The sequence below is a fragment of the Gymnodraco acuticeps genome, unplaced genomic scaffold (genome assembly GCF_902827175.1).
Source record: "Gymnodraco acuticeps unplaced genomic scaffold, fGymAcu1.1, whole genome shotgun sequence".
NCBI classification, from domain to species: domain Eukaryota; kingdom Metazoa; phylum Chordata; class Actinopteri; order Perciformes; family Bathydraconidae; genus Gymnodraco; species Gymnodraco acuticeps.
This window is the reverse complement of record NW_022992096.1, coordinates 1,720-64,535: the sequence shown is the minus strand read 5'-3', so window position 1 is coordinate 64,535 and position 62,816 is coordinate 1,720. Positions and strand designations below refer to the sequence as shown.

General features: G+C 41.0%; 5 protein-coding genes across 9 annotated transcripts; 4 read left to right on the top strand and 1 right to left on the bottom strand.

Moving 5' to 3' along the window:
• Positions 1–5,795: 5,795 nt before the first annotated feature.
• On the top strand, positions 5,796–8,078 carry LOC117537554 (apolipoprotein A-I-like). The gene is made up of 4 exons (XM_034202802.1): positions 5,796–5,868; positions 6,557–6,608; positions 6,817–6,961; positions 7,081–8,078. Exons 2-4 carry the CDS (start codon positions 6,566–6,568, stop codon positions 7,682–7,684), a joined length of 792 nt encoding a protein of 263 aa, XP_034058693.1. The 5' UTR covers positions 5,796–5,868; positions 6,557–6,565; the 3' UTR covers positions 7,685–8,078.
• Positions 8,079–10,242: 2,164 nt separating this feature from the next.
• On the top strand, positions 10,243–14,365 carry LOC117537549 (T-box transcription factor TBX1). Of its 2 annotated transcripts, none has more exons than XR_004567735.1 (8): positions 10,243–10,647; positions 10,764–10,938; positions 11,025–11,126; positions 11,375–11,546; positions 11,705–11,860; positions 11,943–12,010; positions 12,375–12,461; positions 12,967–14,365. XR_004567735.1 is itself a non-coding variant. In XM_034202793.1 (8 exons), exons 1-8 carry the CDS (start codon positions 10,641–10,643, stop codon positions 13,041–13,043), a joined length of 867 nt encoding a protein of 288 aa, XP_034058684.1. In that variant the 5' UTR covers positions 10,252–10,640; the 3' UTR covers positions 13,044–14,361. The 2 variants fall into 2 exon arrangements, 1 of the variants encoding a protein (XP_034058684.1); XM_034202793.1 differs by having other exon boundaries at positions 10,252–10,647; positions 12,352–12,461; positions 12,967–14,361.
• A 960-nt stretch (positions 14,366–15,325) lies between these two features.
• bace1 (beta-secretase 1) lies at positions 15,326–30,627 on the top strand. Its single transcript, XM_034202803.1, has 9 exons — positions 15,326–16,165; positions 22,516–22,604; positions 23,949–24,165; positions 24,646–24,783; positions 24,867–25,001; positions 25,123–25,224; positions 25,922–26,071; positions 28,527–28,698; positions 29,070–30,627. The coding sequence occupies exons 1-9, from the start codon at positions 15,830–15,832 to the stop codon at positions 29,306–29,308; spliced, it is 1,578 nt and encodes a 525-aa protein (XP_034058694.1). The 5' UTR covers positions 15,326–15,829; the 3' UTR covers positions 29,309–30,627.
• Positions 30,628–32,301: 1,674 nt separating this feature from the next.
• Positions 32,302–33,545, top strand: LOC117537556 (biliverdin reductase A-like). Its single transcript, XM_034202804.1, has one exon. It carries the CDS (start codon positions 32,454–32,456, stop codon positions 33,321–33,323), a length of 870 nt encoding a protein of 289 aa, XP_034058695.1. The 5' UTR covers positions 32,302–32,453; the 3' UTR covers positions 33,324–33,545.
• Positions 33,546–41,730: 8,185 nt separating this feature from the next.
• LOC117537560 (limbic system-associated membrane protein-like) lies at positions 41,731–52,010 on the bottom strand. 4 transcript variants are annotated; one of them, XM_034202811.1, is made up of 4 exons: positions 48,904–49,045; positions 48,474–48,618; positions 47,620–47,707; positions 41,731–41,789 (listed from the first exon to the last, which is right to left on the bottom strand). In XM_034202811.1, exons 1-4 carry the CDS (start codon positions 48,960–48,962, stop codon positions 41,743–41,745), a joined length of 339 nt encoding a protein of 112 aa, XP_034058702.1. In that variant the 5' UTR covers positions 48,963–49,045; the 3' UTR covers positions 41,731–41,742. The 4 variants fall into 4 exon arrangements, with proteins under 4 accessions (XP_034058702.1, XP_034058699.1, XP_034058701.1 ...); XM_034202808.1 differs by lacking the exon at positions 41,731–41,789 and having other exon boundaries at positions 47,404–47,707; XM_034202810.1 differs by lacking the exons at positions 41,731–41,789; positions 48,904–49,045 and adding an exon at positions 51,890–52,010 and having other exon boundaries at positions 47,405–47,707.
• Positions 52,011–62,816: the final 10,806 nt, after the last annotated feature.

Genomic DNA, 62,816 nt, shown 5'->3' with positions numbered 1-62,816 from the left:
TCCTATAACTGTTTTTTTTTCTTTCTTGTGGTTTAGGACTGAAGAAGCACCTTCATGCTGAGCAGTACTGTCATCTTGTTATTTGGATAGGGGAAGTATGTTTTAGTCATCTTTGCCTTAAATAAGCATGTATGACTTGTTATTGAAATATCTTCAAATAGTTTTGAATGCAGCAGCTCGTTTTGTTGTCATGTCTCCCTCAGGAGGCACATTGAAGTAAAGATGAAGCATTTACTGTTTTAGTTAGCACTACAGTGTCTTCATTGTGACTTGAAATTCAAATATCCTTTTAAAATGTGTGTAAAACAGCTTAGTGGGAGTGAGATTATTTTTACAAAGCGAAAAGGTGATCTGTTTTGCATGTGTCTTTACTTGGAAGGATCCCTGTGGTGTGGCAAAAGGGCACTTTCTGTCCTAAAGCCCCTCATTCACAGCTGGGGGCTGCATTAACACTGTGTTGCTAAAGAATGCCTTTGTCCCATCCCGGAGCCAGGGGTGATATCAGATTGTCGTCACATATTCTCATGCAATCTATTGTTGTCTGCTCACCTACATTTAGTAAATAATAATTAAAAAAATAGTCTGACCGTCCTAGTCTCTTTACCCAGAAAGAGAGCAGGCGAGGGGAGGACAGATGCAACATGAATGATTCTAGTGACAAGTATGTCTCTAGTCAACCTCTCTGACATAGAAGCTGGGGTGTTTCACTATTTGGTAAATACAAGTCATTCTCAGGGCTAATGTAGTGCCAATTATACAGTAAGTTGTTTCAACTTTTTCAACAAATTATTTTTGTATTGTTATATATACCCCTCTAAGTTATAAGAAATATTGCAAACATTGTTGCAAAATATAATTATTGCTAAATGTATTGTTGTGGAACACCACCTTTTAAAAAGCAGCTTGTGTTTATGTTTTTTTTTATACATGAAGTGATTGGCAGGATTTTATTTTATTTGAGTATATTTTCAATTATCCTCATGCCAAACATTTATATTATCTCCCCTCTACCATATTGGGTTCTTTTAGACATGCTTCCTTCTGGTAAAAAGTATTACAAAATAAAAAATAACGAATAAAAACAGATACAAATAATGATTAATAGGTACGAAATAGTGATCCAGAATCCTTGACATGCACGGGTTCAGAAAAGTGAAATCACTTCAACTCCTATATTTGTCTTGAGTGGGCGTTCTGGTTCTGGTAAACGGGTGAATGGCCTCTACATCTTGGGCAATGGTAGCTCTCCCATTACAAACAGGCCTTGAAACTCAGATGTTCAACACCTACGCACCACACAATATATTACACAGTCCTAATGTGAGATTGCAGTGTGCATTTTTCGCACTTCAAACATGTATCATGACCTAAAGTGTTTGTTTTAGTAGGCATGAAGTTAACATTTATTTATCCAAAGCGACTTACATACATTCAATACTGTGGACAATCCCCACAGAAGCAATTTGGGGTAAAGTGTCTTGCCCAGGGACACAACAACATGCTGACTGCAGTGGGACTCGAACTTGCTATCCCCTGATTCGATCACACTATCCACTGAGCCACAGCCTCCAATTATATTAAGAGTGGATAATATAGTTATAAATTGAGAAAAGCAATGAAACCAAGTAATTGTGTTCAAATTATTTCCCTACTAATTAATGGGTTCCATTTGTTTTTCAAAAGTATAAAACAATTTATGTAATAGTCCTAAAACCTTTAAAATACTCAAATTAGTGCCTTTAGGATTTTAATTGTTAAAAAATGCATTAAACAGTTAAGTCTACTTAAAAAATACATATGAAGATTAAGGTGCCTTACGATAGCAATTTGTTTCTAGTGAAATATAAATCTGTACTATCTAGTATTAATTATAAGTATCTGTATCTCTACAGAATAATACATTTAGCGGGGAAAAGGGCCTTTTCTGGCAGTTTCCTTTTTGAAGGAACATAATGCAGAATGTTTTTCAACCTGTAGTAATCATTCCACTTTGAAATAATGTGTTGATCATTTAAAGACTCTGCACCGAAAACAGATTATTGTTGGATTTGCTGTTGTAAGAGCTTTCAGAGGTGTGTCACATGTTCCTATCACGTCAGCAGGGCCTAACCTTTAACTCTGCACTTTAACTACAGTGCATTATCTTAAGAACAGTCTAAAAGCAGCAAATTGCTACACAGGATCATAAAGGCAGAAGATAATGTTCCCTATCAGAGCAACAACTCACTGTATATTTGTTGGCAAAGAAGTAGCCCAAGTTTGTCCTCATTACTCTCTGATAACGTGAGGGCTTGTCAGTATTTTTGATTCAAACAATATCCCTTAGTGACTGTACTGGATACAGATGCACGGCACCTTTTTTGTTCCTCTAATGTTTAGGTTATCTGAGTTCAGGGTGGATTTTCTTGATGTCCCGCTGTACAACCCGCAGAGCGATACAACCTGCAGTGACACTCTGAAACCAGGTCTCCGGTTAAAATATCTGTATTAAACCGACCTCAACAGATGTGACATTGCAAAACCACCTCAATACTCTCAAGAAGACTCGGATATAGCTTTCTGAAATCTTGAAGAAGATGAGAGAGAGCTCCACACTGTTGCTCGCAGCTGAGATAACCTCCCCTGCTGGTTTGAGAGCAGTGCTCCATCATGGAGGCAGCTGGAACAATGACGTGACCTTTGAACCTCAGCCAGGGCCTGATCAAGTGATTTTCTGATTAAATATTTATCAGCTTCAGGCAATTACTCCACATCTGTCTGGTTGTTGATGGTCACTGTTAAACTGGTTGTTAACAGCATCAAAGAAGTTCCCTTTTTTAAGTAAAGTGTCACGAAATCCTATCACATGTTAGAATATCATTTAGATTGATGTAACTGTTGCGATTGAGATCTTTGTGATTGTGACACAAACTAGTTGTCAGTGAAGAACTTCCCTTAAGCAGTTTGCAAGTGTCCTGAATCTTTAGAATCCCCAGGATCAACAGTTTTGCTTTCTTTTCCCTGTTTAAATGTTAGTGACACTCACCATAATAATAAGGTGTTTAGTCGCTTGAGTATCAGGGAACATGCAACCTTAGCAGTTGTCTTGCCAGTTAGGTGTTCTTAGTTTGAATTGATAACAATTACAACCGCAGTTATCTAGAAGGCTCTGTGTGGATGCTGATGTATCAGTCTCAAAGGTTGTGGTTCTAGATAAGGTTAATTGTTCTGTCAAGGCCTATTTCACATTTGTTAAATGGTTTAGTCAGAAAACAAATGATAAAATACTGCATTATGCCCATCACTATTTCTCAAAGTCAGAGAAAGCATCTTCAGGTTTCTTGTTTACGCCCACCATTGGTTCAATACCATAGTTTTTTCTTGCTTGTCTGTTGCAGTTTGCCTGGCTAAATAAAGCACTCTGGAATTCAGATATAGCAATTAATGGTTATTTCCTTACATTTGACAAATTGATAACGACAATCTGAACCTTGAAGTGGCTTGTATAGCTGATAGTGTCGTCACCCCTCTGTCATCAAAGCCTCATCAAGCTTTGCTTGGCTCCTGTCTATAAACATTGTGTTGTAGTCAGGGGGTGAGGGTCAAGATTACCACCCCTGTGTCAAATGATAAATAACAAAGGCAAAGGAAGTAGAGAAAGGCAAAGAGGGACAAAGGTAATTTGGTCAATGCGTCAGAGACGCATTGAAACCATCATAAATGTAATATAGAAATTTGTCTTGTGATTTACACTCATAAACATTACAAACCCTGACACAAATGTATGAAATTAGACCAAACAGCTGTTCAATAAATGCAGTAAAGGAATTTTGTTGAGACTGTGAAAGATAGTAGTTGACCTTTTGCAAACAATTTGATCCACCATGTAGGTGTACTTTATGGTATTTTGAGGAAACAAATAAGCCAGAATAAAGATATTTTAATTGCATTCGTTATTTGGTTCTGTTAAAATAAGTTGTAAGTGTTGCTTCTAATATCAAAAGCATTATCTCCAACTTCTACTGAATATGATTGAAATGTTTGCTGCCTTGTTTTGCTTCATGTTGCACAATATATGAACTTTAAATGTTGCAATCGCTCTGAGCAAGTATTGACAGTGCACGATTTTCTGAGTGAAGATGTTCAGAGAAAAGCGTGCATTGATTATCCTACTGTAAATACAATACTGCATATTATGCAAGAAACACAGGGTGTGGGTTACGGTGGTTATCACTAACAATCACAATGATTAACCTTGCACCCAATAACCCTGCACCTTTGGCCTTTGTGAAAAATGATTTCTTTAGCACAAAAATGAACAAGCATGACTAAAAATGCATACATTATGTCACGCTCTCTGTTTTAAGAGGAATCTGCACAATTGTATTTCTAAAATGGGCATGGTTCATCTCTTTCCTACTGCAAATTTCAAACGAATAGACTTTGACCTTTTAAGGGATTTAAGGGTTGTGTGACAGAATACATTATAGCACCTATGGTATATCCAATATATGTATTATTGGAGGTAACTTTGTATACTATGGTCATTTCTATTTCTCAAATTTCACAAAGCCATGGTGGCAAAGTCCACTTGTGATAGGACAACAAACAGCATGGCACTCACCACCCTTTGACCTACAGTATTAATCATCGCACTCACTTACCAGTCACAAACTTGAGATAAGTCTGCATGAGACATTTTTCTCAATCGATTGGTGCACTGTTACGTGGTATTGTATAGGTCTTGGTAAATGTATGTTTGTTTTTTTTAATATATTTTTATTTTTCAGTTATAAAATAAACAGACATTGCTCCAGATAACAGAACATACAACAAAACATGTAACAACAAACAACTAAACAAAACGTAATGGGGGGGGGATGCAAGGATGACTTCCTAAGACAGCTGATTGTGACATACACAGGACATTACATACACAATACATTATACATTACACAGGAGATGCCATATTGACAGGGTCAGATAGGAGAGCTGCGGACAGTGAACCGCAATCCTCCTGTCTCCCCTCAAAAAATGTAAATATATTTTACATATTTTTCATTCACAATTAAAGGACTGCGGACTGAATGTGATTACATTTCAGAGTTGATAGCAATGTTTCTGTTTGCTCTTATTTGTTTCACTTGGCAGGCCTATGACAGCACTGGAACAGTCAATCATTTGGATGTGTTCTCTTATAAACTCTTCAAATAGTATGCAAAAAAAACCTGTTGTATGAAGTTGTGCTACACAAATGTAAAACAAACAAAAAACAGGATCATGTATAGTCCACTGAGGGACATTCATTTTATTCTTGTTTCCGACATCAATGTTTTCAAACCATGCCTTCCTGTCCCTTCACACTCTTTTCCAAATTAAACTACCTTCATGGCTCCGTCTTAACACTAGCTTGTTTAGTTCAGCCTTTTATTATCCTACACACAACAAGAGTAGCTTTGCAAGAGAACAAATGTGAAAGCTCTTTGTCAAGCAAAAACAAAAGCTTAGCTTGGAATTATCACCAGTAAAATGTCCTGTTGCCCTGAAAGGCTTAGTGCATTTAGAGGATAGCTGATGTTGCTGAGAAACATTTGTGCTTCAATAAAAGTTACAGTACATTTATGATACTGATAATGTAAAGCCAATCTGTGACTCTGTGTGTCAGCGTGTGTGCTGAGTGATCTTCTCCCAGCAGGCGACCATTGAACTCTCTACTCAGTCCCCCTGCTGAGAGAGATGGCAGGGGGGTGAGGTCCACCTCCACGGAGACACACAAGCCTCACACCTCCACCCCCACCCCTCCTCCCCACACAGACCGATCCCTCATCCGGGCACTATAAAAAGTCTGCTCTGGCTCAAGTTGTTCAGTCTCATCAAGAACTCCTCCAGGTAAGACAAACAGCCTCTGTGGCTCTTACTGGGAAATTGGGCTGTAGAAGAGGTAGTGAGACTAGACTGCTGGGGAACTTTTTCTCCTCTGCAAGCTTTCAGCAATCTGTGGGCTTTGACGAAAAAAAGATAGGGTTCTCTGTATAAAGAGATGTTTTGGTTTTAACTCTTAAATAAGAGATATTTAATTTAATTAATTGAAACTTTGAGATAGTGCTGTTTAGCTTGAAGTGATAGTAAACATTGTTGGTTTTAGCATTCTCATTTTAGGAAGAGAAGGATTCCTCACTTTGAGTGTGCCGGGATTTTGATTGTGTTTGAGCTCAATGACTGTTTTATTGTGAAGACTGGATTAGTTTACAAAACACTGTTTATCAGCTTAAACTGTCTCTCAAAATGTATAACCCTGCATAATCTACCCAGATTAAAGGTGCCTTTAATAGGCAGCCATATGCTTAGTGTGGACTCAGAGACCCGTAGCTCTTACAGTGTGTTTAAGCTTTCTTACTTTTAAGCCTTCTAATCTGGCCTTCCAATTGTTTTAATTGGGGGATTCAAAGCTTACTGAGTTTCCATCATTACATAGTTTTTGTTTGCTCCTTTGTGTAATTTAAACATGTTATATTGAAACACATTTTACATGTATAACTGTGAGTTTGACATGTTGCCTTTTTTTTTCCTACTCTAGACCACCATCATGAAATTCGTTGCTCTCGCTCTCGCCCTTGTGCTGGCTGTCGGTGAGTTCGGAATTCATCTTTTTCCTACTAAAGGGAAAATATTTAACCTGCATGTAAAGTATTGCTTAACAAGTGTATTACGTTTACGTTATATCTCAAATTATTACAACTGAATATTTTACGTATTAAAAACTGTATGTTTAGACTGCCATCTATTTCATCTCCCCACCCTAAATGTTTATCTCTTTTCTCCCCCTTTCCTTCTCAGGCTCTCATGCCGCTTCCATGCAGGCTGATGCCCCATCCCAGCTGGAGCATATCCGTACTGCCATGGATATGTACCTGGTTCAGGTGAAGGACAGTGCCAAGAAAGCACTGGACCAGCTCGATGGCACCGAGTACAGTGATCTCAAGTAAGGCTATGTCACAGGTTCATTCCCATTCTCCCCAGTCACTTTTTTCCAGTCACCATTTACTCATGTATGTGTGTGTTTGACTTAAGCTAAGTTCCGCTCTCCCATCTCTGTTCCAGGGTCGGTATGTCTCAGCGCTTGGAAGACGTGTTCACTCGGATCAAGACTCTGCAGGCTTCCGTGGGCCCAATCACCGACAATGTCGTAGGCACTCTCAGTGAGACCACCTCTGGGATCCGTGCCTCCATCATGGCTGATATTGATAGCCTGAAGATAGATCTGGAGCCCAAACGTGTTGCACTGAAAGAAGTCATCGACAGGCACATCGCAGACTACCATACAAGGATGCAGCCCATCATCCAAGAGTATGCCGCCAAGCACACCGCCGACATTGAAAGCCTGAAGGCAAGGATGGAGCCCATTGTGGAGGAAATGCGTACCAAGATCGCTTTAAACGTTGAGGAGACCAAGACCGCCATGATGCCCATTGTGGATGCTGTGCGTGCCAAGCTCTCTGAGCGTCTGGAGGAGCTGAAGACCATGGCCACTCCCTTCGTCGAGGAATACAAGGAACATATCAGCCAGGTCTACGCCAGTAGCCAGGGCATGGACAGCGAGAAGCTCGTTGAACTGAGAGCCAAGGTCGCACCTTTAGTCGAGGACGTCAAGGCCAAGCTCCAGGCCATCTTCGAGACCATCGTTGCTTCCTACAACAAGCAATAAATCCTCCCTACCCCTTTCTGTAACTAACCTAACCTAACTTCAGGCCTAGATCCATTCCAAATTCCTCTCCATTCCTTCTTTACCCAAATGTGCAGCCAGACCTCCAAAAATGAAGCCAATGCCTGATTGATGCAGTTATTTGCAACAAACTGGCGGGACTCTTGCTCTTTCCATCCTATGCAAACACCTTAGTGCGCACATGCTCAAGCACACACAGACCAACACATACACAAACACATACATACTCAGCACCAACATGCTTAGTCTTCATTGCCAACTGCTTACATTTTGTGTAGGAATTGTATGTAGTTAAACATCTGTGTAATGATGCTTGTCTGATGAAAACTGTGCTTCGACAAAATACAGCTCAATAAACATCTGACTGTTAAAAATACTTTGCTCTCTGACTCTTAACTTGAATCTTTCCGAAATAATTTTTTCTGTATTTAAGCAGATTCATGTCCATAATAATGTACAACACAATGCAGTGCACCACAGAAAGCCAATTTAAGCATATAAATATACAATGCGGCAGGGCCGGACTGGGAAAATAAGTCAGGCCGGGAATTATACACCCAGCCAGGCCACTACCAGTTTTATTTTGTGCCATTTTCCTGGATTTATTTGTCAATATTTACAGCGTTGCTGCACGTAGTGATAGCCCTAAACTTTAAATCTACAACCCCCGAATAAACATATGGACACACTGTTTAAAATAATGTGCAAATCTATTTAGGAACCTATGTGAACATATTTTAAGTGCAGGTGGACCTCAAATCCTATAGGGGGGTCCGGGGTCATGCCCCCCCGGTAAGATTTTTTTTTAAATGTTGAACTTAAATGCATCAATCTGGTGCACTTTGAGGGGGAAATAAAGAGACTACACCCATATGAAACAGAACTGTTACATTTAAATAATCATAAAATCATAAGTACATAACCAATAACATACCATATCCAATATGAAAACACATTGAAACTTGTTTATTTATTTGTTTTTGGTTCATTTATAGTTGTGAGTGTGTCTGGGCTCCTGAATCAGCCTCTCCTGTCTCCCTCCTCTCTCCCTGCTCCTCTTTGAGGCAGCAGCAAAGACTAGTTTTAGCAAGTTTATCTTACCCTTTTTTCACCTAGTTAAAACATTTTTTTATTATTCATCCATATTTGACTAATCACTCCCCCTTCAAATGGAAATATGTGTTTACATAAATGGTGACCAAACCGTTTGAGACCCACAGAGAACTTAGACTAAGTTAACTATCTAAACACTCAGAGTCCTTTACCTCACCTGAGCTGTAGTTATCAGTCTCTCAGTCTGATAGCAGAGGACTCTCCTCCACCTTGTTGACAGCTCATGATATGCGTTAGCGCAGCTAGCTAGCACCAGATGCTAACAACAACAATACACGTAACCGGTGCACGCGCTTTCTCTTTCGCTCTCGCTCTCGCGCCACACATACAAACCCTCCCGAGCTTGAATGACACACAGAGACCAATCGAGGGCATTAGTATGATCTGTATGAAAGTGCCCATGTCGGCAGGCCACATCATGAAGACAGCCAGTCACCCTCTGTGAGGCAGAGTCAGACCCACATTTGCGCAGCGTTGCGTTCACAATACATACATACAAAAAAGAATCCTCAGGCCAGCAGGCCACTTAGCAGGCCAGGCCATCGGGAAACCTCCCGGTCCTCCCGATGGCCAGTCCGGGCCTGCAATGCGGTCTTATAACAAAATCCTCTCAGGAATTTAGCAGTACAACAGACATGATATGACAAAGACAGCATTTTGAGAGGTCATCATTGATCACAAGGTCTATTTGAAAAAAAAATATTGATACAATCAGTTCTACTTAAAGGAGACATCCAATAACATATGAGATATATTCGCCTGTGGTCCTGATAGCTGTGATTAATGAGCTGATCGGGGCGGGGGGGGGGGTAAGTGGCCTATTGACTAACTTGTTGTGCTTTATTAGGGTCTAGATCCCTGAGGGTGGAGCCCTTCAACACTGTCCCATCATAGAGGCACTTGATGGTATAAAATCACCACACCACTAAACCCTTATCTCAAATGTCAAAGCAGACCATTTTGATTCATTACAAATATATATCATATTGTTTGTGTCCTACTTTGAGGCTATTTCATTAGTTAAGGTCTTCATAGTACACAACGCCTTGCATAACACACTGAAAAAAGTAACCTTCGAACATCTTACAACCTTGACAGGGATAGAGGTCCATGCCTGTCAACGTATCCCTGACACTGATATGTTGCATTTATAAATACACTAGAATTACCTTTAAACCAAGACAATTCCTGACTCTCTAACACTAATTAGTAAAGTGTTGAAACTCTGCTCCAATAAAATAGGCTATGAATAATAAAAGCAGTTTGTTGCTGTCCTTACCTGTCCACACCCTTTAACACTGAGCTGATTAAGGTGTTATTAATGTCCTACTGGTCCGTCAAGATAACTTCCACTTAAGGCTTTAGGCTATTTGAGACAATAGGAAATACAAGCAGGGGATGCTCTAAAAACGTTGTGTGTGCGCGCACTTTTGCGTATTCACACTGCTTGGGTCTGCAATGAATGCATGCGTGTGCAGCTGGGATTATTGCATGTCAGTGGCACTACGAGTATTGTAATAGATGAGGCAGGCATGGGGTCCCCAGTGAGAGTCTCTGGGTGTATAAAACCAGCTTTTTCCTGGACACAAACAGCCGCTCCTAACACTTGGATGTACATCTACCGCAGCACCGGACACTGGACTGGGAGGAAGAGTTTTGTCTTAATTTCCAAGTTAAATTGTGTGTTTTCTTTTCTACTGGTCTTACATTAATGACAGGAGCTGCTTCTGTTGGTCAGAAGTGGAAGAAAGACCTGGAGTGAACAACATTTTAAAGACAAAAACGACAATTTGTTCATATTATTCATCCTGTAAACCTTCAAACAATGGATGGTAAGTGTTCATTTTCATTTCAATTGAGTTATTCAGATTAACATAATGATCATTATACACAAAGTCTGAACCCAATGTGAGCAAATGTTCAGCACACATTTCTCCTCTCCTAATAGGTCCTCATCTGTCTCGGAGCTGTGAACTATCTCTGCCCTGCTGTGCAGACGGGGGGTCACTATCGTGCACCAAGACTCCCCAAGTCAGTGGGGTCAGAGTTCAGCTGGAGATGCATGCGCTTTGGCAGCAGTTTGACCAGCTGGGCACAGAGATGATTGTTACTAAAGCTGGAAGGTGACAATAACACTTATATTCGTCACTTATCCATTGTTTGCTCTCTCTTACAACAGTATGGTAATTTACATGTTCATAAACTGCAGGAGGATGTTTCCAACATTCCAGGTGCAAATCTCCGGGATGGATCCTACTGCTGAATATGTCCTGCTCATGGACTTTATCCCTGTTGACGATAAAAGATACAGGTCAGACACACATACAGATTGAGAAATGAGAATTGTTTTGAGCTTGTGTAAGTTTATTCAAGTCCATCATTGTTAATGTATAACCTTTATCTGTGCTATTTTCCACCCTGAAAGCACACCTCACCTTCCCATACACATTTGAAACGTGTGTGTGTGTGTGTGTGTGTGTGTGTGTGTGTGTGTGTGTGTGTGTGTGTGTGTGTGTGTGTGTGTGTGTGTGTGTGTGTGTGTGTGTGTGTGTGTGCCAGATATGCTTTCCACAGCTCATCTTGGTTGGTGGCAGGGCGAGCGGATGTCATAGCCCCAAGCAGGATGCATTTCCACCCAGACTCACCTGCATGTGGCGCCCAGTGGATGAAGCAGACAGTTTCCTTCGACACTCTCAAGCTCACCAACAACCTGCTGGATTACAACGGACATGTCAGTCAATGTCTTTAATGTGACTCCCACATGTTTTTACCTAGACCTTGAGCAAAGATACAAAGTACATTTTTTTTATTTCCATTGCATCACAAACAAACCAATACTCTCTTTCGTCTCGCCTGTTGTGTGTTTTTCTCCACCTTCCTCCCTGCCAGATGATATTGAACTCCATGCATCGCTATCAGCCGCGCTTCCATGTGGTGTATGTGGATCCAGCTCCCAACAGTCACTTAAATGCAAACAGGAACTTCTGCTCTTTTTCCTTCCCTGAGACACGCTTTATGGCAGTCACTGCCTATCAGAATCATCGGGTAGGAAATCTGGCATCAGTGGGATTTTCATTGTGATTGAACTAGCATTGGGAAATAATTCATTTGACCTTCTTTCTTTCAGATAACCCAGTTAAAAATTGCTAGCAACCCATTTGCTAAAGGCTTCAGGACTACAGACCTGCAGGACCGGTGAGTGTCATTCAATCATGTCTGTATAAGGTTTCCATGATGAAGAAACACGTGAAACACTTCTCCGAAAAGGCCAGTTGACTAGATCAGAGTGTATCTTTATCGCTGTTATCAGTTGGAACATATTGATAAGGCAAAAGTCCCCATGATAGCTAATCTTTGACCTTTGTTTTTAAAGGAGATTTACACATAAAAGGTTATTGGCCATGTGTGGTAAAACTGCAAGGAACATGATGGTGGTTATATAGAGGTGTGTGTACAGGCATGTCTCTGTCTACAATGCGTGTATGACTATATATATTATCTACAGTATGTGTGTATCTGTCTGTTAATGTGTGCAGAGTGGGTTTTTCCGGACACCTAGATGTGTGGTGTCCACCAGAGGGCAGAGCTGAGTCATTCACCACCAAACCCAGAGAGCAGAGAAGCTGGGGATCCAACACTTCAACCAGTGAGTATCTCTCTGAATGTAACAGACATATTGGATGAAACAACTTAACATTATTCATATTTTTCAGAACATGTTTATTATAGTTTTGAACATAATAACACATTTTAATCCACAATTTAAACACAGGAATTGTTAAGAGGAAAATTACAAATGTTCTAATAAATGTATTGAAATGTATTTTTCTAATGTATTTTAACCAAATGTATTAAGCGCCTATGAAACTTTAATTTATTATTTAGATAAAGTTATCCTCTGGTTTCGAATTTTCTGTATTTGTTGGATTTATTTTCTGATTAGACATGACCGGTGCAGGGTTAAAGGATATATTCTTTAACAGATGCCCTCTAGTGAGTTTATCCAGAAGTGACGTTCAGCTGTATTCATCAACCTTACTGTTCAAGTTTTGTGATGCTGGAAGATTTAATAAATCTGTTCACTATTAATACACGATAGAAAAACTTTGCTGGATACTTACCTTTCAAACTGCATTCTCCTGCGCCCTCAGGAAAGGAGGACCCGGCCCCGTTGATGGTGGAGCAGTGTGGACTATTCCACCACCTTAAAGACACTGTGGGGACATAACATGGAGAGTAAGGACAGGGACAGTGTATTAGCACCCACTTCTTTCCCCTCTATGCCTTCCTACTGGGACTGTCTAGGACCATCTCAAGAGAGAGACGGTCTATTGTAGGAAAAGAGAAGCGAAACGTATTGAGCTTTGAATTGAATTCAACTTACTTGCTTCCTCAGCTGATATCAATGTTAATTTGTGTTGTATTATAAATGTATATACTTATTTTCTGTCTCTCAAACATTTTATAGTCAACCTATGCCAATGTATTAAGTCAAAACCACAATGACATGTCAACTGTTAGACACTTTTATCCAAACAACTTACATAGATTCAATACTGTCGGCAATCCCCACAGGAGCAATATGCGGTGAGAGGCAGTGGGAATGGCACCAGCGCTCCCTTTATTCGAAGATCACTCACTAGCCCACTGAGCCATCTATTTACATTTCCTTTCAAATGTCTATGTCTGTGTCATGGTGGAATAAATTATCTGGAACAAGCCACTTTTATAAGAAAGTTTAATTTTACATTCTGCTCTTGTCTATCTTACTCTATTTTACATATGGATTTCTGCATTTACTGTACTTGGTCACTTGCAACATTCTCTGCAACATTTAGCTTATTGTATTCTATTTGACATTTATATATTTTACTTCTCTTGCAAAATAATCTTGCACTATTTTATTTCATTTCGTTAGAAAAAGTGGTGGGGACAATTTCTCTAGATTTAACATCAGCATAGTAGGAGACAAAAGATGTTCCTCCCTTGGTGTTGAACCTTGAGCACCTTCATGAAAAGCCAGTGTTTAGACCTCTGGACCACAATGTGTTTTTAAAACATTAACAACGCACAACTATAGGTCTTGCTATGATGTGATTTGGAGTGAATTTGTACTTTTATGCACACAAGGAGCACACAGGTTTGGAGGACAGAACATGAAATACGTTTTTAAAAAGTACCTTTTCCAGCTATGACTTCATCATTTTTGAACAACAGTCCATAATTTGGCTGTGGCTAAGAGGACGAGCTGTTGTCTTTGAGTCAGAGGGTGGTGGGTCCAATCCCAGCCATGCCGTTATCATGTTGATTTATCCTGTATTGTGCTATTTGAGGGGGACTGGTCAGACGAAGTGAAATAAAATATTATAGCAACTCAAAGATATTGTTAAAGACACATGCACAAGGTTCAGAGCAATTGAAAGTACAATTGTTATAAATGTTGTGGTATCCATAGAATAAAAGGCTACATTGTGTGAAACATGCCCAGACACAGAAATTAATAAATATATTAATGTTAGTAAAAATAAATGTAGAAATACATTAAAGATACGTGTGTTCTGTTTTATTCTCAACTATTTTAATTTAATTTATTATACATTCATTTATTTCCATATTTATTTACGCATTTATTTATTTCTGTATTTATTTCCAAATGTCTTTATTTATTTATTCCTGTATTTAGTCATACATTTATTTATTTATTTATACTTATGTCATGTTTCGTCCTCCATAGCAACCCGTACCGCCAAAAATGTACTGATGAAGTGTCTCTGGGTGTTTGGCTCAAAGGGTAAATGGATGTCTATGAGTCAGAAGGTTGGTGGTTTTCAGCATGGCAAAGTGTAGATGGTGTGACAATATTTTGTGTTTGCAGCTTTAAGAAAGAAGCACACACAAGGTACAGGACTTTTTATGTTTTCATTTTTTCTAGAGATTTTGTGTCCTGGCCAGCCATAAGGTAATGAAAAAAAGGTCATGTGATCGAGTCACCTCAAATCAATCCCTGCACAAGCTGCTGTATCGCTCAGCTAAACCAGGCAGTCCATATCCAGAGTTGTGAGATCGTGGTTTCGAATCCCGAGCCTGGTAGAAAATATCAGGCTATAGTAATTAAAAAACAAATAAAACGTTTTTTTAAAGAATTGTATTAATGTCACATTAATGTTATTTGTTTCATATACATTTGATCAATACATGTTTTCACAACAGGTTTTAGAGGACATTTTACGTAAGCATTATAATTCTTATGGCTTGAATCTTATCTTTGTAACAATAAACAAGCTTCTGAAATGTCCCATGTGTTTACAGGGACATAACCCTAACCCTATGATCTTGGACATGTGTTATGGGAAAACAAAATCACATGACCTGGCCCAGACCCACCAGACTGTTCAGTGTGTGTCACTTAGGGACTTCATGAGATAAAATAAAGGGATTATATTTCTGTGTTATTTTGAAAAGGCCTACAGGAAGTCGTGCGGTTTCACATTGTAACTTGACAGTTGTGCTGTTCTCAGATCTGGGGGATGCAGCGGGTGGATGGAGGTGGAGGAGGAGGTGAAAGACTAGAAGGCGGATAACTGAATGTCTCGGAAGGATGCGAATTATTGAAGCTCTCCGGATTGCCTGTCAACCAACAATGGTTTTGCTCGTTTGACATGAGAATGTGCGGCAACAACGACCTAGGCCTGCGGTTTGTACTGAGCACGGAGCACGGAGCTTGACGTTATATGTGACACTGAGCATTTGCCTTTCTTGACAAATAGTGAATTGATTTCCAACTATGTTACGTAACGTTGTCGAGGTGTTTTCCACACAATTAAACGGGAAGAAAACCGGAGGACATAAAGTGACCCTGTGATTTGTGGTGCAACTGCCATCATGGTTTTAGCCGTCGTTTTAGCATCATTGCCAGCTGATCTCTTCTGCCGTGCTGCTGCAGACTGGACGTCAACGTGAGCGGAGCGTCAGAACCAAAACATACCGAAAATACATCTTTAACCGAGTTTCAGCATGGAGGGGTCGACGTTACAGCCTAGCTGTTTGACAGGTCTGTTTATGTGGACGACTTTGTGTCTGCTCAGCCACGTTCAATCCGCGCCGGACGCCTCGGGCCTGCCTCTCGCCATCCGCGTCCCACTGCGACAAGGCGCTCTCGCTGAGAAGCCATCGCCGCTGCCACCTGCCGCTGCGTACCGCGAGCACGGCAACGCGGCGAAGCGCAGTGCGCGCAGGCGGAGAGGAGCGGCAGCGAGCAGCATCACCTTCGTGGACATGATTGATAACCTGCGTGGGAAGTCTGGTCAAGGATACTACGTGGAGATGGCTGTTGGCTCTCCTCCGCAAAAGGTAAAGGTTTATTTACGTGACATGATAGATAAAATAAGATAATATGGACTTTTATTAATCCCTCGTGGGGAAATTGTTTCTCTGCATTTGACCCATCCTAGTGTTAGGAGCAGTGTGCTGCCATTTTGAACGGCGCCCGGGGAGCAGTGTGGGGAACGGTGCCTTGCTCAGGGACACCTCGGTAGCACTTGGTCTTGCCGGGACTTGAACTGGTGATCTTCCAGTTGCCAAGCCAAGTCCCTATCGACTTCGCCACCACCGCCCCGATTATGTTGTCAAAGCTCCTTAAGGCACAGCCTGCAAACACTTTTTGGCCTTGACAGATCCATAATAACATCAGAATTAAAATCAGGATACCTTATAAGTCCCACATGAGAAATAATAAACATTCTTACAGCTAAAGTAAACAGGGAAAATGTTCATTAAGAGGCATTAATAAAATATTAAAAACAGCAACACTTTTTATTTTGTATGCATAGAAGTAGTGTGATAACCAGGTAACAGTAGTGAAAATGAAAGAATATATTGCACAGTTTTTAGTGTTAGTCAATTAATAGTCTAACTATGAGAGCAGTAAGTAAAATAAATTATAATCAAATCAATACATTTTGAAGAAAACCAAGTACACTAAAAAAAAAAGAATTGTTATTTAAAGATGACTTTCAGTGTGACTATAGTCTGTGTTGTCCTTTCTTTAGTCTCTTCCTTCAAAATGCAATTTTAATCTTTGGTCTCCTACTCCCATTCTTTCTCCATCAGTTGACTTTATACAATGCAACTGAATGGTAGGTGACATCAATCTGAATTCATAACACACCTTGACAACCAATGTACTGTATATGTCCCTGTATATCAATATTGTCGTACTTTACTGTAACAGGCTATTTTTAATGTAAGATATACATACTGTAGTTACTAGGGATGTCCCGATCACCTTTTTTTGCTCCCGATCCGATTCCGATCATTTGATTTTGACAATCTGCCGATACCGATTTTTCCCGATCCGATCTTTATGCAATGCATTAAGAGAAAAAAAAGGTAAAAAGCATTCAAGTTGTCCCTTAAGGTTATTTTTTTTAATTTAAATGAAAAGTACCCAACTATCAATTCTATCCAACATGGATATAGCTTCTTTCACAGCAGCATTGGATCAAAACAAAATAAAGCTTATCAGTGGTCCACCACAAAATAACCATGTAAACAAATTGAGTGCAGAAAGAAAAATAACTCCTGGAAAGAGGTAGCTTGACTAGCTTCACAAGTTCACATTCAGTCACAAATAATAAAATAAAATAAAGATGTGGCTTGGTGCAGAATTCTAGCCTTAAGACTAACTAGTCTAGTAATAATGCAATGAACAACAGCAGCTCAACATAACATGAATAAACAAAGTATTATATTTCCATCTTACTGGAGTAACACAATTCAATAGTAATCAGCAGCGAACCACTTCAACACGTGTGTTTCGGTGTATTCACGGCATTCATTTTGTTATTCTACAGTATTGTTGTTTTATAGTTATTTGTTAATGTAACCCAATTTGTGTTCTTTGAAATTGAAAAGGATATCGCATTGTGTTTGTTAATTTCGTTGCAGTTGTATTCTTTCACACACACATACGGGTATTGGGCCGTGGCGCGACAACCGTACTTCCGGTATCCACCGTTTTACCGCGAGGTGCAAGCAGCCGTACACCGTCTAGGTATTGCTATGCTTCCTGTACTGAATATCATAGGCTATTGCCTTAATCAATATCTAGTCAACTCTAAAATACCACATATATGCAATGGCATGATAATAATATTGTGACAAGTGGGGTATTCACCTGGTGTTTCCAGAAATTAGACGTAGATGCAGCCAAAATCGACGAAGGCCTCTGTCTGGCAATCCGACAACCCACACAGCTCTAGTTTACGCTGGTAACGACCTAGAGCACACCCCTCAAGTCCAGAGATGTAATCCGAAGATATGCAGCGATTTCTTCGGTCGTTAATTCAGAAAAAAAACCTAGTGCGCTCTGCCTGGCTACTTAAGCTAGCTGTTTATATTTGCACTTCCAGGATAGTTGCACCTCCATGAAAATGGCGTATTTATATATATATGGCGCGTGTTGCATTGTGGGTAGCTCGTGACGTCACTGTGTGTGAAATAATATGTCTTAAGTGTAATTTGGCTTGGCTTCCTATTTGTGGACATGCTTTTATTTTGAAGGAGAGGTAGCGCTGTTGACAGGAAGTTGTTGTTGCTTTGGAAACAACGTGACGGAGATTAACGGAGAAAAGTAACATATAAAGACGGAGAAAGTAAACGATAACGTTGATGGTTAAGTGTTAGCACCCCCCAAAGAGGCACAAGCTCTTACGTTAATATTGGAGATTTCAATAAATTCAATTTGGAAAAAAAACGGGGGGAAAAATGAAAAAACAAACAATCGTATTAGATTGGTCGTGTTGAACGTAGCTCTGTTCTTTCCACCACGCGGAACCTCCTTCTTGCAACCATTGCATCTGGCTGTTACACTGCCTTCGCTTTCAATTTTATAATACTTACAAACTCCTGACATTTGCTCTGTCCCGACTCCCGAGTCACCAGCTGAACGTAGCCTCTCATTAGCTTACTGCTACTATTAGACACTGCGCCCACTCTGTTGCCAGATTTGAGAGAAATAAGCAACCAGGTCTGAAAAGAAGCCCAAAAGAAGCAACACATACATGATGTTGTGTAATTTTAGGGCCTCAGGATGACTTTAAGACGTGAACATGGTCATTTTTGTTTTGTAACATTAAATAAAATAATTGTTTTTAAGGATCCCCGATCTTTTTCTCCCGATTCCGATCTTTTAAAAATCACGTGATCGGCTCCGATCCCCGATCACGTGATCGGATCGGGACATCTCTAGTAGTTACTGTAAATAGGGAATGCAAATTACAAGTCAGTGGTAGAGGATGCGTTTGTCCAATGTACTGTGCGATTTGCAATAATGTTGCTGGCCCTGCAGTGACAGATGGCCTGTGTGTGTGTGTGTGTGTGTGTGTGTGTGTGTGTGTGTGTGTGTGTGTGTGTGTGTGTGTGTGTGTGTGTGTGTGTGTGTGTGTGTGTGTGGGTGTGTGTGTGTGGTGTGTGTGTGTGTGTGTGTGTGTGTGTTGTGGTGTGTGTGTGTGTGTGTGTGTGCGTGTGTGTGTGACAGAGAGAAAGAACTGACGGACGATACAGACAGATAATGGAACCATTAATTCTGCAGAGTGAGGAGTGCCAGCCAAGTGCAGCTGTGGTGTACAGGCTGGCACCCAGAGGGCGAGGAACAGAGAGAAAGTGATGAGGTGGTAGAAGAGGAGAAGAAGGTGAAAGAGGGAGGAGGTGAAAAAATGAATGAACACAATGGCGAGAGAGAGGGATGGAGGTGAACAAGTGGAGGTGAACCTTCCATTGAGAGACACTCATGTTTCGGCATAGTGCTTTAGGTTGAGTTTGGTCAGCAAAGACAGACAAAGTGTTGTGTTGTTTGTGCTCTGGGTTCCATCCCTTGCTCAGGGCATTCTCTGAACCGCTGTATCTTTGTTTGCTATGGATGTGTACCAAAGAGTATATGGGCCAGAGGGTGTAATACAGGCAGAACTCACTACAGTGTCAATTGTCAAGTGTCATATTTTCTTAGGCTGACCCAGAATAAAGCATCATAGGGGCTCACTCGACAAAAAGCAATGGAATTTTTCCATTGGATTTCAGATTATTCCTGGCTGACACGTGTTTATGATACCTACACGTTTTGTCAGCCTGATAATTTACTGCTTTTATGATTTTTTTTTTTGAGTGTAAATGCAATTGCCAGAAGTAAAAAGCTGACATAACTTTAAACATACATCACAGTCGCTTGACTTCACGTTGCCATCGTTAAGCTAAAGGCCGACTCGTGTCCGGCGTGATGACGATGAAGTATACTCTCATAGTCACTTGTTAGCAACTGCTGTTTTATGACAAAAATAAGCTTCACACACTCACCAGTGGGGTATTTAGTGACATATTTTATGTTGGTGAGTAAACATGAATATCGATTTAGCTTGTATTAACCACAGACCTAATTTCAGGCATCTCACAAAAATAGATGCTAGCTCATTTGTGGGTTTCAGGACTCATTCCTGCAACACTCAATAGGAGCCTAGGTACCACCAGTCACATGACCTCTGCCCTAGAGACAATTAAGTCAATATGACAAAAAAATACAGAAATCTCTTGCTTGAAAAATGTAGGTTTAGCAAACGAAACTGCACTAACTTCAGCAATAAAATGTGTTTGCTCATCATATGAAGCTGATTAATACATTTAGGTTTCTAGGTTTCTAATACATACTGGAATTATTGAGGATCCCAGGAAAGCCACACCCTTTTTTCATATGTCAAACTGAAGCATGACCTTAACTGTAGCAAAAACAGCAGTCTCCACTCCAGGTCAACCAGCAGAAACACACTAGTCAGGTGTTAATGACCATATAATTCATTAAAATGAATAGTCAGGATATCCATGACCATAACAACACAGAGATAAACCATTAGCAGGCCCTTAAAGAGTATTAAGGCATCTTGAATCAAATTATCAGAATGTTTTTATGGCTATGAAAGAGCCTACATCAAGATAAACAAAGCTTTTTATAAATTGATGCATCAATTGTTGGGTAAATGATATTGAAATGAAATTATCGTAATTGCATAAGCTATACAGGCTTTGTATAACCTTTGATATAGTTGGTAGATGCAAAATTGTTGAAACGATCTCAAATTATTTACAGTAACTTTCAGATACGATGTGTTCCGGTAAACACTAGATGATTTCTCCTCCGTAGGGAAGGCGGGAGGGCAGATATAATGGCAGGAAAAGACGGGCACTCTGCCAGGGACGACAGGAAGACAGAGAGAGAGAGACAGGGGAAGACGTGAAGGCTCAGTGTGTCAGGATGGAGCCTTTAGTGTGTGTGAGTGTGACGGAAACAGAATCAACCAAAGCAGTCCGCACATTTCTGGCAAAGAGAGGAAGACAGGGTGTGTTGAGCGTTGTTACACTTTGACTGTAGAGGTGTTAGTAGAAACAGCATATATGCAGGCTTGTGTGTGTGATATCATTGAGATGTGTGTGTTTGTTAGACAGAGTCCGTATTTATCCTGGGCTTTCAGGCCCAGCCCCTGAGACAGTAGCACTATCCTGGATATTTAAAGAGCCAATCCATTATTGAATGGCTTGCCGTGGCTGTATCTGACCGCCTGTCTGTTAATCTGTTATGGTGTTTCTGGAGCAAACTGTCTATCTATAGTCCCTTTGATTTATCAATCAGTATATTAGCAAAGTATACACAAAGTATACACAAATCACATGAGTACATGTTGAATACAACCATATCAATGTTGATGCATTGATTGAACTCAATTACAACTAGACAATTGGGAATGCATTAACATGTATCACCAGATAAATAGTGTAAAGCAGCAGTACATCAAAAAAGAACAGAACGAAAAATCATTTGACATAGGTAGCTTCCAATTGTAGGCATGGATAATTTCATGTGTAAAAGATGATTAATGGTAGCAGACTTTAAGGACATCATTTACCATTGTCTGTGATTAAACATGAGCAATCAACATGTTTTTTCAACAATAGGACAGTGTCAGTGTGAGAGTAATTATTTTGCTGGTAAACGACTAACGCATTATTTGATCAAATATAAAAGTTGCTTCGTCTCTATTTTCTCACAATTTCTACATTATAATATATAAACTTGAGTTTTTCTTCATCGGCATCTGCCATCGGGCTCCATTCACACATTCACTAACTGTTTTGACTGATGGCGCAAAATATGATACTCACAAAGAGATGCAGACAGGAGAGGAGGAGATGAGGGAGAGAGGGAGTAGAAAAAGCAACCTGAGATGAGTGGGGGGTGAGAGTGGAGGCAGAGAGGGGACGGAGAAGGACATAGGGCAACAGGAAACAGCACAGGACACTACAAGGGAAGAGAAATGGATACCGAGAATGACAGATGAAAAATGAAAATCTGTGTGATGTGACGCTGACTACTTCCTGTGAAAGAGAACATTGGCCTGTAGGACTGCCAATATAAAAAAGGTAGAATATCAATAGTAAGATATCAATAGCAGACATTAAAAACCCCTCACAGAAATATATTTCCAAATGTCTGTCTCCAAGGTAGCTGATGATTAAACTTGCTCTTCAGAGATGGAACCTAATCAATTTCACAATGTAACCCGAACGTCTGTTTTACAAACGTATTGATTTTTGTAAATAAACGCACACTGGTATATTTAATAAATGTCTCTCTATCTGTCTTTCTTCCCTCTCACTAGTTGAACATCCTGGTGGACACAGGAAGTAGTAACTTTGCTGTGGGGGCTGCTGCTCATCCCTTCCTGCGCAGATACTACCATCGTTCACTGTGAGTAGAGACACGAGGAATAAAATATACAGTCCTACGTCTTCCCCATTTTATTAAAGGTCACCTATTATGCAAAATCCCCTTTTTTCATGTATTTTATACATAAACATGTGTAAAGAGATTCTGAAAGTTTCAGGAAAAAAGATTAGCTCTCTTTTTGTCCTGATCCATGTATATAAAAACCTGCCTGAAAATGAGCTGATCAGATTTTGGCCACTTTATGATGTCATAACGTTTCTTTGGGTTGTGTAACCATTAGCCAATCACCAACCAAGGTAACACCCGCTCACCTTATCACCTGAATATCCTCTTATGCTGCGTTCACACCGGACGCGATTTGAATATTCGCTTCGCCTCTAATCGCTCCTATCACATCGTTCTAAAACGCTCGAGTTTCACCGCGCTGTCAGCTGTGTTTACTCGCATCATTCAAACAAGATGCGCTGGCTCGGAAGCTACAACTACAACAAAATGAACATATTTTACCGTGATTAAATTGTAATACACGTTTCTAAATGATGCCGAAGTAACAACATACTGATACCGGTTAGTAAAAACCATGAATGAATTGCTTGACGTCTGCAGACAAGACGGCAAGCGAAAAACCTTTTAAAATGCTTGTTTTCTGAATGAAGATCGGGTCGGCCAGGCTAAGCTAACGTTGTATATGCTCACTCCACACTCATAACAACGGCCTACAGACATAAATAAACCAGCGACTGTATTCGCCATGACACAGACAGTCTGTGGTTTGTACTTGTTTAACTTTTGTCCAGTTTCTGAACAGATATGAGGAGCTGTGAGCTCTGTGTGCTAACTGCTAACAGCTAACGGCTGATGTTTTCTGGTTGAACGTCAGTGATGGCAGGCTGAGATCCTCACCGCTGATTGGCTTCCGCGAGAATGCGTCACGTGAATTTGACGCTCGAGTTGAAAAAATTGAACTCTCGCGTTTGACACGGCACCGTTCAATCGCCTCAATCGCGCCGCGGAATTCACGTCCACCGCTTCATGCTTGCCGTCGGAGCGAATTTGCGTCTGTCCGCGTCTCTGCATTGACTTTACATGTAATCGAACCGCCCCCAAACATCACATTGCATCCGGTGTGAACGCAGCATTAGAGCACCAATGTGGTTTTTTAATTATTATTTCCACCTTTACACTGATTATGTTAACATGCGATTAACAAGGAGTCCACCTTGTTAATTGTATTGAACTGAGTGGTCATTTAAAAATAAAAACATATGATATTCCCTCAAAACCAAACCCTCTTCTTTCCCCTCCACTTTACGCTAACTCCCTCTCATTTCTCTCCCACTCTGTTATCTCACTACTCATTGACAGCTCCGGCTCGTACCGTGATCAGGGCAGGAGTGTGTATGTTCCCTACACGCAGGGTCGCTGGGAGGGGGAGCTGGGAACGGACCTGGTCTCCGTCCCCCACGGCCCCAACGCTACGCTGCGCGCCAACATCGCTGCCATCACCCAGTCAGATCGCTTCTTCATCAACGGATCCAACTGGGAGGGAATCCTGGGACTGGCCTACGCCGACATAGCCCGAGTAAGAGCAGCGTATCCCTTGGTTCATGAAAATCAGAAAAATATCTCCCCATGAATGAGGTTTTTTTCAGCAGCACAGGGCCGACCATACACATCAGCACCTCGGTTTCATCGCCTAGAAACCATGCTTTTATAGATGAGTACTCTCTATTTTTACAACTGTGACATACTGTATATATATTTGGACATTATATAAAGAAGAAAGTCAAAGTCAAAATGACTAGGCTACATGTATTCCCTGATGACATGGAATGAAGACATTGGATGTGGGATATATTTTTAGATAACTCCAGTTCAACCTGACATTTGGAAGATGTGATAAGAAACAAATTTGTGATTGACAAAAATTACAAACGGTTTACTGATTGGAAGAATTAGGTTTGCTCCATTTTATCGACATGTAAAGCTGAAACTAAAAACAGTTTGGCCATTCAGAAATGAAGCTATCTCTCACCCCCCCCCCCCCTCTTTCTCTCTACAGCCTGACGAGACATTGGAGCCTTTCTTCGACTCTCTAGTTCGGCAGACTCGTGTTCCCAACCTCTTCTCTCTGCAGTTGTGTGGAGCAGGCTTCTCCCAAAACGACTCCCTGGGTAGCGCTACTGTTGGTGGCAGCATGGTGAGACACACACAAACTCACACAAATCATCTAATGTCGTATTGGGAGACCCGACTGGATTTAACTTTTCCTTATGCTCTTAGATCATCGGAGTAGTGGACCCGTCCCTGTACGTGGGAGAGCTTTGGTACACTCCCATCCGCAGGGAGTGGTACTATGAGGTCATCATCGTGCGCATTGAGGTGAACGGACAGGATCTGAACATGGACTGTAAAGAGGTAAGATGTGGCGGATTGATAGACGACAGCAAAAACTAAAGTAAGAATGATTCAAATGTCAGCTAAATGTAAGACATTGTTAATTGGACATTGTTAATTGGTGATCTTTTTTCTTTTACAGTACAACTATGATAAGAGCATCGTGGACAGCGGCACCACTAACCTTCGACTGCCTAGAAAAGTCTTCAAGGCTGCAGTCAAGGCTATTGAAGCAGCTTCTTCGGTCAGTCAATGCTATGGATAACCTTATATTCATATCTACATGACTCTGCTTTGATTTCCTGGTCATTACTAATTTCTTGAGATGTCTCATGAAAGCAGACAATACAATAATAATAATAATTCATTTTATTTATAGAGCACTTTTCTAGAAACTCTTTACAGAGTAAAAATCATAAAACATAATTAAAACACACTTAAAATATATAAAACAAAACATGAATTACAGATTAAAAGCAAGGTTTGATTTGTGATTTGAACAAGGAAATGCTCAAGACTCATATTATATTTAATGGATATTTTTAAAGAATGCTCTCACTTTTTTATAGCATGGCTTTGGGCAGGACATCTTAGATTCATAATAAGATCTGATCAGATACACTTATTTAAAGAATTTAAGACATGTTAGTATCTCCCAGTTTTCCATTTCAAAGTCGGATTAAAATATTTTTGCTTACATTTCTGATAGTTTGCTTACATTTCTGCAAATCCTTGTCTGTTTTCGATCGAATGGCATACTTTTGTAGTCAAAATTGTAGAAGATAGTAACGATGTATATGTAAAAAAGTTATATGTAAAAGTAAAAAATGTTTTCCCCCACAAACCTTTGGCTTACCTCCAGTCTCATTTCCACATGAGCCTGATTTGTAATAAGCGGTTTTGGGAAAAGAAACGAATGACCTCTGGACCCTGTTTTTCAGACCGAGCAGTTTCCCTCTGGGTTCTGGCTGGGGGAGCAGCTGGTTTGTTGGCAGGCTGGTACTACACCCTGGCACATCTTCCCCGTCATCTCCCTCTACCTGATGAGTGAAAACCACAACCAGTCCTTCAGAATCTCCATCCTGCCGCAGGTATTACACTGTCTCTCTACTGAAGCTCAATCTTGTTGCATATGTGGATATAACATTTGTCCCATATGAAGTTATATTTCTCAAGTGAAATTATTTTAAAATCATCTGAAGCTACTGTCAGGGCTCGACATTATAAATGGCCCGCTGGCACGGAAGCACTATTTAGACACCCCGGGCCAGCATAACGTACTTTCCACTTGCCCGCTCGGGCCACTAAAAATATTGCTTTAAAAAAAATAATTGTCCTGTGGTATTGGTATTTTGACTAGCAATTTAGTTAAATTGTTTCGTTTATCAACGCTACAACATAGCGTTCCGTGAGTCGGTTGTCGTTGTTGGGTGAAAAGCAAACCGCTGTTTGCTGCGGAGCACAGCGCGAGCAGGCTCCCATGAGCGGGAGCACAGCGCGAGCAGGCTCCCATGAGCGGGAGCGCGCTCCTTCACTACAGACTATCGCGCCACCTAACCATTCGCCAAAATGTTTTTAATACCAGCGGTAACCGGCCAAGCGACGGGCAAAAAACAATCTTCAAATAAAAGAAAGTCACCGGAGGAGTTAAAGGAGAGTGACAGGGAGCATGAGAAGAAGAGGGAGAGAACGTTTCAGCCAGCTTGATCGATGGAGTTGGCTTCGATAGAGTGGTGCAGTGACGCGTCCTAAAACCCTTTTATAATCTATCGATTAGATTTATGATTCGAAAAATATAAAAGTAGGGTAGACATGTGGAGATTATCCGGCTGAACAAAACGTGCATTTATCAAACAGGTTTGTTTCCACAGACCTTATTTCCAGCTATTTTCCAAAACCCTGTGGAGAAATCCCATTGCTTTTTGTCGAGGGAACCAGCAGCTTACTTCCTGGTTTTAGGATGCGTCACTGGCTGCACCTCTCAATATGATGCCAATATAAACAAGGTCTTCTGTCGGCTCTGTACATCAATGCCGACCTATGCTGACAAGTAAGTGAAGAGTAGACAATATAAAGGTATTGGCGAAATGTCCCAGCAGTTTAGGATAATGAAGACTGTGTTTCATTTGACCTTGATTCATGATTGGAAACAAGTGCTGGATTCACCTTCTCGGCCTGCAAGGATAGTGACACTGCAGGCAACATTTGCCAAAATCTCTTTTTCGGTTCTTTGCGGGTGTGAATAAGATCTGTTTTTTTCACACAGTGTAAAGAGCACAAACTACATGAAATCTTCTCTTTACAATTCTGTTCAAGGCAATTTTTCACATCATGAGTTGTCCTAAATCACATACAGGTTATGCCACTTTTACATCATTTTAGATTGACATTCATCACACCTCAGAACTGGTAGATTAAATTGAAATGGAAATGTACTTTTTATTTTTTATCGGCCCCTGTGTCTGCTTCTGTATGACAGCGTGATTCATGTCACTTCTTGTTCTTTTAGACATGTGGGTTTGTTCAGGATAGAAAACATTTCACCCAGTATTCTGACATAGGCTGTACTTTTGAGCACTCAGGTTTTGGTATTTTTCAGAAATTTGAAATAATTGTACATAGCTTTGAGTCACGTACATCCTTTGTAATTACAAGGTCTATGATGATTACACTGACTGCCTGATAACTGAAACATATGTATGTTATTCCCCTCTGCACTCATTCAGGAAGTCTGTTCACAATCAGTCTTCTTATCCTTAGCCAGACTATTTTATGTAGTCTCAAAAGATGAAAGCATGGCAAGGTACCATGAGGAAAAAAATAATGACCAAATTTCAGAGAAAATTACCTTTGAATGTATTTTCTAAAGCTTTTCAGAAAGCTCTGAAAAGTCATTAAGCGTTTTTCATTCAAAGCTACTTGAAAAGACCTTGATGGTTGTGGAATAAAAAAGATGTGACAGGGGGATTTAGAAGTGAGGTGGTTTAAATGTGTGGGAGGTCTGTGACATTGAAGCTGACAGCAGATTGAAACGCTCGAGATACGTTTTTACTTTTCTTGCCTTCTCTTATATAGCAGGTTACACACCACATATTGAATGTACATTGAAGCTACGTATAATAAAATTACAGACAAAGATGATACAGAATATTTATGGCTGGAACTGTAATCACTCAGAGATTAAAGAGTCTGAACACCTGATATGTATTTATCTCATACATTTAATTAAAACAACATTTGATAAAGATACCTTATTTTATGATAAAGGCTTCTGACTAAACCTTTTACTGAGAGGGGCATTTTCAAGATACAAAAAGCACATGTCAGTGCTCTCTGGTGGACAAAATATGTAATGATAGCACTTTTTCTTTATATTTTAAAAGAACAACACATTTAGTTTCATTGTGGCGTAAAGTGGGCAAGTACCCAACTTCTTTAGCATTTTAGCACTTCATTTCAAGGCCCCAGACATAACAATGGCATAAATACCCGGAATTGGAAAAGATTTACATCCTTATTTTGTATTTTTCATTGTTGTTTATGTAGCAATACCTGCGGCCAGTAGAGGACGTGGCTTCCGCCGAGGAGGACTGTTACAAGTTTGCCGTGTCCCAGTCCAGCACTGGTACGGTGATGGGGGCTGTCATCATGGAAGGCTTCTATGTGGTGTTCGACCGAGAAAATAAACGCATCGGCTTTGCAGTCAGCACCTGCCATGGTGAGGTTTCTAAAAAAGATATTGCAAAACAAATTTCTTGTCACAAACTATGACAAGGTGGCACACCCAAACATGAAATTGGCAAAAAATAAGATCCAACAAAGAGTGGGATTATATGGAATAGTACATTTTGAATTCCTTGGTTAAATAAGACAACCTAGTTATTTAAAATGTTGAAGGGATCTTATTGACTTTTTATTGTTATGTATTTATTCAATATTACTATTTTCTGTTATTATTATTATTTTAATTTCTTTTTTTAAATGGTAGTTGGTATTTCATCATATTAAGCATCTTTCTTCTATATCTTTTGTCTGTACTAAATAAAAATGTAAGAAAAAATACTTACATTCCCTTTCTGTCATTCGTAGTGCATGATGAGTTTCGCACAGCCTCTGTGGAGGGCCCGTTCCACGGCGTCGACCTCAAGGACTGCGGCTACAACATCCCTCAGACGGACGAGTCCACTCTCATGACCATCGCCTACATAATGGCGGGCATCTGCGCTCTCTTCATGCTGCCGCTGTGTCTCATGGTGTGCCAGTGGCGCTTCGCCCGCTGCATCTACCCACACGGGGACTTTGCTGACGACATATCGCTCCTGAAGTAAAGGGCGAGAAGAAAGACGACAAACGGAGTCGTGCAGCACTATAATTGAAACGCAGGCAAGGGTGAATTGTGGGCTAAAAGATGAGCGTTGTTACAGAATGCTGGTGCTGTTGAAACAGAACTTTGAAGAGGTTTTCAGGAATCTAATATGTAAAGTGTAGAAAAAGGCTGACATACAGTGATTGCACAGTGAACAGATCAATTGAGGATAACTAGAGCCATTACTAACTGGTGGAAAAAGTTGGTGTCGTCAGCATCAACTTTGCCTGTTTAAGCTACCTATGCAGAAAAAGCTTGGCGAAAGATGGGTAAAAGAAATTGAAAAAATCCTGGTAAAAATCTTTGTTTTAGTGTTTTAAAAAAAAGACCACAGAGATGGATTGGATTTGTAATTTTGATGTCTCTTAACATTTGAAGAGCTCAAAACTCGGTGGGTTTAGGTAAAATAAGGATAAAACAGATAATTTAATAAACATTGCAATGCTTAGTGAAGAAACACATCCTGGATATGAATACAAGATTGGAATCTAGACTTGTTTTGTTATGGTATGATTTGAAAATGTGAGTGTATGGTTATATGTGTGTGTATAGATCTGCTATTTGTGGCTTATGAGTGATTGAAAGTTGATGTGTGAGCATGCCTGTATGTGTGCACGGCTGCACTGAAGGGTATACACAAAGATTTATTAAAATGAAGATGATACTGAAAATTAAAATACTACTGCGTATGAATAGCTTCTATAAAATCACACTATTTTGCAATTGCCAGCAAATAATTTTGCACTGCAAACTAAGTAAGCATAAAGAGGTTCAGTTGATGAAATATCAGATTGTAACAGCATTTATTTCATAAGATCAGTTTTGCTTGGTGTGAATCTGAGACTACTGACAAAATAAGATGTCACGTTTTCCTCCTATATTGATAGTTTAAATGTATCTATTGTAAATAAAATGTATTGCATTCCAGATCTGTTATTCATGCATACACACAGACACACACACAGTAAACACATTGCTTATATTGCTGCTGCATCATCAGATGATTGCACATGTAACAGCACATTATGTTAACAGAGCGAAACTTTGAAAGGGCTTCTTTCACAGACACAGAAACAACCTAACTCACATCTTTCAATGGGGACCATATATGCTTTGACAAGGAAACCAGCCAAAAGTATCTTAAACACTTAAAACATTAAGTATGTGTACAAGGGACTGTATGTATTGTCTCAAAGCAAGCTGTACATTGATAAACTGTATATTTATCTGTCAGGCGCTGGCATCACTGTGGAATCAATAAAGTACTTATTGTAACTGTAACATGAAGTGTGTGATTTTCCTTTCCTCCCTCGAAACATCAACCATGAAAACTAGCTTAAAGACTGTCATCTGGTGGAGTGAATGTTACAATTTAATTGTTTAAAGTAAATGCACAGCACACCTGTTTTTTTGATTGTATTTTAGTACACCTATTTTATATTAATATATATTGATGTGAAATTTCAGCAGTTTTTGTAATGAAAAGATCATTTATTTCCAATAGCGTTCACGGGAGCCGTGTGGTGCAGTGGTGGGTTGTGCGTTGGTGTTCGGATCAGAGGGTCACAGGTTCAAATCCCACTGCAGTCAGCATGTCGTTTTGTCCCTGGGCAAGACACTTCACCTGAAATTGCTCCTGTGGGGATTGTCCACAGTATTGAGTATGTAAGTCGCTTTGGATAAAAGCGTCTAACAAGTGGCATGTAATGTAATGTACTGTGACCCATTGACTCCTCATGTATACCAGATATAATAACTGGACATCTTATTATATATAACACACATCTTATTATTGGACTCTAATCCCCCCTTATTTTTAAAATGAATAAAGTTGTGCAAGTTAAAAAGTTTTCCATTCAAAGTTGATATTTTTCTTCTACACCTTCCAGGTCGTGAGCTATTGACTTGAATCAATACCAGAAAATACAGTCGACAAATAAAACATGCTTTATTTCCTTGTATTTTATTCCACCTTCCATTTTACTTAAATATGTGTCTAAAATTCAATAGATTTCCATTTCAAGTTTATTTCCATTAAAATATCCATGTGAAATAGAAGGAGGAATAGCAAGCGCCTCTAAAGAAATAGCAGCAATTATTGGGCTACAATGGGTTGAAGAGGTCAGATCTGATAGGGTGATACGCACAGACTCGCTATCTGCTTTGAAAAGCATACAGTCGACAATAACTGTTAGAGAAGATTTAATCTTTGAACTCAACCATTGCTTACTGAGACTTCAGAGGAGGGGAATAGATGTGCAGTTATGCTGGGTGCCTGCACATGAGGGGGTTCAAGGGAATGAGCTATGAGCATGCTGATAAATTAGCAAAATATGTGTTACAAAAGGAAATAGCAATACCAGTTTCACTTGGGAAAGGAGAAGGACAAGTAATAATTAAGAAGAAGGGTATGGAAATATGGCAGAAAAGGTGGGAGGAAGATCAGAAAGGGAGGATATACCACAAGTACAGAAATCAGTCATAATAAAGATCTATACAGAAAGGAACAGACGGGAGGAGATCATCATCACTAGACTCAGATTGGATCATACAGGATTAAACGGCACAATGTTTGTAATGAGAAAAAGTGAAGTTGAAGAATGCAGGGGGTGTGGAGTGAAAGAAAATGTGGAACACATCATATTACACTGCAACATGTACAAAACAGAGAGGGAAAAACTAAGAGACAGGGTCAGAGAGGCAGGAAGGGAGTGGAGCCTGATGGGGATACTGGGAACAGAAGGTGAGGGGGTAAGAGCTAGCAGGAAGGCCATTCTTAAGTATTTGAGTGAAACAGGATTGATTGGAAGAATTTAAAACAACGTAAATACAGTGGTATAATTCCACAAGTGGTGATGGGATGATATGGTGATACACACTTTTGTACAGTAGGTGGCGGTATGCACCTTAAAGTTGTTTGCAATCCGCAAAAATCTGAGAGAAGAATAAGTGCCCCTGGACACTTCCGGGCGCCTCACTCGAAGGCTGCTGCTAGCCGCTAGCTCTGTGTTACGTCACCTATTGGGATAACACTACTCACACAACCATAGCTCACAACATAACGGCTACATTTCTCCGTGTTGGCCACCAAAGGGCAGTGAACCAGCATGTTTGGAGCGGTGGTTGTTGGCATTGGCACAGCCGGTTGGGTGAGGATCAGAGACATGTTAGCTCCTCTGCCTGGCAGTCCGGCAGAGAAACTGAATGTCAGAGCTTTCATATCCAGGAGAAAGCTGGACTCTCAGCAGGGAGTGAGCCAGGTGACCGCTGAAGAGGCCGTGAGCAGAGAGGACATCCAGGTGGCGTTCATCTGCACTGAGAATGTGTTGCATGAGGAAAACATCAGAACTTTTCTGCAGGCAGGAAAACACGTGTGTGTGGAATATCCCATGACCATGAACTACAAAGCTGCTCTGGAGCTCTGGAACCTGGCCCAGGAAAAAGGAGTTATTCTCCATGAGGAACACATTGAGCTGCTGACCGAAGACTACAAAGAACTAAAGAGAGAGGTGGAGGGAAAGCTCCTGCAGGAAGGAACGCTTCATTTTACCGGTGGAGCTCTGAAGCCTGGATTTGGTTTCCCAGCATTTAGTGGCATTGCTCGCCTTACGTGGTTGGTGGAGTTGTTTGGTGAGCTGTCGGTAACTGCAGCAACTATGGAGGAAGACTCTGGCAACAACTACTGCAAGATGACTGCAAAGCTATTAACGTCTGACGACAGACCTCTGGTGTGGATTGAAGAGCGGGGGCCGGGCCTCCCTAGGGCCAAGAACATCAACTTTCAATTCGACTCGTGTACTCTGACAGAGGTTCCTCCTGCACCCAGAGGGGCAGTAGGCATCTTCATGCAGGACCTGATCCACTTCTCTGCCAAGCTGGCAGGCCAAGTGAGTCCCGGAGAGCTCCACAGGGAGAAGATCAGAATCCTACACTGCCTGAGATTAGCCGGGAATATACAACAATTGTGCAAAAGATAAATGGGGACTCTCCTTTATGATCATGCTAAATCGTGTTATTGCAATACGATTTCTTTAATTGAATCACCATACCCTTACATCAGGGATGGGCAACTTTGATGGTGGTGGGGGCCACATCATTGATGTACTGGCCACCAGGGGGCCGCAGATTCACTTGGAACACACACACACACAAATTCCATGTGTTGTATGTAATTATTAACAAATGTACTAAGTCTGACATCTTCATTGACATTTTACAATCAAAGGGAACATCCCCAAAAAATGGGAACATCCTCTAATAAGCTCACTAAACAAATATCAGTTCACAGAAATGTTATTTCATTTTTACAAGTGGCATGTTTGTAACAGGTTATTAAACAGTGGAATAAAACTATTTTAAACTATTGGAAAGCACGGAAAATGTGTGTGTATTGAGATTAACCATTAGATGACATACACATGAAGTAATGAACACTAACCCAGACATTAGTTGTCTAACTTGAACCTAAAACACTTGTAGCCAGTCTCTGCATTCCCCTTATTCCACAATAAGGGGAATGTCAACACAGACACCTGTCAGCCCGCACTCTGCTGTTCCTCAGCGCCACTCCCCCTCCCTCCCGCTGAAATTATGAATGAAAAGCGTAGTAATCATAGATAACACGGCAGGGTCCGTGACAGTTTGTTTTCATCTGATTTCAAATAAACAAAGTCTTGGTTTTCAGAATATTAAACTTGTTTCGCCAAATTCAGATGATAAAAATAACTTTTAAGATTGTAAAGGCATAATTACAAGAGGCAACTTAACGTCACAGCAGGCATAACAACAGCTGGTGTTTCTTGTGAGGGTTTCCCTGGGAAACAAACAAACAAATCTAAAGCATACTTAGTAACTTCTTATGTCTTGTTTCTTTGTAAAATCAATGTGCAAACAAGTTTAGTTTTGGTTGAACTAAAACAAAAAAACTGCTGGCTCCTGAACATATCAACCTTACAGGCATTTGGTAAGTGGAATCAACTTAAGTGCAGTAAAACATAAAGGATATGCAAATCATTTAATATATTTAATAAAATCATTTTAAAGACTTGATTTTAAAAAAGCGAGTTGATTTGTAAAATCCAAGTTTGTGTCCATAACACCAATCAGTGGCGGTTCTAGAACATTTTACATGGGAGGGCAAAGGGGAGGCAAGAGGTCATGCCAGGGTGGCATAGGAGGGCGGACAGTACGTGGTATTTTACACTGTATATAACCTATTTATTGTTAATTCATGCCCTAACACAAGTGTTCTTAATACACAAGTGTTCTTAATGCACAAGAGAAATAAGGTGTTCAGACAAACAATCGGGTGCCCTTTGAGTCCCCCAAGCTTACCTCAACCATTTTAAATGAAAGGAAACTACAAAATGTATTTTAAAGCAATGAATTAATGGAACAGGTTGTTTTGCATTACAATGTAAAATTAAATATATATTTTGTTTTAAAAAAAATTGGTTGTCTTACTTAGACAGACATATTTGCATGTCCTCACTAAGCATTATTACATATTAATTTAATATTAAACAAATCAAAATGGCCAATTATCCCAAAATGTTGCTGCTAATATAATCATATGCTTGTCAACTTTAACTGATCAAAAATCAATTCTGAAAAAATACTTGAATTATCTATGAAATTGCAATATTGTCCCTCAGTTTGTTTCAACCCCGTCACGCCATACCATACCCTCCTATTAAAATAATGGATCAGTCCATGTGTGATCTTCATTGAGGGAATTACATCACAAAAGTGTCAGTTTCTTCTCTTACCTATATTTCAGTTTTTGTATTTTCAGATTAAGATTGACAAGCTCAACATTTCAACTATGTTGTATGAATTAATAATAGTAAATAATTGTTTATTACAAAAATAAACAATAGTTTAGCAAAATATTACAATTTTGTAATGTCCTTGACTTCCATGTGGTGCCATATCTTATCTAAACAAGGTCTCATGCCTACTTTTTGTCAAAAACTTCAACCCTATTTTTTCAAGGAAATTCCTAGTAATTATTTATATTTTGTGCCTGAGGTGGGAACATGTAAGTAGTCCACTACCAGATGTTATGACCAAACATTTCGGTTTCATTTTTCAAAGATATAAAGACCCAAAAGATACCCGATTCAGAGAATACTCAGAATTCTGCATACTGTAAGTACTTAATTATAATTAAGTACACAAATGACATCACCCATCTCTTCAGAGAGCTACAGGTGACCTGTGCAGCAACACATTTCAATACATATTTGTCAATACTAAGAGCTGCTAGATTGTGCTGCTGTAATGGAATATGTAAGGAGAATAAGAACATACCATGTGGTCCAGCTAGAGTTTCCTCTGCCTCCTGATCCCTGCCTCTGGCCCACTTTCTGATACTTCATCTTTATTCCTCACATATATTTCTTCTTCTTCACTAATGTCTTCATCTCCTCCTCTTCCTCCTGCTCTGACCCTCCTGGTCTCTTCAGTGAACTCTCTTTTCCTTTTCCTCTTTCTGTTCGTCCTGATCACTTCTCATATGTCTTTTTGTTGTTGTTGAATCACTCCTATACTCTGGCCTGCAAGAGTCTACTTGTGAAAAGCACTGGTACAAATGCTTGTATAACTTTACACGTTAGGGCCATGTAGCCTAGTTAATATGTAGCATATCATAAATATAACATCAGAACGTATTTATCAAGCGCACACAGGCAGCTGTGTTTGGATCCAGTTTTTACGGTAAAGGATGTATCCTGGTTTCATTGATCTGGCCTCATGGCTGTGATGTGTAGTTTACTTGGATTTAATAGTAGGCTACCGCGTAGTTTAGCAAAGTGATCGATCTCCCAGCTAACGCTGTCTGCGTAGTATTTTGTAACGTAACGCCCCAAACAGCGCCCGTCTGTTAAACGCTATCGATTCAAATTGCAGCGTTTTATTAATATTTAGTTTCAAGCTCTCGTCCTTAGTAAAAACAAAACTAGTGGAAAGGGAAATGCTCCCAGGGGAAGCTGATCCATAGGTGCTGGGACAGCTCGCTCCCTCTCTGCAGCTGTGTGAGCTGCGGTCTGTGTGAACGCCGCTCCGCAGTTTAATGCAGGGCCGTAGCTGCGTTTTTAACGGGCCTAAAATGATATTTAAAATAATTCACTTTTAACTAATGTAATGCTTGTTTTGTTGCTTGAGAAGCTTGTGGAAATAGTGTAGGTTTGTTTTAGTACAGTTTTAGGGAAACAAAAGTTAGGGGGGCAGCTGGGGGGGCAAGGCTCTACAGTGGGGGGGCAGCTGCCCCCCCTTGCCTCCCCGTAGATCCGCCCCTGACACCAATCCTTTGCAGTGTGTCTTCCACATAGTGATGGTAAGTCACATAGTGCATACTATTCTCAATTCTTAACTAAGCCATGGCACAGGGAACAACATGTAGAATAACGAACACGGATGCATGAACCTTTTTGATCAGACACAAGAGGTACAGATAAAAGAGTTTGTACAGCATTGGATTCTCTTCAATCTCAAGAGGTACAACCTTTAAACTCTTTGATAACTATTGGAAGGCATTTAGGTGACAATTAAAACTAAATATATAAAATTGTCAAAATTATCGCGTTAACGGCGGTAATTAATCTTTTGAATTAATTGCGTTAAAATATTTAACGCATGTGCAGAATGGCCCGCCCCATACATCCCAACAGTGGCAGCGCCAGGGTATGGCTGGGGTAGGCTACACCCATACCAAGAAATGGCTTAGCCCCACCATGAAAAATGATGTTAAAGTAAGCAAAATAAAGTCCGCCAACTCTCGCTGAGAATTGCACAGACAGCAGTTAGTAAGATTGATTTCAGTAGCCACTTGTCTGGAAATACCGAAGACCAGAAACGGTTTTGAAAACTTTTGTCACGTAGTGATCGTCTTCTCAATAGAACATCTTTGATAATGTCTTCTGGCCAATCAGAATCAAGATAACGGCGTGGTGTTGTTGCAGGAAGTCCCGACGGAGAATACTTTTGCTGTAGTACAGGGGTGCACTAACTGGTACGCAAGTTATGTGCGTAATCTGAAATGCGTACTGTCTGTCACTTGTGTCTCCAAGCGCATTTGCGTACGTACGTACGTACGTACGTAATAATAAGCTTTTCCAGAAGGCGGTTAGATCACCGGACGAAAGAGTCGGTCTCCGTGTGCACCAGAGATGGGGACTCGAGTTTGTGACTCGGACTCGAGTCGCACTTAAATCGCACACACAGAGACTTCAGACTTGACTTGGACTCCTGCTCAAAAGACTTCGGACTCGACTTGGACTCGTGTTTTGGGACTCGTGAACAATCATTGTATTGTCTATTTTTGGCGTATTAAAGGTGGGGTAGGTAAGTTTGAGAAACCGGCTCGAGATCGCTAGAATTTGAAAATACACAACCGGAGAAAATCTATAGGTTACTTACGTAACCCCAGTTCTCAGAGTAACATGAAGTGAGATGTCTCACTATGGGATGCGCCTCATCGCATAGGGGAGAAGGAGGGGCTGTCACGCCGCTCGCTTCTTCTTCCTCGACTGCTGGCCGAAATTCTGGGTTGGCTGCGCCTGGGCTGCAGCCGGAACCGGAGAATTTCTAGGCCAGCTCGCCCTCGTCCCCTGCCTGGGCTGGGGACTCGGGGCGGACTGCGACCTCTGCGTTTTCGGTATTTTGAACCGAGCAGGGTTCGGGGCAGCTTGGACGAAGGGCTGCCGCTGCGAAGGCAGCGGCTGGGCCCTTCGAGGGAGGCAGAGGTGGAGGGCCTCGTCCTCCTTCTTTTTCGACTCGCATCTCCTCTGCATGGAGGCAAGAGCGGAGCCGAAAATCCCCTCGGGAACGATGGGCATGTCAAGCACATCCTCCTTTTCCCGGTCTGGGAGGTTGGTGAGGTTGAGCCATCTAGCTCTTTCGTGCACCACCATGATCCCCATTGTTTTGCCCGTGGCCTGGACGGCGCAGCGTTGGACACGGAGACAAATGTCTGTGACCGCGGCCAACTCATCCAGAACGGCCGGTCCAGGATTACTCAACATATCCTCACAGAGCTCCGTTTGGTATGCGGTTAGCAGTGAGGAAACGTTCAGAGCCCTGGCGGACAACGCTGTGGCTCTGTAGGACTGTTCAGTCATGGTCGACTGGAAACGGTCCACCTTCGCTGGCAGCGTGGGGTTCCTGCTTGGTGACGGGCCCATCCTCGGTAGGAGGTGGGCTGCCACCAGCAGTATGCGGAGCAGGCCGAGCCTCTGCGGGCGAGACCAAGGTGAGGTCTCGCCGGGAGCTCCCGCCTGGTGAGGCGTGGGGCTCCGTTCCCGCGTCTCTTGCCGCCACCGGGTCCCGGCCTGACACGGCGTGGGATCCCGGTTCCGCAGCTGCCGCTGTTAGTGAGCCCCAGACCGACAGTGAGGGGCTCAGTCTCTGCGGCGGACGCCCCCGTGTCTTGATTGTCAAACGGCGAATCAGTGGACATGAGGGAGTCCTGTTCCAACAAGCTAGCTTGGTGTGCTAGCCGTCGGTGGAGGCTCTTTCGGGTGAAACGGGCACAAAGCCCGCACGAGCCGGGGTTGTCGATAGCCTCCTGGGCGTGTTCCAGCCCGAGGCAGGACGAGCAGACCTGGTGTGAGTCTGTGCCTGCTATCTTCAACCCGCAGCCGCATGACCGAGCCTCCGAGTCCCTGACTCCTCTGGTGTGAGGGGGAGATGCGTCCATCTTGTTCGCCTCGTGGCGTGGAGAGGACCCGCTCGTAACAGGTACGTCGTTGAGAGAAAAAGTGTTACCAACCCGTCCTTAATCCGGAGAAAAAGGGACGGTGTGGGTCCTTTGTTCTCAAAGAATATTGACTGGTGTGTCAATATACTTCTAATCCTTTTCTCCTCCGTGAGAGAGAAAAAGAAAAGCGTCCTCGCTACCGTGGTGTCTGTAGTAAGGGGAAGCTAGCTAGCAACAGGTGCGTAGCTAGCTTGAGAAAAAATCAAAACCTTACCTTACTTTCCGGGGAAAGAAACGGCGAGGTCGATTTTAATACTAACTGGCGTTAGTATTACGGTCTTCTTGCGAAGCAGAAGGAGTAGCCGGCGAGCGCCCGTCGACCGAAATGGTTATATTTGGGTTCAGTCTGTGGACCGTTAAGCTTGTCCGGCTACTATAGAGATGTGCTCTGAAGCGAGAAGAGGTGTTTGAATGACGCATGCGTCGTGGCGCAAGCTACTTATAGGGGGTGAATTCCCTGACGCTGACGTCAAGATCACCAGCCAATCAGGATTGGCGTAATGAGATTGATGCTTCTGTTTGCTCTGCGATGAGGCGCATCCCATAGTTATGAATGAGAACTGCCACTTCCTCACAGAGCCCCTCCTCCAACACACACGAACGCGCACATGACCAATGAGGGCACGAGATAAGTTTGTGCCCCGATGGGAGGCTGACAGGCGGGTAGGCCCATAGATATATATATAAACACTAGATGACTCACCCGCGCTGCTGGCCAATGGAGACCGACGTTGCCACTTGGCCGCCATCTTGCTACAGGGAGTTCTCTCATTCATAACATTATGGTTTACTATTTAAATAACCATAGCTTGCTCAATTTTCAACCAATTTTCAAACGGTTTGGTTTTTTATAAACATCAAAGATGTAGTTATGATACTGCATACTTATAATCATGGACTTTCATATGAAAATAACATTAATCAGATAAAGCAATAGCTATACAAGGTATTTATATTATATTAAATATTTGCCGGTGTATATATTTCCATTTATTTTATTATATTGTTAATATTTAAAATAAATTATAAAATTAAAATACATTTATATTTTATATATAAAAATCGGTCTCATGTTACCACTCTGTAAGCCAAGAGTTGTTAATTTAGCAATGCCTTAGCTTTAAGAACAGGGACACAACTAATGACAATAGCATATGTTGGTATATTATTTAGATATTCACACCTTTATCAGAAGAACCAAACCAACATAAAATGTGCTCACAGACAGGCCAGTTCTGTCTAATTTATCACAATTATTTTTGACATGAGATCTTCATATTACTATACTAGTTTTGTATTTAGTTTCTAGATTTGTAAACAAATCCAGAACCTTTGAAATATGTTATTGAAAAAAGACCAAGAATAATATAAACTGTACCATGTGTCCTTTTGTGTCCTTCTGTAGTCCATTTGTGGTTTGTCTCACCCCGGCTGATATATCACAAAATCCACTATTTAAATTGTTCCCTATATTGCCCCTATGCCCCTGTAAGGTGTCCTTGGGAAAGGCGGCCTCCCAAAATAAATGTATTATTATTATTATTAAGAAGAACAACTTGGTGTGGTGTGGAGGGGATGTAGGAAGCAGGAGCAGGTGGGGAGAGATGGGGCTTCAAGGTTCAAGGTTATTTGTTTTAAATGTGTCTTGGAGATAAGGACCAGCTGCACACAATAAAATACAGTATAACACAAAACCAATAAGACACACGGTGACACATGGCACACCAACAATCAATCATCGTCCAGCCTCAGCTTTGGTATTCTTTCACAACCATGTTATGGGTTTATTAGACTGAGCAAACATAAACATATGTGGGGAACATAGTGCTGCGTCTCATGGAACATGAAGATTTAATAAATACATAGTAGGTGGCGATATATGCTCCTAGTGGTAGCGATTCGCCATTAAACAAAGAAGAAGAACAAACATCAGGGGGAAAGAGAGGGAGACACACAAGCACCCACTACGGCACGTAACACATGTTGTTACGTTCCCTCTTGGCGAGGGGTACAAAGGGAAACGACACGACCAGAGTAGAATTGGTATGTGTTACCAGCGGTTTATTTGTAACTGCAAGTAAGTAAAATGATATGCACAAAACAGCTTGGCCCAACAACGGGTCAAACTGTTCCTGTCCTGTCACAGGGAACAAAACCGTCCCTTCTTAGGGCGAGTTCCCACTGCCTCCTCCTCTCTTCGGTTTTGGGAAAGCTTAAAAACATGAGAAAGGTAGCCAGATATATAAATTATTGTCAACATTTTCCTCCCTTCTTTCCTTTAACATTAAGGGTAAGGACAAAAATAAACACAGAAATTATCATTTTTTTGGTATGTATGCATGTATGTATAGCCTACTTTAAGAATAAGACAACCACACTAAGAGTAATAAAAAAGGTGTCCAAAAGAAACATTAAATAATTGTGTAAAGAAATGGTAACAACATATTCTAAAGAGGCTGGGTCAACAACAATCTTGCAATACTATTATCTCACATAGCCCCACTGATCCTGTGTAGCAGGACTTGTAATGTACATACATCCACTAAGTAATTAACGATTATCCTAATTTTAGTCATAATATTGTCATATCTTACACGTGAAAGGTGATCCCACGGGTTCTTGTTTGCAGACTGCGGTGATTAGAGCATCCGTAGGCTGCACAAAAGTCCGGCATAGTCAGGTACTTCTGTAAACACAAAGCCAGCAAATTCCTGTATCATAATGCGAGATGTTTTTAACAAGCCAAACCACTTGGAAGAAATCATGTGTAACTTAAGTTATGTTGAAAAGAAAGAGCAGTTCTGCCTCTCCCACTGGTGTAAAGTTGCTGGGTCAACTTTGTAATACTAGGTCTCACTCACAGCCTCTTGTTATTAGCCAGCTAATAAATACAACCACATACACAAAGAAAAGCTGCAATTTCAACATGTCCAAGCATCCTGTATCATAGCAATGCTAATAATGTTTATAATAAACCAAACCGTTTGTAAATCAGTCAAGATTTCAGCGAGTTAAGAGTATTTTTGTGCAGATCACTCACCTTACAACAGCTACCATAACGCGAATCAGAGTAACTGTTAACTGTAGCAAGATGGCGGCCGGTCAGCTACGCTGGAAAATCTCCCATGAGCCATCTAGTGTTTATATATATCTATGGGTAGGCCATCCAGTTATTTTAGCCGGGCCGGCTATCGGGATGTTAAGAGCATTCCATGGAATATAATAAAAAGTGTATCTCGAGCCGGTTTCTCAAACTTACCTACCCCACCTTTAACATTAACATCATGGTAACATCATGGTAACACCATGGCGACTGGCGGCACACCTGCAGCTGTACCGCTTGTAATTAGGTTCAACCAGAGCCGTATAATAGAAGAGTTATGACATCTCCGTTCACTCCAATGGACCACTTTTTTACAGCAATGGCGGATCGTGGAGCCTCTCATTCGTTCCCCGGAAGTTAGCGCCAAGGCTAGCAGAGCGGTAGAGTTGCAGCATAATAACCGTTCGTGACGGACTTTTAAAGGTAAGAAGAAGTTTAAAGATTTATATTGCGGATATTATCAGTACATCTGATTCAAATTAACATGTGTATTAAAGGATGTCAGTGGATTATCCCTAAATCAGTAGATTTAGGGAACGTTTACAGATAACAGATCAAGCTAGGATACCGAAGCAAGTTAGCAACAGACGTTGAACAACCTTTTAATTGTAAATTCCATTCTCTTAATGTCATTTGGTCCAACGTTGTTGAATTAGAGAAGAGGGGCTTCTAAACGGGATTGTATGCGGGGGTGGAGGGAGTTAAATATTAGATAAATATAACTTTGGTGCGTGTAAGAGTGAGTGTTTTTAGCAGAGCCATATTGTGTCCTTGTGATTATGTTGATTATTACCTGCCTGTATAATGTTGCAGCTCAGCTGATTTTGGATTGATGGCAAAGGGAGAGGGACTTGAGTGAGTGTGAAAACACAAGGTAAGTTTAATACTACTGTTTTATATAAGTAAGCATACTAAACATGTATTCTATCACTGTATTATATAAGTAATCTTGTTAGTAACCTACTGTATGGCAGGTGGAGGGGCAGTGATGTTACAGGTGGAGGAGCAAAACTGCAAGACTGCAAACTCACAAGACAGAGAAATCGAAGTTTGTTCTCCAGAGATGAGGTTGATTTCACTTCAATTTTTTCATATTTTCTAAAGATGTGGAAATGGCACCAAAAAAAACTTGAGAGCTGTAACCAAGACAACTGTAACAACATGAGTAGACAGCCACCAAGGTTTTTCAAGTCCCTCTCTTACTCCATTTTGCCAACCCAAACTTCCAGGTACATGACGGGACACCTTGCTTGTTTTTGTTGTTTGCACTCCTCTGGCAGGTGGAGGGCAGTGATCCCTTCCCTTCTTCCCTCAATCTTTGAGACTAATGTAAGTAGAAGACATGGCACTGTAAATGTTCAAACATTTAAAATATTATACCACTTAAAAATAAGAAATATTACTTTTGTTACTAAGAGTTCATACTTATTATACCTGTGTCACCTTTCACACTATCGCTGTGATCATGAGCTATGGGCTTTGTAGATACAGGTCCCGGGGTGAATCGTGGTGCAGGGGCCCTTCTCTTTTTGACCACAGGGCGATGCACGAAGATGGTGGGTATAGCCTCTGCTCTCAGCCTAGTCTTGCCCTTTTTTGTCTTGACAAACTGGTCTGCATCAAAATGTGCCTGCGGAGTGACTTGAGGTTACTTCACACACAGAACAACTCAGTTTTGTCTGCCCACATACATATTCCATAGTGGTTGAATACACAGTATTAGGAAACACTTTATACTTACTGGACATGTTATACTCATTACATACTGTATATACAATATGACCAAGAATGTGAGACAACTTTATAGAAATTCATATCACATATGTTACTGATGCCATTTGTCATACTTTGTTAAACTCACAAATAATAAAGTTCCATAACTTCAGTTGGGAACAAAGACCACACCTTATCTCCCCAAGGCAATTTCCCATCCAATAGGTGTGCTATATAGGTGTGTATAACCCTTTCTCCTGTCTGTTTATCCCTCTTTCAGCACAAGAACCAGAGGGGGATTCAATGGAGCCTGAATACCTGCACTGAGACCCTCACCCTGCACCCTGAGTCTCAACTCTCAGTGTTTTTCAAGCCTTTCCCTGTTTTTTGTATTAAACAAAACATTAAGCTTTCCTAATGGTGTGGTTTTCGTTTTGTGAAAAAGTGCAAATGCAGTGTTTGTATATAAATCACATATTTTTTTGCTGTTGGTCGTGAAATTGCTCCTGCTTCCTCCGCTCTGTGTCAGTGGGGAAGCTGTACATTCATACTCCTTTCTCTGAGCGATTGGAGCATCCCCAGGCAGCACAGCAAACCATGGTGGCGACTAGGAGGCAGCACAGCACACCAGGACAACACCGAGGAAAAGGCACAGACAAACTGCATGATATGCTATTCAATGTTTATTGAATTCCATGTATTTGCAATGGATGTTCCTAAAACAACACATTTAACATCATCATCATCATGCTGCTGCTGCTAGTCCTTTGATAGTCTCCTGTCCTTTCTGAAAGCCATAAAGATGACATTAGTCATTTAGATAACTTGTGTCCTCAATTACCATGGGATTATTGAAACTACCATGAATTAAAAAAAATGGTAGACATTAATCTAATCTGAATTTTAAAGCATTACTTTAGATCCCCTCCCTCTAAATATATCAATAAACATTAGAAAGTGATGCTCCTGACTACCATACAGGTTTAAGAAGATAATATTGGTTTTAAAGAATTCAAAGCTATAAATAAACAGCAACAGGCTCTTTAACCAAGGCACTGTTAGCCTAACATGTAAACTAGTTGTTCACACTAATCCTAATATTATCACTTAATATTAGCAAATTCTATTTTATTTTTTAAAACATATTGATGTAAATACATACACATATCGATTTGTTGTATACATTTTGCAAATCAAAACCTTTATTCACTAATAATTACCAAAAATCGTAGTTCTATCTCCTGTTATCAATGCATTCACATTGCCCGCCATGAACTTCCGGGGAACGATCCTCTTCTACATGAACCACGTGACGATAACCGTTTTTGGACTTCCGTTGTCGTAACTCTTCTATTATATGGCTCTGGGTTCAACTATAAAAACTTCGAACAAAACGCCGGCGGCACCAACAAAAGGAGCGCACACTGCAAAGTCTGCAATATTAAAATCAAGGATGCTGGTGCAACAACGTCAAATTTCATCAGGCACTTGAAAACTCACCCGGAGAGGTCAGTCACATTAACGCATATGGACGGTTAGCAAACATGTTTAGCTCAGCATCAGCTATATAATGTTAAATTAGCTTGCTACTAGCTTTGTAACTGAATATTTGAAAAGATGAGTGAATGTTTGCTTGTCACACTTGTTTGCGTTGAGTGGCGTTGACATCCAACTCTTGACATGACATAAAAAAGGTCGGTAACGTTAATCATTACGTTCCGCTGCCATCTACTGGCTAACGTTAAACGTAGAAAAATACATAGTAACATACATAAATACATCTGTCGGTATATAGACAGGTTACAGGTTTATTGTTGACCACGTAACGTTAATGTTACAGGTTTATCAGGTTACCATTACACTGGGTTTGAGTGAGGATAGAGGAATATGTTTATTTATAGTAGACTTAAAAGATGTAATTAGAGACCCAGTGTAATTAAACAATACGGTTGCAGAGGTCAAATTTTAACATTTTTGTCCACTGGCCAAATGGCTAGCCTAGTGAATGTTGACATTTTACCAGCCACTCAATAGATTGCCATTGTTATTTTTGGCTGGTGCGTGCAACATACAGTACCAGCCACTTGCATGATTTACCAGCATTTGGCTGGTAAATGGTGTTAATGGTAGATATCTCTTTTGGAACAGGTCATGTTTTAATATCACCAGTTCAGTATATTTCAGATAATATTGCAGCAATAGTTTTTTAGTTGCAAATGGCACAGAACAAATGTTTACTTTTAAGTACTTTTAACACAGTTTCCCTGCGGGGGATTAATAAAGTATTTGTGATACTGATTTCTGATTCTGAAGTGTTTTGCTTATAAGTTGTTTGCATTTAGCTAAAGTGTGATGTTTTTCCTCATATTGCATTGCAATAGCCTGTTTAAAGTGATCATATAACAAACAACTAATCAGTACTGATACTGTATGCTAATAGATATAGGAGTGATAATAATACAGTAAATGCTTTGAATTTCTTAGATATAGCTGTGCAGTATTCTTAACAGACTGGATAGCAGCAGACAATATAAGGCTTATTACAACCAGAAGAGACTTGAGACTTGACTTGGACTCGTGACCAAAGACTTGAGACTTGATCAAGTCTCACCCCACAAAGACTTGAGACTTGACTTGGACTCGTGACCAAAGACTTGAGACTGGACTTGGACTTGCAAAAAAAGACTTGTGAACATCTCTGGTGTGCACAGACAGGGCTGCTGTTAACGTCGGTCTGTACAACGGAATTATGCCAACACTACGCCAACCCGCTGCGGAGGGAGACTCCTCCCCTTCACTGGAGAACTGCGCTAAAACAGCTGATCACAACGTTCACACTCTGTGGTCACGAAGTACTCCACTAGCGCCCCCCCCCCCCCCTGTCGACTTTCCTGAAGTACTCCCCCGTTGATAGAAATCAACACGTAATGAATTAAGACCCCACGGTTTGATGATTGATAGGTGTGTGGGCTGTCTTTCATTTTGACACACAGAAAAATGTTATAATAAACATACATACTGTACACAGTTAAATGGATATATCTGCCTTCTTTCATTTATCTTTCCATTCCCACAACAATATACATAAATAAATGGCATATTTTGGACATAGTTCGAATGGTGATTAATCATGATTAATTAATTTTTAAACTGTGATTAATCTGATTAAAAATGTTAATCGTTTGACAGCCCTAATATATATAAATTCCACCCTCCAGGCCTATAAGATCAAACCCTGCAGCATCTTATCTCTCTTGCTCTCAACTTTCTGGCTGTCTCCATTCAGGAGGTAAAACTTTTTTTTCTTTGAGATGGAAAACTACTGCTCAAGGCTTTTGAAGTGCACTCAAGATTAATTTGAACTGGAACAAGAAATTCTATTGCTGTAGGCGGCAGTTTGTGACATAGAGCAGTTTTTCCCTGACAACAAATATTCATATATTTTCCTTACAGGCACCTTAGAGGGACACATTTCAACGTTTAATAACAGAGTTTGGTGACGCTGCTGTTTGCTGCTTGTGTGCAGTTGGACAATGATGCGATTGACTCTTAATAAATATGACATAATCATTTCAAATTTGTTCTAGCTTCTGTTTGGAATATAATATATTGACACCATTTCCAAGTGTAAATCTGTACGGCTGGCGTGGATTGGTTGTGTGTTGTGTGCTGCTGGTGTCTATGTGTAGGTGCCACTTACCTTGTACAATGAGGTAGACCTGTGAGGTCTTGGGCTGCTGCTTCGTCTGTATGGAGCAGGTGTACGACCCCTCATCATAAACATCCACCTATACACAATCACAAATACAATATTGTTTTCATTAGTTTGAAAATATCTTATCATATGCCTGGCAGATTATCTTATCCTCATTTATCTTCCTACATGTTACTTTTTCAAGATCCTACTCTATAATTTTTATTTTGACAAACATTCACAATATTCTCGAAATAAATATTTATGATTCTTCAGTGAAACAACGTTATACAGGAAAGTAGTCGAATTATCTCAATCAACTTTACAATATAATATGTTTTGATTATTATTAATTAATTCAACTTTAAGAAGTCAAAGCTTATAGACATGAGTAATGAATGATCATCATTACATAACAGATACGATCAGCATTTCAGCAGACCTCCCAGCATGGACAGTTTAGATGAGGTAGTTAACCCTTTATGAAAACATGTATTCTTTTTTAATAAGACTTGCTGAACTGATAATCAATGAAAACGATAACTTTAACATTCTGGGAGGATAATCTCATTTACTGTCTAGCAGAGGGTGCATACTGATACCAGTCTAACATTAGTTTATTTTCAAATGATTATTTATTGTTGTTAAAGCACAAAAAAGGGTTAAAATTAATAGATGAACATACAAAAAACAGATATGCTTATGAAGGTTATGTTTAATAATTTTTAAATGTATTCCTATAAGGAGGAGAAACAAATGGTTCTTTCCCATCTTTAAATGCAGCTGTTATTACATCTAACGATGAAATCAAAGAATAAAAAAACAAAAACATTTTGGTCCGGTTTCTAGGTCAGTGTTACCTTCTGTATGCGCAGGCTGTACTCGAGCTGTCCTTTAGTCACCAGATCTACTCTGGGGTCCAGAGACCACTTGTCCTGGCCGGCATAGATGATGTTGGATCGATTGAGCCAGGCCACTTTGGACACTTTGTCATCCACATAACACCTGCAGGAACAAGAAGAACAAGTAGTGTTAAGGGAAGTTAAGTGAAATAAAAGCCAGGTTTACTTAAAAAAAGAAAGAAAATTACGTGACATCCTTCATTTCATAATATGTAAACTCAAAATCAAAGAGGATGTATAATTGTGTAGGAACGTATCTGCATCACAGTTCAGCTATGTTGTGGTTTAAACTGCTGAGTGTATTCCCTCAGTTAAGGTTAGTTAAGGTTTACAGACAACTTGGCGCACCTCTCATTCAGAGGTCTCAAAACAAGAGCTATGTCTTAACCTGTGTCTCTCTTCCTTCTTTCTCTCTCTGATAAATACATCTCCTTTAACAGTCAGCATATTCCTGTGGATGAGGAAGGACACCAGTATGCTGTTGTTTACTCCTTGTTGCAGACAGTCAGAACATTACTCCAAGAAAGCTCAAGCTAAGACAACTCGCACAGGAGGCATGGTAGCCGGGCGTCTGCCTAATGAATAAATGTAAATGTGAGAAGACGTCGGAATCAATGAGAAGGGATATCAGCCGTAATGCTAGCCGACAGTGGATGCGCCTCACATGCAAATTCTGGTGACTCCGGTAGACCAGGCTGTGCACATGGCTGTGGAGTGTGTTGGGCCACAATGGAGCAGATTTGGGAGGCAGAGGAGTGAGGCTGTCTTTGGCAGGTGACCCCGGGTGATGCACACAAGTGGTGGTGCAGTCACCCCTGCCTGTTACCCAGTGGGAGCTGGATGTCAGGTTTGTTGAAGGCTTGTACTCACAGCTTGAATCCCTGTTGATGTTCCTTCCCTTTGTGTGGAGCCCAGATAACTCACTGTATTTATTGACTCGCTTTGACATCTACACTCTACTTTCTTCCCTCAGAAGTGAACAGCTTTAAAGGGATTTCCCTTTGGTTTCAGATATCTTCAAAGCTTTAATTAAAATACTTTATAGCTATATGCATCCTAATCTTATGCAGACACATTTTCCTATATTGATGGAGAGCTAGTCTTTATGAACAACAATAAAATAACGATAACAGTTTGGACTCCAATGGACACATCGGAAATACTAAAATGTAGCCTGACTTACATTTTTTAAATCCATATACAGCATTTCATTAAACAAGTTCTTAGATTCAACCTCTGCAAATCACCCATGAAGGGTAGGCCCCTTTGGTGTAATCCAGAATGTGTCCTTGTATTCAAGTCAAAACATCGCTGCTTTTAAAGAAACAAACAACATATTTTTACCAACATTGAAAATGAGTACAAATATACACAGAACATGATGCTAAAATTGTCCTGCTAGATTCACAGGGACCTGAAGGAGAGCGGAACTTTGCCAGGCTTCCATTTGTTAATATTTATTTTGGATTCAACACCATGTAGCCTGTCATCCTCGCCAACAAACTGGTCACTCAAACACCCTAAAAACCAACACAAGCTCACTACAAGGGTGTTTTCCTATCCCTCCTCCTGTTCATGCTCTATGGTGACTGTGAAAGCATCCATCCAAACTGCCAACTCATTAAATGTTCTGACTACACAGCGCTTCTCTCAGGCTCTGAGCAGGAACACGGTTCTTCTCTATGATTTTAACGTTAAATGGTGCAACAATACAATGCTGGATTTCAATTTCACTCAGAGGTGGTTGGTGGTTGATTTCAGGATGCAGTCCAGACAAGGAGTTGGATGGTGTGAATATCTTGGAATGATCTTTGACATTTGAGCAAAACACAGAAGCCTTATCAAGAAAGCAAACCTGCATCCACATGCTTTCAAGAACTGAATTCCAAAAACCCTTCTACAGTTCTTCAGCGAGTACATTCCGTGTTTCTCCTTCACATGTTGGTTGCCATCACTCACTGTCATAACCAGAAACCGTCTCCATACCACAATTAACACCTGTTCCTAAAAAATCACTGGAGTGCAGATTACGAAGCCTCATTACTAGCTACCACTGCGTGTGCCTCACATGTTTTAATGTTGTGAGACTATGTGTGTCATCACAGTGTTAATTTGGCTCTCTGTTGAAAGTTGCTGTCACCTCAACAGCGCGCAAGATTCACAGTCACGGAACTTAACAGGTTTGTAGTTCAGATCAAAATGTAGAGCCAGTGCAAAGGTGAGCATGGCAGTGGTGTATATAAGTAAACGGAAAGGTAATGAGGAAAGGACCTACAATTTATGCCATGGCCTGAATTGGTATTGCGGGTGGCCTCTAGGTCTGTGAGCAGCAGGGAAAAGCCCATGACATCATGTAGGATAACATAACACCCATCATCTCCACCCACAGATCCAGATGCCTTCTTTCGTGGTGTAGCCTACGCAGTTTCTCTAGAAATGGGCACAGAGCTCTGTTCATTCCATAAGACCTCCGCTGGACTAAGGATCTCAAGAACAATAATTAGCTCTATCTGGATCTGCCATGTAGTCTTTTCCCCTACTTATTATTTAATTTATCATTATTGTTTTTAATAACGACCTACTTACTTTTTAATAATAATTGTACTATCAGCTCAACACCATACAGCTATTTGCTTATAATTGTCTATAACTATTACTCAAGCCTAAAATGGGTTCGCTTTCTTGGATTTATGACGTTTATTGTATAAGGTGAATTGGAAGAGCCAGATGACCGACATGTATTCAGTCCAGTCTATGACACTGTCCTGCAGTGTGGGACAAGGGGACAACATTGCATTTGTATAAACTTTCCCTCTAAACCAGTGTTTGCATATTTTCTTTATTGTAAGATCCCTCTTGTACTAAAAGGGTTTTAACATTACCAGATTGTTTGTTATATAATTGTACGATGAAGCTGTTTTTAATTAGATTCATAACAAATAAATTGCTCACTTTGTGTAAAAGTTCTAATGCTGGGATTGATCATTCCACAACTCATTAGCGACAAAGCCCTACATTTGTGAAACACAAAGTGACAAGTTTAACAGCTTTTAGGGGATGGCAGTGAATCACTAAACTGTCCAGGCTGACTGTACGGCTGCATCTTGTTGGTTTTCAATGAGCTTGCTTCCTTTCTCCCCTTATTATCTCCTGTCTCCCACCGTGAAGTAAATGGGAGGAGGTTAAAAAACGAAAGCACGTAAGTGAAGGACAGAGAGAGGAGACGTGAACAGAATCATGACACCAGTTTCCTTTGGTTGTCTCTTTCACAAACATACATTATACTTAATAAAGCATTTTGATCGTTTACATTTCTTAATATTATGTATTAAACAGAATTGCGTTGCTAGGCAACAGCATGGGTCCATTCTTACTTCCTGTCAGCTGATGCATTCGCTGACATCAGCAAATGGAACCTTCAGATTGATGACATCATCTTTGCCTTGATGCTTTAGAAGTTTGCAGGTCTCAGCTGTGACGGTGAATTCATCAGAGCATCAGAGCATCAGTCAGAAGGCAGAAGGAACTGTTCCAGCTAGTGTCAGATCATTGCAGAAATAGGTTTTGTAGCAAGCTAACATTAGGTAGACTTGCACGTCTATTTTAACGAGATAATCTAAGTGAACTCCATTTTTGTGGCTTTAATTCAGTTGAACAATTATATTCAGTTTGCTTAACAACAGGTCATTTCATCACCGCAGTAGAGATGGAGATGAACAATAGAGATGAGATGGAAGTCAAGCTCGAGATTCTGCAAAAAGAAAATCAGGAAATCAAGTTGTTGCTGGAGCAGGAAAGGACTTTAAGGAATAAGCTTGAGATTGAAGGCGCTAAGAAGAAAGCATATACAGAGAATGCAGCTGAGCTATCTGAGCAAAATTTGAACGTGAAAGCCCAGGAAATTGAGCACAACGTCTTGCCCGTCAACAATGAGGACCTGAACATGAAATACGGAATGCTCCAGAGGTCACACAAGAAGGTCGAAGCAGAGATGGCTGCCTTGAGAAAGGCAAACGCAGGACTCAAACAACTGAAAGAATCCTGTGTTGAAGAGAACGCTGTAGAGATGGCTTCTTTGCGTGAGAGAAACCAGGAACTCCAACAACAGAAGGAGCGCTGTGTGGTGGAGAAGGATGCAGCAATAGCTGCCTTGCTGAAGGAAAACAAAACACTGAAACAAGAGAAAGAGTGTTGTGTTGAGGAGAAAGATGCAAAGACGGACGCCTTGCAAAAGACTAACCAAGAACTCAAACAAAAGGAGTGTTGTCTTGAGGAGAAATCTGTAGAGATAGCTGCTTTGCGTGAGAGAAACCAGGAACTCCATTTACAAAAGGAACGTTATGTTGAGAAGAAAACTGTCAAGATAGCTGCTTTGCGTGAGAGAATCCAGGAACTCCTACAACAGAAGGAGCGCTGTGTGGTGGAGAAGGATGCAGCAATAGCTGCCTTGCTGAAGGAAAACAAAACACTCAAACAACAAAAGGAGCGTTGTCTTGAGGAGAAATTTGTAGAGATGGCTGCTTTGTGTGAGAGAAACCAGGAACTCCATTTACAAAAGGAACGTTATGTTGAGAAGAAAACTGTCAAGATAGCTGCTTTGCGTGAGAGAATCCAGGAACTCCTACAACAGAAGGAGCGCTGTGTGGTGGAGAAGGATGCAGCAATAGCTGCCTTGCTGAAGGAAAACAAAACACTCAAACAACAAAAGGAGCGTTGTCTTGAGGAGAAATCTGTAGATATAGCTGCTTTGTGTGAGAGAAACCAGGAACTCCATTTACAAAAGGAACGTTATGTTGAGAAGAAAACTGTCAAGATAGCTGCTTTGTGTGAGAGAAACCAGGAACTCTATTTACAAAAGGAACGTTATGTTGAGGAGAAAACTGTCAAGATAGCTGCTTTGTGTGAGAGAAACCAGGAACTCCATTTACAAAAGGAACGTTATGTTGAGGAGAAAACTGTCAAGATAGCTGCTTTGTGTGAGAGAAACCAGGAACTCAAACAACTGAAGGAGCATTGTGTTGAGGAGGAGGCAAAGATGGCCGCCTTGCTGAAGGAAAACCAAACACTGAAACAAGAGAAGGAACGTTCTGTTGAGGAGAAGGTGGACAAGAAGGAAAATGAGGTGAAGGTGGAACCAGGAGTGAGGCACGATGTGAAAATGAATGCCCTGGAAATTGAGCAGAAAGTTTTGCGCGGAAACTATGAGGAACTGAACATGAAATATGAAAAGCTCCTCAAGATGCACGAGAAGGACAAAGCAGAGATGGCCACCTTGCAAAAGGCAAACCAGGAATTCGAACAACAAAAGGAACGCTGTGTTGAGGAGAAGGATGCAGAGATAGCTGCCTTGCAAAAGACAAACCAGGAACTCAAACAAGAGAAGTTGCGTTGTGTGGAGGTGAAAAATGCAGAGATAGTAGTTTTGCATGAGAGAAACCACGAACTGGAAGAACAGAAGGAACGCTTTGTTGAGGAGAAGGATGCAGAGATGGCAACTTTGCATGAGAGAAATCACGAACTGGAACAACAGAAGGAACGTTTTGTTGAGGAGAAGGATGCAGAGATAGTCACTTTGCATGAGAGAAATCACGAACTGGAACAACAGAAGGAACGTTTTGTTGAGGAGAAGGATGCAGAGATAGTCACTTTGCATGAGAGAAATCACGAACTGGAACAACAGAAGGAACGCTTTTTTGATGAGAAGGATTCAGAGATAATGACTTTGCTTGAGAGAATCCGTGAACTCCAACAAGTGAAAGAACGTTGTGTTCAGGAGATAGCCGCCTTGAAAACACCACGGTGGAGAAGATTCATTAATTTCCTTTCTAGTATCGTCCCAGATGTCCCCGACGACTACGAAGAAGGCAGCCTTGACAGTCAAACTTTAGAAAATATGATAAACAACAACAGAAATTAGTAAGACATAAAAACATTTCCAGAACAGACTAAAGCTCAAAATGAGTGAGCAATAACATATAATAACATTCAGTCAGGATATATATTTAAACAGTTAACATTTATTAGATCAATTTATTAAACATCAACAAAGGTTCCAGAAGATACTTAAGCGGCTAGAGTATCGTTAGTATAGTATAGTAGTAGTAATAGTAGTAGTAGTAGTAATATTATAGTTTTTTTTAGGCTAGAGTCTAGCCTCTAGGGGCAAAACAATTACCTTCATTTTAAAATTCCTTCGCTTCTAGCACTCCTAAAAAACAGGAAAAGGGTAGCAAAATAAAGATCTGGTTAAATTTAAAAGGTCACCCAGAACATACTGTAGGCGATTTCAAGCCATTACAGTTAAAAAAAAAACCCTGATCCATTACGCATACAAATAAATCCAGTAGAGACTTAAGCGGCTAGAGTATCGTTAGTATAGTATAGTAGTATACCCTAGATAACAACCTGTCCTTCACTGCAAACATAGCTGCCACAACCCGTTGCTGCAGATACACGCTTTACAACATCAGGAGGATACGTCCCCAGCTGACACAGAAAGCGACGCAGGTTCTGGTCCAGGCTCTCGTCATCTCACGCCTAGACTACTGCAACTCCCTCCTGGCTGGTCTACCTGCATGTGCCATCCGACCTCTGCAGCTCATCCAGAATGCAGCGGCTCGTCTGGTCTTCAACCTTCCTACATTTTCCCACACCACTCCGCTCCTCCGCTCCCTTCACTGGCTTCCGGTAACTCCTAGAATCCACTTCAAGACACTGGTACTTGCTTACCATGCTGCGAATGGATCTGGCCCTTCGTACATCCAGGACATGGTTAAACCGTACACGCCAGCGCGTGCACTACGCTCTGCATCAGCCAAACGACTCGCTGCGCCCTCGCTGCGAGGGGGACCCAAGTTCCCATCGGCAAAAACATGTGGGTTTGCTGTCCTGGCTCCAGGATGGTGGAATGAGCTCCCCATTGACATCAGGATAGCAGATAGCTTGCACATCTTCCGGCGCAGACTGAAAACTCATCTCTTTCGACTCCACTTCGAGCGATAGAACTATTAACAAAGCACTTATATACTAATAAAGGACTGGCTTATCTAAAGCCAGTTGAGTAGCACTTGAAATGTTTTGGCTCTATGAAACCTGATGTACTTATATGATTCTGTTTTCTTCAAGGTTGTGTCTTCCTGGTCGAATGTGTAAGTCGCTTTGGATAAAAGCGTCAGCTAAATGCAATGTAATGTAATGTAGTAGTAATAGTAGTAGTAGTAGTAGTAATATTATAGTTTTTTTTAGGCTAGAGTCTAGCCTCTAGGGGCAAAACAATTACCTTCATTTTAAAATTCCTTCGCTTCTAGCACTCCTAAAAAACAGGAAAAGGGTAGCAAAATAAAGATCTGGTTAAATTTAAAAGGTCACCCAGAACATACTGTAGGCAATTTCAAGCCATTACAGTTAAAAAAAAAAACCCTGACCATTACGCATACAAATAAATCCAGTAGACACTTAAGCGGCTAGAGTATTGTTAGTATAGTAGTAGTAATAGTAGTAGTAGTAGTAGTAGTAGTAATAGTATAGATTTTTTTAGGCTAAAGTCTAGCCTCTAGGGGCAAAACAATTACCTTCATTTTAAAATTCCTTCGCTTCTAGCACTCCTAAAAAACAGGAAAAGGGTAGCAAAATAAAGATCTGGTTAAATTTAAAAGGTCACCCAGAACATACTGTAGGCGATTTCAAGCCATTACAGTTAAAAAAAAACCTGATCCATTACGCATACAAATAAATCCAGTAGAGACTTAAACTCACAGTGATTGTGCAGTATTGCCCTCTAGAGAAGAACAACATCTAGTTAGATTCAGTCTTTACATCCATTACAAAATGTCATCTGTGTAAGCCGTAGTACTGTAAAAAGCACGACCAATCATCTGAGCCGGCCCGGCTAAAATAACTGGATGGCCTACCTGCCTGTCAACCTTCCATCTGTGCACAAACTTATCTTGTGCCCTCATTGGTCATGTGCGCGTTCGTGTGTGTTGGAGGAGGGGCTCTGTAAGGAAGTGGCAGATTTTTTCCGGTGTCAGTACCAGATATGTTCGGGTGTATTTCCGTCGCATCCGTCATCCGTCATATGACGGACGTACGGCAACTCAAGAGGGCCAACATACACGGTCAAATTCCGAACATTTAAACATAGCCGACACTTCATTCTTTACTTTGTCCGTTATTATATGTAGAAGATTATACTTTTTCTCCGTCATGTTGTTTCCATAGCAACAACTTCAAACAGGCATAGCCGACACTTCATTCTTTACTTTGTCCGTTATTATATGTAGAAGATATACATTTTTTCTCCGTCATGTTGTTTCCATAGCAACAACTTCAAACAATAACAACTAACCGCTAGCCGCAAAGCTAGCATCACAGCCACTGCTCCGTTTCGGAGACTTTGCACACGTTTTCACAAACATTTTCCCGCTAGGAGTATGGGAGTACTTCCATTCGCTTCGCCTTGATCTGTAGATGTGATTTGATGTGTCGTGTGTCCAGTGGCGTTTCTAGGTGTACAAAACTGGGGGGGCAGAAAGAGGTCGGGGGAGAGAGAGAGAGAGAGAGAGGGGGGGGGACAGAGAGAGGGAGGAGAGAGCGAGGGGGGACAGAGAGAGGGGGGGAGGAGAGAGAGAGGGGGAGTGTCAAATTACATACTGAAGACCACAGGAGCAACACTGTGAGCGCATACATTTACGTACACAGCGTGGGGATGTCATAGTAATGCACCTTCATACATGGAGTAAAGGTCACCATCACAAAGTAATTCTTAACAATAACAACAACCGTAATGCTTTAGCATTAAAACACCATAGACTGTAAATATAAGGAAAACACAGACACTCATCATCGAGGTCACAATATCAATCGATCCAGCAGAGGCAAAACACAGAAGATCAACAAAATATATGACATAAATGAACTTACCAAAGCTGAAGGCTCAGTTGAAAAGAAAAGCGGCACGGCGGTCCTTCCTCTGACAGAATGTGTCTATCACTTTGGGGATGAAGTCCTGTAGTTGCTGGATCAACTGGCTTTCAATTGAAAGCATGGCCAATGCGTTAAGTCGCGGCTGTCCCATGGTGTTGCGAGTGAAAGTCTTTATCCTTTTGAGGGTGGAAAAGTTCCTCTCTGACTCGGATGTCGTCATCGGAGTTGTCACTATTATTTTGACCAAAATAACAGTCTCAGCAAACGTTTCCTCCAAGTTGTTCTCGTGAATGGATTTCAACAGAGACAGGGCAGTGTTTCCAGTGTGAAGCTCACTGTGGCGGTAGAGCGTGGTCAGCTCAGACTTCAACTTCTCCTTGTTTCCCAACGCAGGCCACAGTTTCACGGCGCAGTCAAGCTCAGGTGTAGGAAATGACAGGACATGCTGTGGGAAGAATGAGCTGTCAACAAGCTTTGCAGCGATCAAATGGTCACTCTGTGAGAACCTCTGTTCCACCTGTGAGATGACTGTGTCACAAGCCTCCTTCATCACCGGCGCTGTGCTGCTGACTCGTCGGCCTGGCTCGTCTGTTCCATCATGAGCAGTGGCGGCCAATGCATCAGTTTTCTGCCTCATTTTCTGAACATTTTCCTTGAAACGGCAGAGCGCGCTGTTGATCCCAGGTGCATCGATGCTTCGTTTTTGCAGAGTGTTGTATAGAAACATCCACTTCTGGCATAAGCAACGAAAAAAACTCCAGGAGCTGCATAAATGCTCGGTCCCGCAGTTTCTTTGACAGGCCGTATGCCTCACTTATGGTGACCGCATCCCATCCTGGTTGTGCGCGTATATGCTTCATACACTGAAGTAGTGCATCTCGGGTCTCCCAAACCGCGTTCACAGTTCTGCTTTTAAAGTTCCATCTCACAGCCGGTGGCCGTGGGATGCGTCTCTGTGTTGCCTCTGCAAGAGCTGCAACACGTTTTAGAGCACCGGAGAAAAAAGTGGAAAAAGCAGTTAGATCTGCAAAAAACACCTTCAGGATGCTCATCCTTGCTGAACACAGTTGCTGCAGGGTCAGGTTCAGTTGGTGGGCGTAGCAGTGAACAAACTGAGCGTTTGGGTACGTCTCCTTCATCACCGTCTGTACCCCGCGCACGTTACCGCTCATGACGGCCGCCCCGTCATAGGTCTGAGCGATTAGCTTTTCTTTCAGCTTCAGGGGTTCCAGAACAGCCTTGATGCTGTTAGAGAGACCTACACCAGTTTTGTCCTTTACTTCCACAAACTCCAAAAAACGCTCTGTAACTGTGAGGTCAGGCATAATGTATCGCAGCACAATCACCATTTGCGATTTACAGGAGACATCGGTTGTCTCGTCGGCCTGAACGGCAACAAATGATGTGTTGTCCACTTGCTTGGCTATTTCCTCCCTGTACACATCATACATGCAGTCCAAGAGTTCATTCTGTATGGTGCTTGATGTCCCTTTAAAAACAAGCTGAGCTTCGTAGTGCCGTTGAAGCCTGGAATCGCCCTCACACATTGTCTCGAAAATTGACCTGAATATCCCTGGATTCAGAGAGTCCGCCGACTCGTTGTGGCCCCGCAGTGCTGTCTCACATTTCCCACACAGTTTAATACAGGTGATGATCCGACCAAGCACGTACCTGTTTTCTTCCACCTTCCTATTATGAGAATCAATGCCGCGTCTGTAGGCGCTGTCAATCTGAGCTGCAACATTCACCCTTCCAAGTAATCCCAATTTTACGGCATTTTCCAAATGACTGTTGCTGCTCTCATGCTTCATTGTCCTTTCCGAAAGATGCTTTAAGTCCTTGTAACCTGTCCTCGACCAAGTACCTTGATCTTCACCAAAAAGCAGGCAAGGAAAGCAAAAGAGGGAATTCTTCTGGATGCTCGCCGTTAGCCATTTCTTTTTAGCAAACCACTCAGCGTTAAACCCACGTTTAACTTTGCCCGCAGTCTGGACCAGGGGCGTCGCCTGGACCTGGAAACATTCGGGGCTTAGCCCACAGTGGCGGCGCTACAGTCGAATTGTCTACATTTCTACAATTTCACATACACAATTGCGCCATCTGGTGTCACAAACGTGTGCCTGCATTAGCTTTGTTACGGCAATGCATTGTGGGAGATTCTCATAGCACCTGAGGATCACTTGAGGGTAAGGTGCCTGTATTATCTCGGTGGACAAAATGTATGTTTTTATTTTATAAGGACAATAACGTACTGTTGTGTTTGTTTAGTTTAATGTTAATTGTGTAATGCTCACAGTCACAGCAACATGTTTTTTGTGTGATTGGCTATTTGTTTTATATGATTTATCAACGTGATCATCAATAGCTAATCTGAGCACCAGAACCCAGCTCACGTGTCCTTTTATGCTGTCCATTGAAATGCAGGTATGTGAGTTTTGTACACCAGTTTATTTATGTTTAATGTTTCACATTGCTCCACATGATGCCTCGACTACAAAGTCTTCCATGTTTCTACGCTTCTTCCTCTGTGTCACAGTTTCTGGAATATCAAGATCATTGCACAGGGCCTTGGTCTTGTCATAGACCTCATGTGCTTTCTTGTTACTTCGGTAACTTTTCAGTGTGTTCTCAACTGCTGTTTTGTAATCTACAGCCTGCACCAAGTCAATTGTTTCTTTCTGCAGGTATGTGTGCAGGCCCTGAGTGGTTGAGAGCAGTGTCTGGAACATGACAGCATGTAGATGGTACTGAATTTTCAAAGCTTGCTTTCCAGTCCCTTTGCTAGAGGGGCTAAAGGCTCCCTAAAGTCTTGATCAAAGCAGGGAGGTTTTTGACATGCCCAGCGAACAAGTTTAATGTTTCACATTGCTTGTGAAAAATATACTACCACTATACGATCACTGATGTTTTGTTGTTGACTGGACACTTATTTTGTAAAAGAGATAGCATGAGAGGATCTCTTAAGTAATGCAGCTCACGTGTCCTTTTTATATGCTGTCCATTGAAATGCAGGAAAGTAATCAGCTCTGAGTGATCTGTTGCCGAGGGGACACTACACCGGAGTTACATAAGCAGAGATAAAGTGCTATTTTGGGGGGAACTCACCTCCTCTGGGGTCCCCCAGGAAGATTTTTTTTAAATACTGAAGTTAAAAGCATCAATCTTGTGCACTTTGAGAGCAACATTAAGAGATATGGATGCATCTCTCAACACCCATATGTCAAAAAGAAATCAAAGAATCAGAAACGGGTTTATTATTTAAAAACACTTCATTTTCCAATTAAATCATAAACTATGTCAAATTATTAGAAGTTGTTAGTAATCAGATTAAACAGAACAAAGGGATGGAAGGAGGAAATAATAATCCCTCATCTCTTGCCGTTTGCGGTTGAAATGATCTCTTTTGCTGGCCAAATGGAAAGCAGTGATGTCTCACTTGCCTTGGCCCCGTATCTGCAGTCCCTAAATCAGTCATGTTACCCATTGACTCTTGTCTGTTCTGGTGTTCCTGTTCATTGTTGTCTCCATTGTTGTTCTTGTCTGTTGTATCTCCTTCTTGTGTGTCCCTTTCTCCTGTTCTCCTTTCTTCATCCTCTACTCTGTTTGGCTCATCTGTGATGACTGTGTAGGTAAACACAAACAAGTATGTAAGTCAATCAGTTTCCAGCTCTGTCAAATAAATGAATTTCAAGATACACAATGTGTCTTCATTAAAATGAGTGTCACCACACTGTCACAAAATGTAATACTAACCAATTGAAAATAGTTAAATTTACATTGGAAACCTCTTGTTAGATATCAGTGTTAAGAGTAGTTATCTGCCAATAGGACAGAATCATTCCTATACAAATGCAGTTTGAGTAATTCACTAATACATTTACTTAAAACTTGAATATAGTCATTTTCACTTAATACTCTAATATAGTCATCTTTCTGCATTCAACACTAAGGAAAGCTGTACAATTTGACATGATAATGAGGAAAAAAGGCCTCCGACAATGCAGATATTTTTGGATCATATCAATTTTAAGATGGGGGTCAAGGCTTAATATTTGGGAGCATAGTGTCCCTTCCCCCTTTCAGGAGCCCCACTGGATTAGCTTTGATCTGAAATATTTGTATAAAAAGCTTGTTAGCTGGCTGTCCATCTCATAATGTTCACATAGAAACTAGCTGTCAATAGGAAATATCAATCAGAAGAATTATAATTTCTTGCAAAAATCTGTCACAAAAGAGGTTGCACATTTAAATGCAGGTGTTGTTATGGCAACGTCAGTGGCCAAACAGCCACATGTACTGCTGCAAATACGTTCAAACATGCTGTCGACGTAAAGCAGTGGCATGCCACCATTTCAGCTGACTTTTTCTCAGAAATACTGTCACATAATATCCATATATTTCAGTGCTAGGTTGATGCTTAGCTAAGCTAACTATGAAACACTTTAACTGACAGGACTCAGGATCAACTGTGTAATGTAAGGTAGCTTCTAGCTTCATGTCGAACACAGACAGTAAGTCAACATTTCCCAGAGAGCTTTCTTTGAAATCACCAGGTAACGCTAAAAAACACAACATTTAGATTGTATGACAAAGTGTTTATTTAATATATCTGGCTAGCTATAGCTACTTGCTAACGGTTTAGCTTACCCGCGCGATTCAAAGTAACGTCAACGTGGCTATAATTTATGCTTTGCTTACACGTTGACATAACTTGTAAGTTTACTGACATGTACATACCTTGTTCACCTGGCTCAGGTGGTGGCTCTGGGGTTGTTGTGTGAGCCACCATTTGAGAATTGCCGTCTTTTTTATTAAAAAAATGTCTAATGTCCATCTTCAGAAACTCGGCGTCCGCGGCTGAAAGTTTAAACACTGTCACAGAGGAAAGGTACGTACCTGTCACTGTCAGCCAATAAAACAAGTTTATTTCCATGCAAGTCTCTGATTGGTCTGGTGGTGTCTTGCCTCTGTTGCATTCACTGAACACGGGAAATTACAATCCTTGCCGTCCTCTAGGTAAGTACGGTTAATGTATTATATTATTGAGGGAGAATTTGTCCGGGGCTAAAAAAAAACATCCGGGGCTTAAGCCCCGATGCCTACCCAGGCGACGCCCATGGTCTGGACCATTTGGAAATCCGGTGGATGGTGGGCACCGAGGCGCTTTACCTCCAGTTTTCTCTCCGAGACTAAGTGTCTCAAATGTGTGCTTCAGTAAATGGTCAACTTCATTCATTTTCTTTCAGTTTTTTACTTCTTTTAATCGCTGGTGATGTTAGCTATATGCTGCTCTCTCGTCTCCTCTTCAAACTACACGTGACGTTTCGCAGCACTGCACACGTGAGTACTTACAGCCAATCAATTCTGAATTATGTG

Coding starts and splice junctions, on each gene's coding strand:
- bace1 (XM_034202803.1), top strand. CDS start 15,830: ATGGAGGGGTCGACGTTACAGCCTAGCTGTTTGACAGGTCTGTTTATG. Junction 25,225..25,921: donor CTATTGAAGCAGCTTCTTCG/GTCAGTCAATGC, acceptor CCTGTTTTTCAG/ACCGAGCAGTTTCCCTCTGG. Junction 28,699..29,069: donor TGCAGTCAGCACCTGCCATG/GTGAGGTTTCTA, acceptor TGTCATTCGTAG/TGCATGATGAGTTTCGCACA.
- LOC117537556 (XM_034202804.1), top strand. CDS start 32,454: ATGTTTGGAGCGGTGGTTGTTGGCATTGGCACAGCCGGTTGGGTGAGG.
- LOC117537554 (XM_034202802.1), top strand. CDS start 6,566: ATGAAATTCGTTGCTCTCGCTCTCGCCCTTGTGCTGGCTGTCG. Junction 6,609..6,816: donor CGCCCTTGTGCTGGCTGTCG/GTGAGTTCGGAA, acceptor TTTCCTTCTCAG/GCTCTCATGCCGCTTCCATG. Junction 6,962..7,080: donor ACCGAGTACAGTGATCTCAA/GTAAGGCTATGT, acceptor TCTCTGTTCCAG/GGTCGGTATGTCTCAGCGCT.
- LOC117537560 (XM_034202808.1), bottom strand. CDS start 48,962: ATGCTGACTGTTAAAGGAGATGTATTTATCAGAGAGAGAAAGAAGGAA. Junction 48,619..48,903: donor AAGAAGGAAGAGAGACACAG/GTTAAGACATAG, acceptor TTGTTCCTGCAG/GTGTTATGTGGATGACAAAG. Junction 47,708..48,473: donor ACAGCCTGCGCATACAGAAG/GTAACACTGACC, acceptor GATTGTGTATAG/GTGGATGTTTATGATGAGGG.
- LOC117537549 (XM_034202793.1), top strand. Junction 10,939..11,024: donor ATTGTTACTAAAGCTGGAAG/GTGACAATAACA, acceptor CATAAACTGCAG/GAGGATGTTTCCAACATTCC. Junction 12,011..12,351: donor ACTACAGACCTGCAGGACCG/GTGAGTGTCATT, acceptor TAATGTGTGCAG/AGTGGGTTTTTCCGGACACC.